Below are 72089 nucleotides of genomic sequence, written 5' to 3' on the forward strand. Positions count from 1 at the left end.
ATAGCCCCTTGCATGGCAATGCACGTTTCCCACTAGGCAAAGGAACCAATTCCTATGTATGGATTTTTTGCAGTGAATCTAACTCAAACCACATGGCTCTCTCCTAAGATTAACTATCACCTTTGCACATAGCCTCCTCATAAGTAAGGGCCTCACAAAAATATATCACTATAACATAGTCCATTGTTAAAGGTAGCGGTAGCTAGTAGCCTTTAAAGCTAAAGGCCACTAGTGATGCATAAGTGAGTTGACAAGTACAAGAGGAGTGACGACCATCTCACAAGACATATGGGCAGAGAGAATGCCATAGCAAGAAACATGCTATATAAGGAAGGGAGCTAGGAGATCAAGGATTGTATAGTCTAAGAGAGAAAATGATCAAGTACTCAAGGGAAATTAGGATTCAAAGAAAAAGGGCTCCCATGCTCGACTCATAGATCTTTCTTATCTCTCCAATCACTTCTTTGACTAGTATCTTAAGTGCCATCTAGTAGCAGAGCTATCATTTGTATTGTTCTCAATCACAATATTTGGCAATTACACTACCCTTTCATGTATTCAATAATTTTCTTGAGTTCATAAGGGTTATGTGATCCCTCATTGATTTTTTGTGAGCATTGTATCATCATCACTTTCTATCTCTACTGAGAAAATTGTATTGTTTTCATATGGCAATATTTATTTGGGATTGTTTTGTCGAGTACATTTTGTATTTGATTTCATTGTTGTAACTATGTCGACCTTTGTACACCGGACACTAAAATGATAAAGTAGGATATCAGTTCTAGCTCTAGGCTAAGCATGATGGTCTAGATCTAAAAAGTACCGAATGATACCATCTCCTAAGGCTTCTTCAATCCTCAACAATGATATATCTTGAATACAACAATCTTCTCTGTAGTACCAAAGGCACCGTTTGCATTCCACATTCTCAATTGGTAGCGAATTTTTCCTTTTAGCACTATATTAGGGAATCTGGCAATTTCCATGTACTTTGGGAACCCTAATAGCTTTATTATTTGACCATGTGGTCAAATCTTGTTGTCCTACTTAAAGGTGAAGTCCACCCTAAATGCTCTATAAGCAACCTTCCCAAATCTCACTTTTAAATATGGGTCAAGATTTAACCATGTGATCAAATATTCAATCACTTATTTGAAATGGGGCTTGGAAAATTTCCAATTTCTCTAATATGGTGTTTTTTTCTAATTATCCCAATTACTCCATTAAACCTAATAAGTCATTTATTGGCTTTTGTTAACTCCGTTGTTCCCATGCAAGTTGTAAAAAATGAGAGGCCTAGGCTAAGGCAACTACTAATAGAAAGGAGGAGAAAAGAGAGAAGAGGAATGGATAAAGGATGGACCAAAAAGGGGATGGCTTTCCAAGGAGGGGTTAGGGCATGTATAAAAGTCAAAAAGTGAATGAAGAATGCCATTCTTTGTGTATGGCCAAACTTATTCTCTTTTTTCTCCTTTTGCTCTTACTTCATTCTTGTGCATGAGAGAGAGAGAGAGGCAGAGAGTGTGTGTGAGAGAGTGAGGGACCATGGAGAAGCTCTTCTCTTACTCTCTTCATCATCATCTTGTTCTCTTCTCCTTTCTTGTGTGCATGGCTATGGAGGTCAAAGCATGGAGCTTGGAGATAAAGCTTGGTTGAAAAGTTTACATGGCATAAAGTTATTTGTTTCCTAAAATATAATGATTAATTAAACTTGACACATGAAAATTAACTTGAAACTAAAAAAACTAATAAAAAACATTTCAATGCTTAATTGACAAGAAATATCTTCTTATAGTTACTTACCGAAGTGTACAATAATTAGCCAATTCATAAATTTGATCAAAGAAAAAGACCATTAACATGCTATCATTTCAAAAATATACTATTAACTTACTTTTGTATAAGTTAAGCTTTAGACTATCAAATAAAAATTCATATCTACACAATACTCTTATATAATACAATATAAAAACCAAACTTTTCAAATCCTAGTATAAGTTAGTAAATATATAAGTACTATTTAGTATGCCACACAATTAAAGAGATATTTATATTTTTTATAACATTAAATATACATGTATATATATATAAAAACTATGTATAAAAATTATAGTTATAGTTATATATATATATATATATATAAACTATAATATCCAAATGTAAACTATTGAGTATACTAGTATGAGCTAGTACATTTTGGTGAATGCTTAACTATAATATACAAAATAGTATGACAGATTGAGAGACCTCACTTCAAGAAAAGTAAAAATTGTTTCATCTACAAAATCTATAATGATCTAATACATAAATAGCTTACCTTATACATCCACAACTTGTTTGTCTTCAAGGTATTGCTCTTTGGCATTTTTTCCATCATCACTATTATTATATTTATCATCTTCTTTTTTATTCTCCTCAATTACTTCAAAAATTTCAATATCAACAAGCTCTGCAAGTTTTCCTAGTTCATTGGATAGAGGAGGCATGGGCTCCTTATGTTCCATATTTGTAAAGAAATCTTCTTTCTGTTGCTCGTCTAGTTGATCTTGGTTTGTTTGTTGGCTTTGATCATATCAATGTCGTATAGAGAAAGATGGACATACTATAGTAGTGGCTCCTCGACATGGTAATCTATTTGAGCTATCATTGAATGATACGGTTGCAAATGTTGTTACTGCCCCTGGAGATGCAGATTGCAAATTATGGCATCAACGATTTGCACACTCTGATTTTGCCAAAATTCTTGATCTTCATCATCATGGTCTTGTACAAGGTATGGATCTTAAATCTCATCCACGTATGGGAATATGTGAGTACTGTGCACTTGGAAAATAACATCGTTTGCCTTTCCACACTTCTACTTCATCACATTCCTGTGCTCTCTTGGATTTGGTTCATATCAATATTTGTGGTCCTTTTCCTTCCTCAAAGTCTGAATATCGATATTTTATAACTTTCATTGATGATTTCTCACGGTACACACATGTCTATCTTCTTCGACATAAGTCTGAGGCTTTATCTATATTTAAACAATACAAGATAAGTGTGGAGCTTCAAAGTGGATTCTCTATAGAAACTCTTCGCAGTGACAATGGCGGTGAATATGTATCCAATCTATTTGATGACTTCTGTAAGATCAAGGATCAAGGTATTCATCATGAGTTTACAGTTCCTTATTCTCCTAAGTAAAATGGAGTTGCTGAGTGCAAAAATCACACTATTCTTAATGCTATACGTTGCATGCCTATACACACTGGTTTGTCTCGAAAGTTTTGGACTGAAGCACTTCTAACAGCTGTTTTTATTCAAAATCATCTTCCAACAGCTGCACTTGCTAGTAAAATTCCTACAACAATTTGGACAGGGAAGACGCCTTCAGTCTCTCACTTTCGCACATTTGGCTGCATTGCTTATATTCATGTGCCCAAGGACACTCGATGTTACAACTATATATTATCTCTCACTTGACTTGGGTCTCACCTATATATACTAACTCTACATCAATATGAATCATTCTTTGGGAGCATGTCTTGTGTATCTCTCTCGTACTCTCTCTCTCTCAACACCTTAGTTACAAGCATGACATTCTTAGTGTCTGCTATGAACTTTGCACCTACTTCTTCCTCATCTAGCAATTTAAGGACACCTTGAATTCACATCTTATTAAATGCCGCTTGAAGGTCATCCTTCTCCATAGCAATACAATGTCTTTCTTTCTGAATAATGCACATAATTATTATTCCTATTGACAATATAAAATTTAAAAGTATTATTTAATTACGAAGGACTATATATATCTTTGTTATGTTATTTAGATATTTCTTCTTAGTAGAACAACTATATTCGCGCCTATCCCTAAAAATAAATCAAGCACCCAATCATCTCGTGCTAAAAATAAGTTAATCAATCTATTGATCAATCTTTGTGACTTTTGATATGAGTTCTCCATATACTTGCTACTATCCACATGCTTTAGTTTTCTTATGATGCCTAAATACTTAAAGATGTTCTCTATATTTGTTTCAGTTGCATGTGCTTTGACTCTTTTCTTCTCTACTTCATCCTAGTATCCTATGGTGATTATCTCAAAGCAACTCTTGAATCGAAATTGAGGTGTGTGGTCAATATTGGTCTTCTCCCTACATAAAGAATATACTTACCTTTAGTAAATAAAAACATCAACATATACAAGACTATAAGTTATTTTGGATGATAGAGAGTATAGAAATTATACCAAATGAAATATTTTGCTCCATGTTATTCATTTTTGAAAGCAAATGTCACAATACTAGCTTGGTGTGTAATGTGAAAGATAACAAATCTAAAAAATAGAAAATTTATTATTTTCTTCAAGGTTTTTATCATGTGCAAGACTTATTTAAATGTGAAAGCCTTATCATCATTAGTAGATCTCGTCATGTTAAAGGCATATGGTATATCTGCAATTGCAAGGATACAGTAATGTGGATCTAAAATTTATCTAAGTCATTCACATCACCATGAATAACTTTGTAATGTATCTCCTGTAGTGGATGTTTTGGATGATAGAAAGGATGCATCTCCACATCATCAGGTTATGCTACATATTTCTCCTTTATTAATCTTCATGATCTCTCTTACTTTTCCCTCTCCAAATGATTAAGAATTGTGGAGGAAAATAATCACCTTGCAATGTGGCTTGTCCTTTTCCTTTTCTTTTGCCTTTGGCCAGTTTCTTTGAAAAAAAGAAAAAACTATTGCTCTTTGTACACTACAAATAGCTTATATTTCAAGATAACGAGCATCAATACTTACCCAATCCTTGAATGCTAGGAAGAAATGTTTTAGCACATTCATAGAGCTGGACTCTGGATATTCATGAGTAACTTCATCTAATGATGAAAAATTGAGGTGCTTTGTCATTGTCTCTTATATTTTCATATAAAATTTATTCTTACAAACATAAATATTTTATTATTTTTGAAAGAGTAGACTATAAAATAAGATAGACATATTAAAAAGAAAACTTATGAGTTGTGCTCATTGACCATCTCATGTAAGGAGAGTTCCTTTACTATTACCCTAGATAAGGTGGATATAAGCACCTTCTCATTCATCATGCCTTGAAGAGAGCACCATGGTAACAACTTTATATCATCAGTAAGCTCTTAAATGGACATATCTATCTTCTTAGACTTTCCCTTCATAATTACATTTGCATCATCTTGAGCCTTCTTTAACTTCTAACCTTATCTTTGCACATGTGGAAGATTTGATCTTGTAAATCCCAAATTTGGCCCATTCTAAATGCAAGTTGGAACACTGGATTATACTTATGAAAACCCTCTATCTTTGAGTTCTCATCAATGATTATACCAACCTCTAATAAGCATAGTCTTCTAAGATTCATGTCTACCTTTGCATACTTTTGTATATACTCCTCATATTCTGTATGAAAAAATATTATCTTCTTGAGATGAAAGACATTTTTCTCTTGAAATCATTATCATTACTATGATCTCTGTCCAAAAGCTTCATTTCTTTGAAACTCAAACCTACATACACTTTACACTCAACATATTTAAAGTGATGTGTATGAGGATACTCTTCTAGAAGGTGCCTTCTTGCTTCACCTGAGTGTGAGCCACCTATGACATATTATGCATATGTCTATGTTTTGGACATATCAAAGTTTTCTTTTTCTAGACACTAGTAAGGATTCACCATAACCACCAAAGGAACAATGTGGCATAAGGATTTATTTTTATTTTTCTCTTCAATCTACTAACATGTCATTTGATGGGTTCTAGCACTTCTAATGGTCTAAGCCCAATATTCTCATCTATGGGGGCACAACGTATTTTCTTGACTAGAAGGGAGATGAAATTATCTCTGACAAGCTCATGTTTTTTTGTATATCTTCTAAGCATATTTGGTTCTGAAGGCAAGATATATGATTTAAGCTCCCCCCCTAGCATTATGAGTCCCTCTCCTTCAATATTTGACTCATCCTTGATCTCCTTGGAATCAACACTAGTACTTGGCTCAAGTTCCACATGTTTCTTAGATTTCTTTCGTGGTCTTTTCTTTGATGGAGGTATTGGCCTTACTGGACTCCTTTTCTTTTGTATAGGGCTACTACCTTCTCTCAAACTAGTCTTGATTTCTATAGGATGAGATGTCTCCTTGTCTTGAATATACTTTTGAGACATAGGTACAACATGTGACAATGCATTGCCTTGGATAAAAGAAGACAATGCCATAGTAAGATTTTCTTCTTGTTGAATCTCATCTCTCAAAGGCCCTGCAGTACATTGAGTTTTAACTAATTTTATTTCATTCAAGACAAAAAATTGGACCATTGAACCATTAGAAATTGTCAAGTAAACGATGGAGCTATTTGGATCTACAAAATTACAAGATAACCTTTCCACATCACTTTGGCTTGTTAGTTTGACAACATCTTTGACCCAAAATTTCTTGCAAGGCACAAAATTAGATCTCCTTGGTAAAGATATGATAAACAACATTCATGTTTAGGGTACTCTTGTGTGATATCTTTTGTTGAAGGCCCTTTATCCTGCAAGAAGAGGTACCCCAATTGTCATGGCTTCTCAATAAATTGAACAGTTTGCTTTGTTTGAGGCTACATTGGCTCCTCTTCACTACTGAAACTATAATTTGATGTCAAAGAGTCAGGTCCAGACTCTATAATTTTTTGTATTTGTGGCTCATGCTAAAGTTTTTGCTTTATATATGAGGACTTTGATAATAGAGGGGGTTTTTGTTGAATACCTAAGGGTCAATCCTCAAGCTCATTATTCTTCTTCCTTGATGCTTGTGTGGTCTTACTTTGTTCAGTAAAAGTACCACCTAGAAGTAATGATCTATTGCTAATAGGGGTTTGATAATTTAGTGGCTTACCCAATTTTCAACCATGATATCTCTCACCACCTTTCTCAACTTGAGCTTTGCTATCCTTATTTCATATGGGGGGGGGGGAGAATCAAATGGACTAGAGGTATCCTCTTCAAGAGTATATACAGCATCTTCTTGGACGTCTTACTACTCTCTCCTTGAGTCATGTCCATGATAAAAATGAAAAAAAGAGCAAGAAGGTGATACACAACATGAAGTTAGTGAAACATTGTGCTTAAAATTTGAGCTAATTGCTGAAAATCAACAAGATGTATGAATTATTACATAAGATATATTAAACATGATGCATTCAATAGGAACTTGAAGAAACATCTAAGAAACTTGATGCATTGCATTGAGTACCTCACTAACACAAAGTAAAATTTAAACTCATAGGAAAGAGGAAATTTTCTGGATGAAAATAAGAGCATAGAAGTTAGCTATTTGATTCAATGCATGAACTATCAGTGCAAATTTCCATAGTATCAAATGTCAATTTATTCATGCTACAAAGTTCAAGCTAAGTACTTTCATTTATGATCATAACTCAATGCACTATATAAAGTTGAAAAAGAAATTATACACAAAGTTTAATTAAAATATATACCATGTCGATTTAGTGCAAGTGGATGATGAAAGTGTCAAAATGTTTCACAAAGCTTGATGCACTCTATGTAGTCAACACAACATTTGTAACAACTTGATGCATTATATCAAATGAAGAATAAAATTGTATAAAAATAAAATGGAACTTGACGGAATACATCAAGATAATAAATTATACTCAAAATTCAAACAAATTTGATAAAATGCATCAATTAAAGAATAAAATACAAAATTTGTGCCCCTTTTGCATTTAGGATTTGCGTCCTATTTTGGGTATCCTATCCATTTAATGGGCTCTTGGACAGGTCATTCATCATTGAATGCTTCAATCTTAGCCTAATTAGACCAAGCCTATGCTACTCTAATCACAAATACATGTGTGCAACCCATGTACTAGTTGTGGGTGCAACAAACACAACCGCGAGTGATAGATATAATCTGCATGGGAGTGAGCTTCGCTCTCACAAAGTAATACATCCATGATAATGTGGTGATGCCCATGAAGTACAAATATAATCCAAGTGCCCACAAATAATGCACTGAAGCTCCAAAAAAAAAAATCCACAAAAACATAGTAGCGACACTTTTGCTTTTGCAGCCTTCTCAAAATACTATTAACATTATTCTCCCCCTAGATGAGTGCCTCTCCCATGGCACTTACATTGTAGGTAGCATGCTATAGCTTGCAATGAATATGTGAAATGTTGGAAACATTTGATTCAAGTAGTAATGATAAGGAGAAATGAATGCTACTAATGAAGAATTTGTTGCTATACTGAAGAGGATGATTTTTTTCCTACAGTGGGTACATATGATGTTGCTCATATTGTGATATATAGTGACCGATGTTGTTACCAGTGACAAATCATGTAGAAGTAGATTGTGCTAAAGATACATTTAACTAATGGTTCTTCTAATGGAGACAACTAGAATGGCCCTTGAAGTTGAATGAGAGATTGTAGAAGATGGGGGTTCAATGTTGATGTAGGAGTGATGGCTCATGATCCTCCATGAATTGTTATACCTACAAAGTAAGCCTCATGTGCAATCACTTCCTATAGGAAAGTGCTAGTTTTTTTTTTTGTGCACAAGACATTTGATGTTTTCAATTTGGGATATGGGTCAAACTCCAAGAAATCCTACCCATTTAGTGGGCTCTAGATCGACCAATCATCATTGCATGCTTCAATCTTACCCTAATTAGACCAAGCCTAAGATATTCTAATCACAAATACATGTGTGCAACCCATGCAACACTTGTGAGTTTGAGAAATACAAATGCGGGTGGTGAATACAATATGCACAGCTCTCACAAAGTAACACATCCATGATAATGTGGTGATGTCCATGAAGTACAAATATAATCCAAATGCTCAAAAATAATGCAGTAAAGCTCCACAAAAATAATATCCACCAAAAAATAGTAGTTGCCACTTCTACTTTTGCAGTCTTCTAAAAATAACATTAACATTATGTCCCCCCTAAATGAGTGCCAATCCCATGGCACTCACATTGTAGGTAGCATGCTATAGCTTGCATCAAAGCAGTGGAATGTTCGGAAAAGTTTATTGGAGAACTAGTCCTTATTAAGAGAAATGAATGTTGCTAATGAAGAACTTGTTTCTGTTGAAGAGGATGATTTTTTTCTTGCAGCAGGTACAACTGATGTTGCTCATATTGTGATAGATGGTGACTGATATTGTTCTTAGTGACAAATCCTGTAGAAGTTGATTGTGCTAAAGATACACTTGAGTAATGGTTCTTCTAAATGGAGAAAACTAGAATGGCCCTTGAAGTTGAATGAGAGATTTCAGTAGATGGGAGACTCATTATTGATTAGAAGTGATGGTTCCTGATCCTCCATGAATCATTGTACCTACAAATTAAACCTCGCATGCAATCACTTTTGAGGGGAAATTGCTAGTCTTTTGTTTGTGCACATGAGATATGATGTTCTCGATTTAAGAGATGGGTCAAAATCCAAGATGGAGGGGAGCTATGGAGCTCTACCCCGAGACCTATGGACCGCTTATTGATCAAGCATTTCAAGCCGATCGACCATGGCTACCTCTCACATAGCCCACGCTCAATGCCTACCTTATGGGTGTAGTGAGCTTACCTTGATGCTCGATCGAGTTCCCTCCTCTCTCTTGCACTCCGGTAGCTCCACGATCCTTAGGCAAGCTCAAGAAACCTCAAGCCCTCTCCGTCAAGCTCCATCCTCCATAGCCGTGCGAGAAAAGAGAAAATAAGAGAAGAAGAGAAGATGAAGAGAGAAGATAGGGAGCTTCTTCTCCAGGATCCCTCACTCTCACACACTCACTCCCTCGCTCCCTCACACTCCCTCAATCCCTCACTCAAGCACAAGCAAGAAGGCAAGAAACAAGAGAAGAAGAAGAAGAAGCTTTGGCCACACACAAGAATGATCTTCTCATTCACTTTTGAACTTTATGTACATGCCCTACTTTTTGGGCGGTCATCCCCACTTTTTACATGTCCGGCCATTAGCCTAGGCCCTCTTTTCCTATTTCCCACCGTTCTAACTTATCCCATTCCCAACTAGTATATACAATTTGCACAGGAGTGAGCCTGGCACTCTTTTACAAGGATTCGAGAGCGTTTTCACAATTAATGGTGCACTTTTACTCTTTTCTTTTCTCGAGACAACATTGATGCCTTCTAGAGAGGTCGTCATTCAAATTTTTTAGGGTCTGACTTCCATCCGGGGTGCCTTTTCCTTCCTTTGTCATATGCCCTTTTGGTTATCTCATTTTTCCATTGTCCCGCTCCTCTGCTCCATTTTCCGGCTCCTCTATGCTGTGGTAAACATTACCCCCTTCCTAGCTGAGTACCAGTCCCATGGCGCTGTGGTGGGGAGTAGTGGGGTAGTTGGGGTGGTTGTTAAGTGGAACTAGTGGGTAGTTGACCAAAATCAAAAGGTGTTATTGTGAATGAGAGGTGAATGAGAGGTGATGACCAGGAGAGATTCCGACATGCTTTAGACTTCATGAAGATGCTCGACATTTCTCACACAGTTGTAGCTCCCCTTCTATGACCTAATAAAGGTTTTGCATGGGCATCTCTAATCCTTTTCATTGCCAACCGGCTGTTGAGAACCATGTAGCCGTGCATCCCATGCTGATCCAAAAGCACTTAATCAATAAGCAATCCGCAGGTCTAGGGGTTTGAACATACATTTGGAGAATATGAGGTTCCAAAATCTATGCCAATGGTCGGTCCATCACTAAGTTTTCCTTCTACTTGATTTGGTTTAGTCATGGTAGCCATCAACAGGCAGATGGTTGGCTACATCAAGCATGTTGGTCCATCCAACCATCGGAGTATGCAAAAGCTCCTGAAGCTGTTGTAGTGGTGTCCTGTCCGACTCAGGGAAAAATTCTTGGTCATTAGCGGATGTCGTGGATGATCTTCTTTAGTTGGGTAGCCTACAAGAGAAAGTTGTGCACTCCCTAAGGGGCGTGTTTGTCTCATGGTGTGGTGTAAGTGCATGTGTAGTGGAACTGGGAGATTGGTCTAACCTTGGGTAATCCCTTGGTAATGTTGCACACTTGAGGACCATGTTCGTGTGTTGTTGGAGGTGCATTGCAAAACTTAGGGTGACAGGTCTGAAGTCCTGCCCTTGATGTGCCCTAAGCGTGACGTGGGGGAGGCGCTAGGTGTAAACCCTAGGTGTAGTGAGTGAAGTGAGCCCTGGTACTTTTTTCTTTTCTCTTTTTCTTTTTCTTATTTTTTTTTGAAGAATTGCATACAAGGAAGATGTCCTAGCTAATGCCTATCACCTTCAGCTGGATCACGAGGCGGTCGCAAGCATTAGGTTAGGAATGCACCACTTTGTAGATATTCTTTAATACCGGCCTGAGCTTTCAAAGGTGTGGATGATAAGAAAGGATGATTGCACCTTGTGAAGTAGGTATCACTCATATCCTCTAAGATTTCTAGGCAAAAGGAGGGAAGCAGGGTTTCCCTCATCATTAGTCTAGTCATGGCTCTACTATCTATCCCTAGGTTGATGTCAAAAAAGAGTGGAGGGAGGTGGGGTTCCTCAGCTGTGGGTCTTTGCATTAGTAGGAACTTGATAAGCCTAAGATAATTACAGGTAGTTAAGAAGATTAGATCTGGGCAAGAAGAAAAATCTGCGACGAAGAAGCGGTTCATAGATGGGAGGAGATCCTCTAACCTAAAGACTAGGCATTCCTTGGGGCTCGAGGCATTAACATTATATATCTTAGGAAAGTCAAAATCCCCATGAATATTTTGATCATAGTCAACTCCATGCCTACGGGGGTAGGGCATGTAGATGGAGTCATTGCATTCTCCAGGGAGAGAGCTGCAGAAGGCGGTCCAGGCGTCAAAATTGGTATCCCAAATCCTCCTCTGCCACTTCGGTTGTGCCTCATAGCCTTGGACGGTTTTGGGAACCCTATTTACCTTGTCTTACCAGCAGTCTTCAGGCTCTTGCCTCCATCTGGTTATTATGAGGCTTCTTTCCTCTATCCACTTGTTTGCAAGATCATTAGCCAGATCCTTGATCTTGGCTAGAATACCTAGAGCCAAAGCACGGATAAGCAAATGAAAGTTCAAATAGCCTCATTTGGAACTCCTGTTAATGCCATATGATCAATTCCTCAGGCCAATCGATAGGATGGGGATGCCCCCGTAGTGGCACAAGCTCTTCAGGGGATTGTCTTGGCAGTGATTGTGCTGTGCGTTGGGCTTCCTCTGCTATTTCTTGTCTTCTTCTTCTGGCTGCCACAATGCACTCGGGCATATGGGCATCTTCGGGCTCTTCAGGTGGGAGGTCTGATAGAGGCGGATTGGGCATTCTTTGTTGCTCTTCTTCAGCATCCTGCTCAAAGTCTGGATCCTCTTCGACATTCTTCTCAACAACTGATGGAATTGCTTGTGGTGATGGTGGTGGCTGCTCATGCTCTTCAAACCCAAGTTCCTTAAGCTCAAGAGTGGAGAGGCCGGCATAGCATAGGTAGTGAGATTGTTACTTTTTTGTGATTCCTGTGCCTTTGGAAGCTCCCATTCTTGAAGGCCATACTTTAGTGCTCGAGTGGTTAGTTCTAGCTTCCTTCTTACTTTCTCCACTGAATCATTGCCCTCCACCTGGCTGACATGTAGTACTGTGCTGAGGAAGGCTTGCCTTTGTGTGTTGGCACATACATCAGTAGCTTTTGCCCTGTACTCTGCAACTAGTCTCTCGTACTGAGCCACCACCAAGCGTTCTATTAAATCCCTAACTCTTTCAAAATTGTTTCTTTCCCACTCACTGGCTCTCTCATCCATCTTCTTTCTTCCCTCCTCCAGCTCACTTGCCAAGGTTTTCACAACCTGCTGCTGCTCATTCGTTAAGAACCTGAGTTCGTTCCTTTCCCTAGATTTTCAAGCCAATTGTTCTTTAGCAATTTCTTTCGCCTAATTTGCAATGTTGAATTTTTTTATGCCTCAACAAATAGCTCTGAATTTTCTTGCACAAGCTGCTTGTGACTTTGGATCTCTGCGAAGTGCAATCTTCTTTGGGTGAAGGCCATGGCCATGAGGGCCTCTATGTCTCCCTTGGTAATCTCCAATGCATCTTGTAGTTGTTGTGCCTCATTCTGCAACCTTTGTGCTTCTACTGCGGGAACTCCCGACCTTTCTGTTCTATGAACTCTATTATCCTCTCCAATCTGTCTTGTTCTTCAAGTTCATACCATAGCCGGAAAGCTATAGCATCTTCTTGTTGCTCACTTGGCTTGCCCTCCTGAGCTTCTATCTGTCTGTACCTTTCCAGTTCGTGGCAGTTCTCTATTGCAAGTTAGCATACTGCTACACTAGTAACTTGAAGCTTCATTGTTCTGCCACCAAGTTTTGCTCTTCATCTTCCAGCCACTACAACAAAAAAGCCTCATACACGCACATTTAGACGCGATTTTTGAATACAGAGAAAAACTCACGAGTGCATCTATCTGCCCGTCTATTTGTGCGTCTATCATTCCGAGTCTATAATCGCATGTATCGACGACTTTACACGCACAAATAGACACGCAATAGACGCACATATACACGCACATATAGACACGCTTTTAGACGCGCTTTTACAAGCACTGATAGATGCAAACGGAAAACAAAAAATGTCATTTAAAAAAAAAGATATTTCATTTCCTTTTTTAATTTGAATTATTGAGGGCGTGTATAAGCGCGTGTAGTCTGCATTATAGATGCGCGAATAAACGCGAATTACCTGCAATTTAGACGCGCTAATAGACACGCAAAACAGAACTGGAAAAAAAAAACCAGAGAGCATGTGAAAGCATTCACATGCTCTCTGGTTTTTCTTCCCCCCTCCCATACATCAGATTGTGTATTTGGAAAAAAGACAATGTATCTTACGGGCACGAGAATTGAAATTGAAAGTCCATGTATTCATTATATATCAAAGCATTTACAAGGGAAGTTTTGAGTGCTTGCGACCTAAAGCGTGGCCACAAGCAGTAGGCTCAAAGAGATATCATACATATACAAGAAAAGAAGGCCTCATGAGGAGGTATGGTACTCCTCTACGAATCTGAAGAGGAAACATCCTCGCTAGTACCACCATGGCTACTAGTGTCACTATCCCCCCCTCACTGTGCTCCACATCCGGGTTCGCCTACACACACAAAAGATCAGGGTTGCTTACATAGACAAGGTGGAGAAAAAGTTATAATTAGTTATACTTTTAATAGGAAAGTAAGAAAATCATACCTCCAATGGCTGTCAAATCCTCATGGCCCGGTTGTATTGGTCCTCAGTGATGAGACCCTCCTCATAAAAGTGAAGCCATGTCACTGCGCGATTATGGCCTCGATGGTAACCTACCTCTCTAGGGGTAGGTGTCCTACCAACGATGGTAGTCTGCAAAACATTTAGAGATGTACAAACAATTAGATGTCACAATATATTAGACTAAAATATATAAAGAATTTAAAGAAATATACATTTAAAAAAACTAAAAATCAAAATATACTTACAAACTCTGCCTCCTACAACTCTCTGCCGCCCGATCCGTAATGCGACGATCCCATGGTTTCCATTTGGATCCGTCGCGTCTCTGCGTGCTGGCGACTCTTCACTTTCTCAGTTGTTTCTTCTTGGCTTTCTTCCACTCTACGCGGTGGCACATAGGTGGTTGGCTATAGGCTCCATGCCCCTCCTCCAGCCTCCGCAGTGAGTCCATGGCCCGTGTCATGAGGTGGGATCTTTTGTTGTGAAGCATATCCCTCACTTTTGTACGTCCCCAATCATCCAAGAATCGCTGACCCTCAGGATTTGGGTACCTCCTATGGACAACCCTCAACACCTCCTGCCACAAGCCGCTTTTCTGATTTTTGAAGGCAATGAAATAATCTTTATACGTCGCATGCACGACGCTCCTCATGTACGCCATTACATCCCTTCCCTCATCATCATGAAAGATGCCATCGGCATCTGTAACTCTATAGTAATGGTGTACAACCTCCTCTACATGATCTACTGGTGAGGATGTTTGCTCGCCACCTCCTAGGCAACCCCCACACAACCCTCGTCCTCCCCCTCGACTCTCCCTCCTCCCTCTCTGTTGACTGCCCTCTGCCTCGCTGGACGCACAAGCTTCTGCAAATGCACGTGCTTCTGCAGATGCTTGTGCTTCAACCGATGCACGTGGAGCACGTGGAGTACCTGCATATGGAGTACCTGTATGTGGAGTACTTACATATGGAGTATCTGCATATGGAGTACTTGTATGTGGAGTACCTGCATGTGGAGTCTAGGAAGTAGTGCCAGGCAAAGACGCTAGAGGCATCCCAGACATGATGTTGAACACCTCGTCCGCTGTGGGAGAGTGGCCAAGGTGTCTGGTCATCTCTCCCACGAAGTCTTTCCTACTAGGAAAACCTCCAAAAAATGCATTGACCCCCTTGCCAAAGGAGGCCAATGTATCATTCATACAATCCACATCTGGGTCATTGCTAGATGAACCAGGATACGACATCTGTAAAAAAAACACAAGAAAAAGACAAATTTATTTGCATACAAAAAACATAGGAGGATATTGTGTAGTACAAGCAACTCATGGATGAGGGGTGGAGGTGACTATCCATAGACTAGAGGGCACATTGAGGCCTATATGCCTAGGTGAGGGCTCTAATTCACGAGATCCACATGTAGAATACACAAGTTTCAATCTCACTTTATGTAAAGAATGTAATGTTTGTATAAATGTGTATAAAAGTATACCATTTCCTAATTTGTCACTTTTAGATCTAACTAGACTTCTATTTAGGAGTTAATCAATACCACGCAATAAGATTCTGCTCTAGGTGATGTCACACAATAGGACCTTGCAGTTTTTAATGTGTATAAAAGTATAACATTGCAGTTTTTAAGCCTTTGACATAACATTGATGTTCATCTTCTGTCCAGCGTGTCTATTTGCGCATCTAACGTGCAGCACAGACGCGCTCTCAGACACTCATCCCAGGTCAATGTGCGTCTATTTGCGCATCTAACCTGCAGCAAAGACACACTACCATACGCGCATCCCAGGTCAATGTGCGTCTATTTGCGCATCTAACGTGCAGCACAGACGCGCTGCCAGACGTGCATCCCAGGTCAATGTGCGTCTAAAATCGCGTGTAGAATGCATAGCTAAGATTCTATGCAGCGCGTGTATCATCGCGTGTGCATTGCAAAGCACACGCGCCAGCACACGCGCTGTAAGATGCCCTCTCAGACGCAATGAGAGGAGACAATTTTTGCACGTCTATGTGCACGTCTACACTGAGATGTAGATGCGCTAGCAGACACGCTGAGTCGGCCCATTTTCGACCGACGACAACCATTGACAATTTACATAATGCAATACATTATAATGGAATCACAAATGAGCAATACACAGACAGAGCAGAGAGAGGAAGAGAGAAACAAAGAGAGAGAGAGAGAGAGAGAGAGAGAGAGAGAGAGAGAGAGAGAGACTCACGTTGGGTGTTTGGTGTGGCGGGTGGTGGCGCTTCTCCTTCTCCTTCTTCCTCTCCTTGGTAAGTTACCCTCCCTTGATGCTTGTTTGCTTGCTTGCTGCTTCTTCTTGTTCTCCTCTTTCTTGTTCTCTCTTTCTTCCTCTCCTTGGCTTTCCTTTTTCCCTTCTTGTGTGTTTGAAATGAAAGAAGAGGTGAGTCATGAGGAGGTGAGGCATGAAGAGACTGCACGTCGGCTAAACTCAAGCTTTAGAACCACAAAAAATGCAGGAAAGGAAAGGCGCAGTTTGAAAAGAAATGATTTAAATATGGTTTGAATTTTGACGTGTGCGTCTATTTTCGCGTGTATATGTGCATCTGTTTTTTAGATAGACGCAAATATAAACGCGATTGTAGACGCCAAAATAGACGCGTAGGCAGACGCGGATTTAGACGCGCATTTGGGATTTATCATGATGTTTTGTTTTTAAGATAAGTTTTGATAGTGAATTCTTCTTGAGTTTTGATAAGTTAAGATAAGTTAAGATAAGTTTTAAAATGATGATTTTTGTGTATTTAAAATTAAGATCTTATGTAAACATATATGAATGACAAATATTTTGATGTTGTCATGAATTAGGTTTAATCATGTTGACGTCGTCATCACCTAGTACGGTGCAAGCTGGTGAGTCAATGAGCACATCCTCAAGTGAGGTTGAAACATTGCGTCTTCATAATCGAGATGCATGGCTACGACAAAAAATTAGATGCATGTGTGATCATTGTCGAGGGTGTATTTTTCGAGCACGTCGAATTGCAATGTCACACCTCAGCTTGTATGGAGAATGGGACCAAGAAAAATCACCGGTATTCATTGTTTTTTTTTACCACTAAGATTGCTAGTCTATGTTACAGGAATTATATATCAACGTACATGAAACTCCCTTTTGTGGTAGAGAAGGATGTGGTGCCACATCCTCAAATGCTCCCTCCCGCGCGTCGAGAGGCTGCAAAACGTCGACGCGAGGAGGTAGAGTCTTCAAGAAGAGTAGAGACATACGACCATGATAGTAGCCCTCATGAAATGCCCCATCAAGTCCTAGAGGATGAGATTTTGGACAACATGGTACACCATCTATTTTCACAACTAGTTCAGGGAGAAGGTCACTCTACGAAGCCAGATGATCCACTATATGTAGCATCATCTACTCCGTTGTATGAAGGTTGTACGTACTCCGTTCTTCGTGCATCCCTTGAGATACTTAACTTGTAAACAATTTATGGATGGACTAATGTCAATTTGGATGCGTTATTGAAGTAGGTATCAATTCAGTTTGAAGTAATGTCAATTGTTAACCTCTCTATTTTGAAATCAGACAAAAATATATGTTGGTGGTTTTTAAACTCACTTTTAAAATATATGTAGGTTATTATCACAAATGCTTTCAAAAGGAAACAAATTTCCAGCTAAGAGAGAGCAAGCAAGACATTACTTGACATCTCTGGGAGGCCTCGATTATGTCAAGATCCATGCATGTGTCAATGATTGTGTCTTATTTCGTGGGATTCATGAGTTCGCACGAGAGTTTCCTGTTTGTGGTGAATCAAGTTATGAAGTGGAGATGAAGTCAATGGATGTGCCTCGTAAGGTTTTGCGACATTTTCCGATTGTTCCATGTATAAAACTTATGTTCAAGTGTAAGTCTATTGGAAAGCTCATGTCATGGCATGCTAGTCATCGTTCAAGTGATGGAAAATGGAGGATCCCTGCAGACACGCCCGCATGGCAACGTATAGATAATTTGTGGCCCATTTTCAAAGAAGAGCCAAGAAATTTGAGATTTGGTTTAGGTATGGATGGAATCAATCCATTTGGCATCAAAAGTACATCATATAGTGTATGGCTAGTGGTATTGGTGAACTATAATATTCCTCCATCCATGGCAATTAAAAAGGGACATGTGATGTTGTCCCTTCTAATTCCTGGAAAGCACAAGGTAAAAAACATGGACATTTACTTAGAGCCTTTGATTGAAGAGTTAGAAATGTTATGGGAAGGTATTGAGGTGCAAGATACAAGTGCATCTACATCCTCTAGAGGTTTCACATTGAAGGCCATGTTGTTGTGGACCATGCATGACTTTCCAGGATACGGAGAGTGTTCAGGTACATGTATATAACTCTATATTTGAAATTCAAGACTTGAATCAATTGCATTTTATTAATTCACTTGTTTTTTCAGGTTTAACCACGTCAGGATATCATGCATGTCCTATTTGCAGTCCCTCTCTAGTTTCCTCTAGCCCGGCACATTTAAAGAAGGTTATCTACGACAATCATCATCGATTTCTTCCTATTGACCATCCCAAATATGTTCTCCCTACTAATGGAATGACTCCACAATCTCTAACCATTCGAGATTGGAAGGAGAGATGGATTAATGCCGACAACCACCCTCCACATGGCATGAGTCGGTAATAAGTGCATTTCTCTCGATTGACTTTAAAGTATTTAGCATGATGAATTGTTTACATAATATATTGTTTGTTTTTTAGATTCTCTATATTCTTTCGTCTTCCGTACTGGACTAAACTCAAGATCAATCACATGTTGGACTCCATGCACATATTCAAAAATGTTGTATCTACATTATGGGATCACTTGATAGGGGCTCGCAATTCACTTAATGTAAGGGAGGATTTACGTAACATTGGTCGCATGAGACGAGTCTGGCCACGCATTGGACCCAGAGGAAAGATTGAGCTACCCCATGCACCTTGGATATTGTCAAAGAACGAGGAAAAATTTGTGAAGGAACAAATATATAGCTTTTGAACACCCACAGGATGTATAAGATGTCTCAAGGGAGCCTTCATTAAGAAAAATAAAAGAGGTGTGGAGCAACTATCTGGTTTGAAGTCCCACGATTGGAACAAAATGATTCAAGTAAGGGTATCTCTAACCATAAATATAGTAATTAGTGGCGTAACTATGTGTAAACTTTGGGGTATGATGACTTTTTTCTCTACTGACAATTTGCATCTATGAATATTGTTTACATTCAGTTCGTACTTCCTACTAGCATATCCCATTGTGTCTCCAAAGATGTACGTGATATCATTTCAAGATGGAAGAGCTTGTGAGGTGTGTATACATTGTATTTTTTCATTATATATCTTTGAATTTCTACACAAAAATAAACAATTCTCAAATACATCTTGACAGATACGTGAGCTCGAAGGAAATTGATCCAAACACATTGCAAGATGCTCGAGTATTATCTATTGAGGTGGTTTGTTTGGTGGAGGAAATTTTTCCTCGATCCATTTTGACTACTCAATTACATTTACTTGTACATTTGATTGATGAGATCGCACTTTGTGGGGTAGTTCATGTAAGGTGGATGTTTTTTCTTGAGCGCTTCATGAAAACCTTGAAAGATTTTGTGAGGCAAAAAGCATGGCCTGAGGGAAGCATGGCTGAGGGTTTGTTAGTGCAATCATCCCTTGTTTATATCTCTGAATATCTTGCTGAAGTGGATCCCTCTCAACCACGACTATGGAAAGATGATGAAGACTTGAGGATAACCTCTATAGTACCTCAAGGAAAAGGAATGAGTAAAGTGCTAACAAAAGAAGAACTTCGTAAGTTAAATAGTTTTTGTGTGCTCAATAGTGATGTTATGAGCAAATGGGTGGCACTATAAAATGAAGTAAGGGCAAGAAAAAAAAGCGAAAGACAAGAATTTTGCACTAGATATGGACGTAATGTCTCATTTCCAAATCATCTCAATGCGCTCCCACGTCATATTGACATAGATTGGTTACATGAGGAAATGGAGAGAAAGAGGAGGAAATTAATATATCTCAAGAAGAGTGGGAATACGCACGAGGTTGCTTATCAAAGGTGAGACATACTATCAATTAATTTGTTTCTATAAGTTTTATTTTATATAAATAATTGACATGTTTGATCTTTTATCTTTTACTACTAGTGCACATTATTCAATGCACTTTGGTGTGAGGGTAAACATCTTCGAACTCAATGTATAGATGAAAAGAGAAATACCCAAGATTGTAGTGTCCTTGCTCACTTCGAGGCTGCCAATGGTACCATGGAAGGTTATTGTGGCTTGATCCAAGATATTCTCAAGCTTAATTCTTTATATATGTACTGGATGTGAAGTGGTTTAAAGAAGTGGTAACAAATGGTGAGCATTGCACAATCAGACGTCATCCAAGTGGTTTTGTAATCATTGACTCTACAAAATTTCACCAAAACAAGAATGACACATTAGTACTATCTCAACAATGCGAGCAGGTATATATGCAAAGGTTAATTTTTTAATATGTATACATGTGATACATATACACAATATAATAAGTACTTAAGTTTTTTGCTTTTATTTTTCAAATACAGGTTGTGTATCATCCAATGGTAAACAATAACCGATGGTGGTATGTCATCCCTATATCTAATCGTTCAAAACCAATATATGGTAATATTACCAACATGGAGATAGCAGATGACAATCCAATAAATAATGATGATGTGCATGATGACACCATAATGGATGATATGCATGATATAGTACAAGATGAACCTTGCGATGATGTTCAAGGAAACGCAGAAGAAGACAATAATGTGATTTTCGATGATATTGATGAAGTTATTGAGAAATATAGCAACACATCTGATAGTGGGATAGACTTATTTGTTTCATTACCTCTTGGTAACATAGACCTAGAAGTAGATAGTTTAGCAAGGGCTGATCTCATTGAAGATGAGATGGATCATTCACTGTAACATACTTAATTTGCTTATTGATTCAATATATGTGTATTCCTAATTCTATGCTTTTTATCATGCGCACACGTGCATATTCAAGAATCAATAGTCAATTTTAAAGCAAGCATTGAATTTTTCATAATAAAAAGGAAGTATATTTTATCATCTTCAAGTACATAGAGAAATTATGAGATACATATATTGCAATGCTTGCTATTGATTGTAAGTTTTGTGTCGCTTAGCGCTAATTACTTATATCGGGCTTGTCAACTAGAGGAACTGCCATTCATTAGAGAGCAATGAAAAAGTAATTATTAACTCTATTTTTTTAATTCAATGATTCAATGTGTATTGTGTATTCTTAATTCTATGGTTTTTATCATGCGCACATGTGCATGCTCAAGAATCAATTTCAGGTGGTTAAATAATTATTAACTTTGGTTTTTCAATTATGTGAATTACTAATTTTAGGTGGTTAAATAATTGTGCATCTGATAGCGCGTCTATATTAGCATCTATTTGTGCGGATATATAGACGCAAAATTCGCGTCTATTTACACGCACGATTACACGCATTTATAGACGCTCTGATAGACACGCCCGACTTTGCATGTCTAACGTGCGCGTCTATGCCTCATTTCTGTTGTAGTGAGCCTTTGTCTTAGGCGGCTCTCATTGTCTTGGGCTTCCTTAGTCTTTGCTTCTAGCTGATCTTGTAGAGTTTTCACTTCCCTTCTTTGGTCGACTCCTTGCTTTGAAACTTCTAGCCTTAAGGCTGTCGAAGTTTCCTTTTCTTTCTCTAACTCCACCAGAGCTATCTTCTTTTCTTCTTTTGCCTTGTCCAATTGTGCTAGAAGCTTAGCCACATAAGCGTCATAGTCCGCACTAGATGGCATGGGAGTAGGGGCTATAGTGATTGATGGCTCTAGCTTCTATCGTTTTGGATCTTGCCTAGACTCAGCATCTACGCCAACAGGCCTTTTTGCTTCGAATTTTGGTACAATTTCAACCACTTTGCTGACAAGTAGCTGCATCATGTTCATCAATTGGGCCATGTCTAGAGAGGGTGTGGGTTGCGGGGTGGTTGTGGTTGTGGTGTCAATTGGTATTGGCACAAAGGAGGAAGGCAAGGGGTGCAGCAAGGACTTGCCCTTGCCTACAACTACTGGGGCCATTTCCACACTGCCACTTGCTTTAGCCTCATGGCGGGGACTCAAAGGATCGATCTCTCCTCCCCCATGGGTTTCTTCGATAGATCTATGAGTGGCCTCTGTCAAGTCAGCAAGTTCTTTCATTCTTCGTTCTTCAGCTTCCTCCTCTGCCCTTCTTTGCCTCTCTTCTTCTGCCCTCTTTGATTCTTCTCTAGATTTTTTGAGTTCTTCCTCTTCTTTTTTCCTTTGTTCCTCCTCCACCCTTCTTGACTCTCTTTGAGCCCTCTTCATCTCAGCTCGCTCTTCTTTTCTCAGTCTTTCTTTCTTCTCCTTCTAGCTCTTGTCACTCTTCTTTTTCTCCTGTGGTTTAGCCGCTTGAGTGGGTGGTACCTTCGACTCTTCTTTGTCACTTATTGTCCTTTCACTTGAGCCTTCTTCCTCGCAGTGAGGTGAGCTTTGATGCATAGCTTGCTTTTCATCTACACCAACATCCTTGATAGCCTCATGGATGATTTCCATGAGGACACCGCCATATCTGATTGTGGAGACTTTTGAGGCAGGATTTTTCCTTGCGGAGCGTGCAATAGAAACATGAGACTCCCTAGCACAGCTAGTGATGTGGCAAGAGCCAGAAGCGCGGCTGAACTCTTGATAGTTTTCTGCACAAAACTGTTCCAATCCACCTCCTCTAGAACTCCTGCAGCAATGCTCTCTAGTAATGGCACCCCGATTCTGTTCATTAAAGCATTGTATCTCTGTCATGAGAAAAGGTCGTGGACCATTTTAGCTTGCATCTTTGTTGCGGGGTCTGGAATATCAGCCAAACTGATTCCATCCACTGTGTACACGTCATCTTTTTTGACTCCCATCCTGGTATATACATCTCTTCTTGGGTGCCTCTTCTTCTTGGACACAAGCCCCATGACTTTCTTGACGATAGCTGCATTAAGGGGCACTTGTACCCTTCTTTCCCGGTCACCAGTCCTTACTGTGATTGTGCCACAGCTCTTACCTTCATCAAAGTTCTTTAAAAAGTTAGCGCACATGTTGTAATCTACAGCCTGTCCGACCTTTTCCACATACTTTCGGAGGTTGCATTTATCCACCAACCCCTTCACTGCTGGCTCTTCCAAGATGGCATCATCTAAATTCAGGGTATGTTTAAACGTGAACTGGCTAAATCCACATGTCTCAACACTGATCCCATACTTTATCTCAACACCGATCCCATACTTTGTCAGCTCCTCTTCAGTATGTTTAAACGTGAACTGGCTAAATCCACGTGTCTCAACACTGATCCCATACTTTGTCAGCTCCTCTTCACTGAATGGAACTTTATCTCCCTTTTCTTGTCTTGCCATGGTAGGTGCCTATCATTACACCCTGCCAATATTAGCATTATGAATTGACTCATCACTAACAAAAACCCAAGAAAGAATGCATCTGACAATTTGCCGTGCTGCTTCAGAGGTATGAAACTTGGAAATAATTCAAAAGCAACATCTATTTCCTCCTTGCATTCTTTCCTATTTAAATTCAGTTGACCATTTTCATCCATCACTACACCTTGCTACATCATTTTGCTCCCCCCCCCCCTTCTTTAAGTGTTAAAGGAATCCTTCCAAGGATTAGCAAGGGAGGAAGGAGGACTCACCTGGACTTTGTGGGGCGAGTTACTTGGCCAACATTCAAGTATAGAAGTTAGGGTTATATTCAAGTTGGGCATGACGATCAAGTTCACATGGTTGTATGGAAGCTTGGGTGATATAGGTCAAGATATTGTGAAAGATGTCCTTCGAGTTGAGGCGGCTAGCAACGTGCAGTTCCTCTTCCGTAAGGAATTTGTCAATGCAAGGGTGGGCTAACACATGGCCATCTAAGTGTATGTTGTGTGTAATGGCCAAAACCCTAAACGAAAGAGGTGCCACATAAGTAGGCCTGTGTTTAATTGTTTTGATTGCCCTTCTTTGCTCGGCATTGGTCATGAAGCGGCAGCCTTTTTTCTCCCATTGGAGTGGCAAGGCATACCACAATTGTAAGAACGAAGAATCAGAGCTAGCAAGCGGTGTGAGCTCCTCGAGTTCTTGTTCAGGGTGCAGAGCAAACAAGCTTGCGGTACAAGGTAATTAGTCTTCTGAGAATGGCTTGCTCCTATGAGATTTCTCCATTAGCGATTAATTCGGCAGCAATTATGGAGAATTTGACGGTCATAAATTTGTAGTCTTCCCAAGTTCATAGCAACGCACGAACATCAAAAGCAAGGGGCTCATCGAGAAGTCCTAGGTCAAGCCTCTCATAGCTCTTAGTGAATGTGATCAAGATATTATCTAACACCTTGATGCATGTCACTATGTCATCTCCCGAGGTCTCAGCAAGATCCTTGGCCACTGAAAGGAAAGATCGTCTTTCATACAAAGTCCTAAGACCTGCTGGTGGTGATGATGCAATTGGGTTGGACAGTGGTGACTCCATTGATGGCATCATAGATGGGACTTTGCACTCGGAAGCACTTTGAGATGCTGCAGGGGGCTCCAGTGGCATAGGAGCTGTGCTGCATTCTATCTGAGCCGGCATGGGGGTGCTCAACTCCTCTGACTTGGATAATTCTGGGGCATCTAGCTTTGGACAATAAATGTGTTGGGATTCATTAATCACAACCGGTGCTAGTCCAGCTTGCTTTGTAGCCTGGGCTCCATATAAGCAATCCTCTTTAGTTGGAGTGAAGTTGCTTAAAGTTGAGCCTCTTGAATGTCCACTCTTAGGTACCCATATCTAGGGGTTGCCCTCATAGTATCCCTGTGCTTGCAAGAGATCTTTGGGGATCCATCACGGCATGGTCGTGCGCCTACATCGATAACGTCTGAGCTGCCTCTTAGACTGTGACTGATAGTTTTTGCGTTTAGAAGCACGTTTCTGCGGTTTACAAGGAGATGGCCCTTGTCATTTTGGCACCCATATGAGAGTGGACTCCTTGGCCTTGTGAATGGCCTTGGTGGGCTTGGTTCTAGCAGTTTGAGCATGGCCTTGGTGGGCTTGGTTCTAGTAGTTTGAGCATGGGGTGAGATATTAGAGCCCTTCTCCCTAGGCTTGGTCATAGGCGCCGTTGTAGGGGTCTCTATCACTGGCTTTGCAATTGTAGAAGGATCAAGATAACCCTTACTGAAAGTAGTCACTATGCGCACATTACCTATAGCAAGATGGATGCGATCTAGGTTATAGTCCACATTGTAGTTTGTCTGTTTTTTAAAAGTGCGACCTAGTAGTGACTTATTACCGGCACCTTTAGTGTTTGGCAATACATAAAAGAAGGCTGGTATACTTTCAGACTTGATAGAGACATCCACTTTGCATTTTCCTAAGAGTGAGTAAGTGTTGCCCCCAAATGGGCTAAGTTTAGCATTTGTGGGTTGTAATTTAGGTTGACCAATGCGTGTCCAATGGTCATGCGTCAAGATATTATAGTCGGCACCTTCTCGATCAAGGCATCAAAAGAATACGTCCATTCTGCAGTGACCGTGATTCGTAGGTAGACGGGTGCCACTGCTTCTTCATCTTGATCTGTCAGTTTGGTAATGGTGGCCTCGTAGACATTGATAGGGGCTTCAAGCATAGGTGGCTCATGCAACGGATGGGAAGGAGGATAGTACTTTTTCATGCGAGTGCCATTGAAAAAGCCTATTCCTTCACCTTCGAGCATCTCCAGTTAAACATTGCCTGTTCTACTAATTGTACTACTCGGAAAGGTCCTAGTCCTTGAAATTTCATTTTTTGTTTGTGACCCTTCATAGAGTATAGTATAACGAGGTCCCCCTGATCAAAGTTGCATTGTTTGACATGCTTTTCAAACCACGTCTTTCTTCGTGCCTTCTCACAAATCAGAGCGTGGGTGGCTAAGAGTTGAGTCTCCGTGAGATGCTGTAACTCCACTAAGCGGTTGGTCCAAGCCTCTCTTCCCTCCCAACACTCCTAGGCTGCTATCCTTAAGCTAGGGACAAAGAACTCTAAGGGTAGAATGGCCTCCGTTCCATAAGTCAGCCTAAAGGGCGTCTGTCCTACGTTCGTCTTATAAGCTGCACGATAGGTCCATAAGGCAGCCATTAACTTGTTATCCCAGTCACTTCGTGATGTGGATACCACCTTTGTAAGCACGTTGACTAGGATTTTATTCATGGATTCTACTTGGCCATTTGCTTGAGGATAGTAGGGCGAGGACCTTCTATGAATGATTAGGAAGGTCGAGAGCAGGTGGGATATCACTTCATTAATGAAGTGCATGCCCTGATCACTTACTAGTTCAATTGGACAACCAAAATGTGAAAGGACCTGCTCCCACAAGAACTTCATAGTGGTTCTAGCATCATTCTTTCTAATGGCTCTTGCCTCTACCAACTTTGTCAGGTAATCAGTTGCCACAATGATGTAGCATACATAGGAATACTGTGCCGCAGGACTGATAGGTCCAATGAAGTCAATGCTCCATTTTTCAAAGGGTTGTCGTGCTATTACGGGAGTCAACTTTATCTTATCCTTGCGCACATGCACCTTAGTCCTCTAGTACTCATTGCAATGTTTTACAAATTTAGCAGTATCATGGAATAGGGTGGGCCACCATAGTTGGGATTGTAGCACCTTACGGGTTGTCGTATCTCCACTAAAGTGTCCTCCAACTATTCCACCATGTGCTTCTCTTAATACATCATGCATCTTGTGCTCACACACACATCTACGCAACAAACTATCTTGTCCTAGCCTATAGAGTTGGTCGGCGATCAGTTGGTATGGCTGGATCTTTAAGATAAGTCTCCTTAGCCTGGATTTCTCAATAGGTCTCTCAGGTAGACCATTCTCTAGCACTTGAACTACATCTTCGGCCTAACATGGCATCAGATTGGCTCTAAACAAGTCTATTTTTCTAGACAGGCCAAAGAGATGAGTGTCCGGTAGGTCGTTAGGTATGCCTTGTCTAGCAGCTTCTCCTGTGGGTATGCGGGACATGTGATTAGCCATGTAGTGCTACTTTCCCTTACACAACCATAGAGAAATCGAATTCCAACAAGAGAAGTAACCATATAGCTATGCGACCTATAGCGCATGGCTTGTTCAGGAGATAAAGCAAGGCTTGATGAATCAACAAAAAAGAAGAAGGGGGTGGCCAACATATAATGCCTAAATTTCTTTACAGCAAACACCATTGCTAACCCTTACCTTTTTGTAGTGGAATAGTTTATCTCCGTTTCACTGAGCTACCTGTTGGCAAAACTCATGGGGTAATCTAGGTTATGCTCACCAGGCAGGCATAGAACAGCTCCAATAGCAAACTTAGAGGCATTTGTGTGTATATGAAACGTTAGGCTCTAGTCTGGGGCTCGTAAGATTAGTGCAGTGGTGAGAGCCTTCTTCAACTCTTCATATGCACGCTGGCATTCCTCAGTCCACTCGAATAAGATCAGTAGCTTGTACAATGGTCTAGCAATCAGTGCATAATTCAGTACAAAGCGTCGATAGTATCCCGTATGGCCTAGGAAACACTCAACGCCCTTGTAGTTAATGGGTGGTGGTAGGTCAACAATGACCCTGAATTTTGAGAAGTCAGTGGCAATGTCGTTATTTCACACTACGTGTCCTAGGATACATATGTTCTTCACCCAAAACTAGCACTTTAAGGGGTTCAACGAGAGGTTGTATAACCGACACCATTCAAAGATAGCTCTCAACTTTTCCAAGTGTTTGGCCCAACTAGAGTATAAGCATAAGTCGTCTATGAACACCTCTAGCTCGCGTCTAAGCATATCCTTGAAGATGGTGCACATTAATCGTTGAAAGATCGCAGGCGCATTCATTAGCCCAAAGGGCATAACGATGTAGGCAAATACACCCCACTCCGTGTGGCGAAGGCAGTCATGTGCCTATCGTCAGGGTGCACTTGCACTTGATTATAGCCAAAGAAGCCATCCAGGAAGCTGTAGGCTTCTTTGCTTGCTACCCTCTCCAGCATGTGCTAGGTATACGGTAAGGGGTAGTTGTCCCTCTTCATAGCGGCATTAACTTTCTTGTAATTCACACACACTCAAATTTTATCATTCTTCTTCATAACGATCACTATAGGTGATACCCAATCCGTATGCTCAATCTCATATATAAATCCCACCTTCAGGAGCTTATCTATTTCCTCCTTCACTGCATAGGCATGTTTGGGATTAATAGGATAAGGCCATTGCTTTGTTGGCACCGCATCGGGAATCATTGGGATATTATGGATCAAAACCCTGGGATTGACTCCTTTAAGTTCCTTCGAGGACCAGGCAAACACGTCGACATACTCTCATAGGAGAGCAACAAGTTTAGCCTCCTCATCCTTGGTCAGATCATCAGCAATGAACACAGATTGAGGCTTCTCGCCTTCCCCTGCCAAGTTGACTTCCTTGACCTTGGCAGGTCCCTCAATTGGGTCACTGGTTTGCCCTTGTCTCTTTGCTCCTAGCAGAATCACCACTCTATCACCCTTCTTAAACTTTGTGAAGCGTTTGGGGAGATCCTGTGGCTTCTTTTGCTTCTGTGATTTTGAGTCCTTAGTTCGCTTCCTAGCCTCCTCCTTTAGCCATCTACGCCTTAGGTGGACTGGAAAGTCCCCTTTGGTGCATTGACCTTAGAGGGTTGGGGTATTTTGGAATCACTCTCCGTACTAGGACTTCTGACTCTAAGTTAAACTCACATCCCTCGCTTGAGGAAGGAGTTTTTCTAGGGGGCCGTAATTCAATAGGTGTATCCATCTTAAGCACTAGAACTACCAATGGTTATTGTGAATTTTGGTTAATTTCCACTTAGGCTTAGCCAAAATATCACTTAGGGGTTTTAGATTGGCAGACATGTTGCCCTTCAGTTTATTAGTAAGGTATTCTATGATTTCCTGAAGCTCGAGCTTGTTGGTGGGGATATGGAACAAGACCGGTTTCCCTGGGTTACGTGAGCTTCCTGCCATCATGTAGAGTGGCATGATAGGCTCCCTTGCTGGCATGCTTGGGGATTTAGCAACTTGGCTATATAGCTCTTCCTCATGTGAGAACGATAATGGTTGGCAAGACGTGCATCCAATCCCACTCGTCCTCAAGGCAATGGATGTACTTGGTCAATGACCCATAGGGTTTGCTTGCCTATGCATCACCTTTTAGCATGGTTGAGATAGCATCAAGGTCAGCTGGCATAGTCTTCTAGGTATCCATCTCAACCGTTACCGCTTCTATTCTATTCCCCAAGAGGATGAGATTGTTATGCCAATATTCAATAACTCGAGCGTTCCTCATCCAAGGTTAGCCTAACAGTATGTCATAGTCCACTCCCAACTGCACCCATGCAACCTTCACTGGCCAATTCTTTAGGACCCTGAATGGTCTAACCTTCATTCCGTTGGCTAATGTGACATTGAACCTAGCCGTTTCCAGTAGTGGGTTTCCCCAGGCCTATAGAACTGCGTGGCTCAAGACACTGACACTGGTGCATGTGTCTACGATTCCTTTTCGTGTTACATCCCCCAAGGCTAAGATATGTAAGATTGCATGCATCTCAGTGCCTTCCCAGAAAGCATTGACGTGTAGTGACCTTGGAATTGAGTGTAGCATTAGGCTTGGAATCTGCATGACTGCGACCTACTATTGCAAGTCAGCGGCAGTGTGCTCCTCTTTTCCCTCTAACCAGTGCTTTAATTCTTGCCATAAGGAAGGGTGCTGCCGAAACAGATCTCCTAGGCTCAAGGTTACTGGAGTGGTTACTAAAGTGGTGAGGAGATTGCTGGGTGGTTTGCCTTCCTTCTTGGTCAGCACTCTTTGGCCATATGTCTTGGTTAGCTTGCTGACATGCTTCTTCCTGGTCTTGCCTTTGTGGCATCTCATGTGGTGTGGGTGCGTTCCCCTATTGAGGTCGCGATGGTGAAACGGGTGTACTCGCACTAGAGAGATCTTCAATTTGGTCTTCGAGTATGGACTCTACATCCTTAAGGTGTTCCTGGGCGTCCTTGACCCACTCCTTGACTTTAGCTATAGCCTCGAGATGCCATTTGGGATGGGGATATTCCCCTACCTTGGCACTCCCTAGTTCTACTGTCTTAGGAGCTGAGGTCTCTGCCTCTGCACCAGTGAGCCTCTTTCCTGTCACTAGTGTTGTAGCTTCCTCAGTCTTAAGGGTAATCTTTGCACATGTTCTCTTTCTCCTTCTCCTCCAGCTTTTATTTTAGAAAAGAAATCTAAAGGACCTTCAAATTTAATATTTAATTTTAAGAAATAAGTAGAATAGATGAGCTACAATATATCATTATGCAAAGACAATATTGCATCGGTTATAGAACTCCAGTTTGCAATTTAATTATGATTTTAACCAACACGATTAACTAATTACAGTATGTATTATCGCATGCTTGGATCATAGTAAACTAAGATTATCTAAATTGAGAGTACTTAGAAGTTAAAAAAAATTGTATTCATTCTTTATAAAAAAAATTACAAGGATTTCACTATCTCAAGGATATATGGAGAAGCACATTGTTTACATGTCATGGATTGCTCACTACAAATCCTAACTTTTCTATTATCTAACTTGAAATACAAGTTGCAGAGGGGCTCATTGGACATTAATTCGATTTCTTGTCTAAAAAAAGAAATGGCCGGATGGCTCTCTATGCTAACCACAAAAGGATTATGACCATTCCACAAGATAACCACATCTGTGAGAGTTGTATGTGTCTCATCTCGAGTATCTTGATCAAAAGCTGATCTACTCCCCTCGCAAAAGTTGCCATCTTCTATATCAAAAGTGAATGCACAAAGTTTTTCTAGCAATGAAATACATGTAATAAGAACAAAAATAATGCTAAGTAAATGCTAATAACACAAGAATTCATCCAATCAAGACCTATGCCAATTAAATCAAGGCATTCAAAGTACTAAAAAAGATTTACTTGAATGTGAGATGAAATTACTTGACCCTACACTCAATCATCTCATCAAAATGTGTTCTTTTGACTTGCTAAGACTCACCCAATAGTTGACTCATCCATTCCTCCAATGGACACTTGCATTGATAAGTAATCTTTGTTTTTTTTAGAACATCACATGAACCAAACAAATGTGCAAACAATGAGAATGGAATAAACCAACTAAGATACACATCTTTGGAGCTTGTGGTGGGTTTCATAGTACTATTGATGTCAGATTTTATCTTGGACTTACATGCTCATGACAACTCCAAGCTACCAATCAATCATTCACCACTAGATAGTGGTGGCAATGGAACATGCTGCATTCTCTGGCTTTCTACTATATACAATGAATTATAAAAAATGATATTTTGAGTTGCAAGTTGACTTGCAGAGTTATTATCATAGATCAAAGAACCTATGTCTTCATGTCAAACATGTATCTTGCCACTCAAACATTCCACTTTCTGCCATTCATGCCAAGTTTATGGATATAAAGCTATCAGTAAAACAATATTAAATTAGAATATTGCAAAAAACAACTCTTATGCAAAAGAATAAACAATGATAAATTTTAAAAACTTACTATTTTGTTTATAATTTGCAATGTAGTTCTTGTTGTGTACAGAGATTTGTTTGTGCGTATAAACCTGTTGGTAATAGTAGACATGCTAACAAAGGTCGCTCATCTTATTCCAACAAAAATCAATTACAAAGCTTCAGATATTGCAAGAGTTTTTATAAAGAAATTTTTACGTTACATGGGTTACCTAAAAAGATCATTAGTGATCGTGATTCTCTTTGTGCATCCCATTTCTAGAAGAGTTTATGTGAAGCCATTGGGACCCAACTTTGTTTTAGTACTGTTTATGATCCACAAACTAATGGGAAGATAGAACGAGTTAACAAGGTAATTGAGGATCTTCTATGCGTATATTGAAGCAAGGAACCTAAAAGGTGGATTCAATATCTACCCTTAGTGGAATTTGCCTATAATGCTTGCTAGCATCGAAGTATTCAAATGACTCCATTTCAGGTACTATATGGTCAAGATTTCTGCATGCCACTTAATTTTATCAAAGACGCTAAAAGCAAGCGTTCTCTCTTTATCATCGATGATGTCATCAAAAAATTTAAAAAGTAAGCATTCTCTCTTTTATCCCCCCCCCCCCCCCGCCCCGCTCGGATGACTATATAAACATGAATAAAGCATCACATCAAAAGAACAACCCATGCAAAAGTCTCTCTATTGTTAACATGACGTAGCTCTGTTGCAATTTGTCAAGCCCCTCTCTCTGCACATGTACGGGGAAGTACTACTTAAATCCATCAAGCTTCTTCCATGGCTCCCAAGAGAAATTGAGATGTTGAGAGAGGTCATGCTTGGAGAGCTCCCCAATGCGATGAAGTAGTCGTTGTGCTGATAAGGGAACTCAACACAAACCTGAAGCACAAGTGAAAGTTACCCCTAAATCCATTCAACCCAAAGGATTGGTTATTCCACAACAAACTGAGGTTGCGGTCATGGCCCGTAATTACAATGGATGGCCAAACAGAGATAATCATGTTTAGTACATAAGAGAAGGATTACTTTTAAGCTTTCTACAACTTCCTAATTTTTGTATTGCTTTCTTGTATCTTACAATAAAATGAGAAAAAAGCCCATATGATAATTCTATTACATAGATTACGATTAGATAGAATGTACTTAGATTTACAAAAACATGTTAGAACTATCAACTACTTTTTAGGAAAAAAACAAGAATTGATGAGGGGGATAGGTTCTATGCATCGCATACATTGACAAGTGTGTTAAAAATGTTTTATGATTATGATTGCTTTTGGATTTGTGAATGATGAATTATATCTCTTATGAATCCATGCTTGCACAGCCGGACAAGTTGTCGATTGTGGTGGTTTGGGACATTGGGGTCCCCAACACAATGCTCCTAATATTGATAGGATTAGTTACCATGTTTAACACCGTTTCAGGGGGCTAGAGCTGAGATTTTACCTTATAGGTAGGGGGATCGAGTTACACTCTCTCCTATCTCTCACTCTCTTTGAACCAAGTGCGGTGTTAACCTCACTCTTGCCTTTGATTGACTATGAATTGCTCTTTCTTATTAGGTGGGTCTTAGATTGCTATTAAAGGTGACTTGTTCACGCTTCCCCTATGAAGTAGAACTAAGATTCCCATGCTCAACTAAGTCCTAGGTTACCCATGGGGAGACTAGATGGTGATGTACATAGATATGAAGTTTGGTTGACTACAAAGAGGACTCCTCTAGGTCTGTTGGAGGAGGCACCTCACACGAGATGTTTAATTTTTAAAGCCTTAACCACAAGAGCTCTAGCAAGAAGAAATCAAGAGAAAAAAGATAGAAAGATTAGGGAGAACAATTCAAAACGGAATTCTAGATTCCAAACACACTATATGAAGCCAAATCAAAGGTGTTTGATTAATGACATGTACATTAATTTAAGATCAATGCATGCATTATGTTTGCTTTATATAGTCTGTCTATATATAGTGCCCTAGGTCTCCTCTATATATTCCTATCATGTGTGCTCAGTTGACACACTTCTGGGGTTCCACTTCCGATGTCTCATATCTCTCTCTCCTCTCTTCCTTTCGTCTCTCATCTTCCTCGCAGTTTCCAACATGGTATCAGAGCGAGGATCTACAACATCACAAAGAGCTTTTCAGCATTAGTGTTTACGCTGGATACATGTGTTTGGCATCATCTTCCAATCTAGCAGCTACAGTGGCAGAGACGAGGTGAGAGCAATGCTGTCGTGTGAGGGGGGTGGCAAGTCTGATAGTGAGGTCTACGCTAACGACGTGCTCTCTCATGGAGCCTCTCTCCAAGGAGCAGCTTAAGGCCCCTCGCACCAGAAAGTGTTCATCCATGGCCTCGGCTAGGAGACCTCCTCCGAGACTCTCAAGGCGGCCTTCGCTCCCTGCCTCCAGCCCACTCTCAGGTAGTCGCAGCCAGTGTAGTAGGTTAAGTTCTCGCTCCAGTTGCGGTGCTGCACGACGGCCTTCTCCGAGAAGAGAAATTCAGGAGATGAGGAAAGGTGATAGAGGGTATTGACAGACCGTGGGTCAAAGGCAGTGCCACGATACTCCTGGAAAGGGTTATAGAGACTGACACCATCATCGTCCCTCTGATTCCTGGAGGTGTTGCTACCGCTGATGTTGCCTTTGGCGTCTGACGAATCCATGAGACTTGGCAAAGGTAAGGGCTACGGCTTTGTCACATTTAAGCACAGGGACAGCACGCAGCGTGTGCTCAAGGAGCCTAGCAAGAAGATCGATGGCCGCAAATTTTTCTGTCAATTTGCATCCGTGGGGCCTTCGTCCACTCAATCGTAACTTGCATAGGCAGCTTCTACCAGTGCACACAAGATTTATGTGGCGAATGTTCCCCGTGACATGCCAGCTGAGAAGCTCCTGGCTGCGTTCTCCAAGTACGGAGAAATTGAAGAAGGTCCTCTAGGGTTTGATAAGCAGACAAGTAAGTCAAAAGGATATGCTTTGTTTATTTACAAGTCAGCAGAGTCTATTAAGCATGCTCTAGAAGAGCCTACGAAGACTTTGGAAGGACACCAGATGACTTGTAAGCTTGCAGAAGGGCATAAGCAGAAAGCTGTTGTTGTAGATAATCAGATGCAAGGTGAGCCACACATCCATGCCTCATTGGTAAGCTAACAAATTACTTGAAGTAAAATCTGGGCATGATGGCACATGGGCAGCACATCTAGGCCTCATTGGTTACATTAAGGTTGAAGTACTTTGCCAGACCCCTCATAAAAAGAAGACATACAGAGGTTATTGTCATGGAGGAATCTAAGGAAAAAGAAAAACGTAGTAAAGTGTTTGTCATCAGAAAGCTGACATGGACAACTTCTGTCCTAATAGGCATCTTGGAGTGGCTATATTTAGGAGTTTGCCATATCAACGTGGTCGATCTTCCACGTGTATATGATGCTGCATAAGTGTATATGATGCTGCATATAGAGCTGTAATGACTAGATTGATGTGGTGCATAAGGCGCCATCCTATGCCAGAATATCTGAAATTGGCTCTGCATGATTTTAATTACTTTCAATCACTGCTTAAGCTAAGTGTGATTGCAGATTGCTTAGAGTTGAATTCAGCTTGAGGTCATTTTGTGAAGCCCTGCAAGCTATGCAACCTCATCCAGAGTTTGGAACATACCATACATCCATAAGACTGTTGACAACAAATTTGGTGCACATATTGGATGCTGCATGCTCGCGTACTGAGTGCCGAAAGGTCCCCAAGAACAAAAGAACTCTGCTTTTTGCACAAAACTCAAGGTAGAAAGCATGCACGACATGAATAAGAGACCAATTGGGTGCAATCTCCCCCCGTGCCTTGTGTGAGCGCTCCACAAAGCATGTATTTTATGTATTAATCATCTTCAAGCTCAAATAATAGCCCAAATTACAAAATAGTACACTTTTGGCTTTTGAGTTTGCTTTAGCACAAAATAGAAATAAAGCTAATGGGCGGGCGTCCAAAGAGTTAGGCATACTCAATACAATATCCAAATACAAAGATCATAGTCGTGCGCCCATGCGTATACAAAATAATAAATAAATATCTAATGCCTTAATAAATAGGCGTGACAAAATATAGACGCCATGCCTAAGGTATACGCCCATCAAACTATAAGTGATAACTCGAATACATGCTATCCTCCAATGCTTTCCTCTGCCACTACTGCTATCTCTACACATCAATTGAAGTATTCACAATCGTTAGTAAAATAATACAATTAAACTGATAAAAGTGAATACCTAGCAGTCTTCAGCTACATAAATAAATCAACTGGTTAGAAATCAATCCTAACCTTAATTTATCACGAGTGTGCACTCTAAACTCGTAAACGTTTATTAATTTAATATGTATTTTGTGGAATCACCCGCTATGGAATCACCCATGTACACACTAAATTAATGAAACGCCCAAAAAGGATAGGCGTCCCCATCAACTTCTCGCACAAAGAATCCACTTTGTGTATGAGCCCCGATCAATAAAATTTACGGAATCCACCGTAAAACCTCATGGAATCCACTGTGAAATATGCCTCCCGGCATCATACCCCCGGGTGGGATAGCAATTGACCTCAATTGCTATTAGCTCAATGTGGAGCTAGCATAGTGGGGAAAGCATTTAAGTCTCTAGCGTGCATCCATTGGGCCTCTTCAACAGGATGGTTTTTAAACTTGACCAAATATCTAGAATATCTATGGCCAGTTCTAGTGGTCATAAAGTCAGTATCTATGATAGCTTCAGGTTCAAGTATTTCAGTCTCTTCATCTAACAATGGTGGGTTTTCATAAACAGGATGTACAGGTCATTGGCCTCTAAAGGGTCGTAATAAACTAATGTGAAATGTGTTGTGAATTTTCCAGTGTGGTGGTAGTTCTAACTTGAATGCATTGTCATTGATTTTGTGAATGATCTTAAATGGTCCATAGAATCTAGGTGCTAATTTCACAACTGGGTGTTTATCTACACTTTGTAATCTATGTTTTTCTATTCTTAACCAAACATAGTCATCAACTTTGAAATTCATGGCCTGTCTTTTCTTATTGGCTTGTTTTTTATATGATTGTTGGGCTTTCATGTCTTTAACCTCATCAAAAATAGTAGCGTGCATGTTAGCAATATCATCAGCACTTTGAATTCTTTGTGATAAAGATGCAACGGGTGTAGACAATCTATAACCATAAATCACTTCAAATGGTACTTTTTTCGTAGCTGTGTGTGGTGTATTGTTATATGCAAACTGCAATAAATGTAAATGTGTGTCCCATATCTGTGGTTTAGAAATAGTATAAGCACGTAAAAGATCTAAAATAGTACTGTTAGTGGCTTATGTTTGTCCATTAGTTTCAGGATGAAATGCAGATAAAAAATCAATTTTTTTTCCTAGGTTAGCAAACAAAGTAATCCAAAAGTTATTACAGAATCTAGAATCACGGTAAAAAATAATAACTTTTGGTAATCCATGATTAGTGAAAACTGTTTTAAAAAACAATTGTACTGCCTGAGATGCTCCTAAAGTTTTCTTGCATCGAATGAAATATGCTTGTTTACTAAACCTGTCTACAACAGTCCAAATCATATCATGGTTAGCTTTAGTATTAGGTAAACCAATAATAAAGTCCATAGAAATCTGTTCCCATGGTCGTGATGGAATAGATAAAGGCATAAGTAAACCATATTGTTTACCATGATGTCTCTTAACTCTTTGACAAACCAAAAATTTAGAAACAAAGTTAGATACATCAGTGTCCATATGTGGCAAAAAAAAATCTTCAGTCAATGTACGTAAAGTAGATATGATACCTTTATGACCTTGATATGGAGGACAATGAATCTCATTCAAAACAAAAGATCTAAATGAGACTGTAACACATAATCTGTTTTCATAAAACATGAATCCATCATTATAAGATATTGAATCAATAGGAATCCAGTTATTTCCAACTAATTTATTCCAATCAGCATGAAAAGTAATGTCCTGATGATAAGTATCTTTCATAGAAGTTAGAGAATCAAATGATATGACAGAAATATTATGAATGGTGGGTCTTCTACTTAAAGCATGAACTACTACATTTTTTTTACTTGGTTGATATTGGATAAGGGGATGAAAACTCTAAATGAAAGCTGCCCATTTGATATGTCGGTCAGATATTTGGGGTTGACTAAGGAGATGTCTAATACTTTGTTGGTAAGTCTTAATCATAAACTCAGAACCCATTAAGTAATGTTTCCATTTTTAAAATCTTGTACCATGGCTAACAATTCTTTATCATATGTGGAATATTTAAGTTTGGATGGTTTCAGTTTACAGCTAGAATAGGCTATGGGATGATTATCTTGCATAAGTACGGCTCCTATTCTAGATCCACTAGCATCAGTAACTACTAAAAAGAATGGTCTATTGAAATTAGGTAGTTGTAATACAGGAGCATGGGTTAATACATGTTTCAATAAATCACAAGATTTCTATTAATTATTAGGCCAATAATAAACAATACCTTTCTTTAAAAGTTTAGTCAAAGGCAAAGCAAGTAATGAAAAATTTTGCACAAACTTCCTATAAAAACTAGCAAGACCTAGAAAAGAATGTAACTCATGCACATTTTTGGGTATAGGCGAGTTTAATATTGCTTCTATCTTCTTAGGGTCAACCTTAATACCTTCTGATGACACAATATGACCTAGATATTCAATTTCTGTTTGAAAGAACTCACTCTTTTCCGGATAAGCATACAATTGATTATCTTTCAACAACTTAAAAAATGTTCATAATGTTCTTTCTTGTTTTTACTGAATACCAAGATATCATCAAAGAATACTATAACACAATGCTGATATTTCAAAAATATGCGATTCATCATTCTACTAAATGTAGCAAGTGCATTAGTCAATCCAAAAGGCATCACTAGAAATTCATAATGACCAAATTGTGTTCTAAATGCAGTCTTAAATATATTCGATTTATCTAATCTCACCTAATGGTAACCAGATTTAAGATCTATTTTACTAAATATCATAGAACCTTGTAGTTTATCCATAAGATCATCTACCCTAGGAATTGGATATCTATTCTTTACAGTAATCTTATTTAGGGTACGATAATCAATGCACATACGATAAGTATTATTATTCTTCTTCACCAACAAAACAGGTGCACCAAATGGAGAACTACTAGGTCTAATTAATCCTCTATTTAATAATTCCTCAACTTGATTTTGAATTTCTTTCTGTTCAATCTGGTTATGCCTATATGGTGCTTTACAGGGTGGTTGTGTACCAAGAATTAAATCTATATTGTGGTCTTCAGGACATGAGGGAGGTAGTCCAAGTGGTAGATCTTCAGCAAAACAATGTTTAAATTGTGTAAGGAATTCTTTATGCCTAGGGTGCATATGTTTTTCTTTAGCTTGAAGTTCATTCACCCAAATTAGATAAGATTTACTACTTTTGCATAATGCATGTTTAGCTTGAGTATGAGTAAGCAGTGGAAATTTATTAGATGCGTGCATACCATACAATGTAATGTGTTTTCCTTGAAAATGAACTTTAATTGAATGTGTGGAATAATCTATGTCAGGATTATGCTGATGACGCCAAGGCATACCTAGGATAATATCACTGGACTATAATGGTACAACTAGAAAATTCCTTCTTTCAGTATATTCACCAATTCGAATTTCTAAATCATACACCTCTTGTTTTCCATTATACCTTGTGCCTAAGAAATGCATAGGACCAGTTTGTAATTTCAATTCTTTCACTAACTTTGCAGAAATAAAATCATCTGTACTACCATCATCATGCAAAATAATCTTTTCTTTTCCATGCACTAAACATTTCATTGTCAACAAAGAATGTGGAGTTGGCATACCTGGTAAAGTATCCGAAGGAGTAGTAATGTTGTCCTCATCTTCCGTAAAGTCAGGCATTTTCTCATGTTCTTCATCTTCCATTGCTCCAAGATAGTTGATATGGACAGGTAGCTTTTTTGATTGGCAATTGGTTGCTAAATGTGCATGTTGATGGCATTTGTAAACAGACTATAAGTTTGTCTTTAGATATATTGTTTGCAATGGCAAGAAGTGTAGGAGTATTAGGATTTGGCTGTGAAGATGGCTTAGGGTTTTGATTGGTATTTGATGGCAAAGGAGGTGGTTTTGTCCAAGACTTACGGAAAGATGATGAAGGAAATCGACTTTGATTGAATCTTCTAAAATTTGAATTGAATTGCTTTGAACCATAGTTACCATTTGCTTGAAATTGTTGTAGACGCTTGTCTCTTCCTCGAAGCTTGTCTTCAGTATCATGAGCTAAAGAAATTGCATCTTCAAGAGTTGCAGGCTTGAACATATTGACTTCAGCATAGTAATGCCCAAGTAATCGTGACATAAACTTGCGCTTATGAGTCGCTTCAGGTACATCTTCAAGCATGCGTAGTTGGAGTAAGGCATTCCAAAAGCATTCGGTGTACTAGGAAATAGGCTCACGATCTCTTTGCTGAAGAAGATCCCATTGCTTTATGGCTTTTTCATGGAATTGTGGAGGAAGGAAATTCTATATAAACTTATTCTTGAAACTCTCCCAGGTAGTGGGACAATCTATGCTCTTATGAACCACGGTCCACCAAAGAGATGCTTTATCCACTAAATGATTAGTGACACACTTGATTTTATCTTTTTCAGCGTATGTCTCTTCATGAAAGTAATCATCAAACTAACTGATGAATGCAAGAATAGTCTTTCCATCTAGAGTTCCATTGAAAGTACGGAATTTGAAATTTCTTTTACTTATCTTTGTTTCTTTGCGGATGGATTGAGCTTTGAGAGTCGCATCAATGGTTCGTTGGATAAGATCTTCAGGTTATGGTCCATATTTGTTGGTAGTCGATCCTTGTAAATTGGCCAATTGAACTTGCAAGGCTTGCCGAGCTCTTCATTCTTCATCCAACTGCATCATAATTAAATCCAATTTTTGTTCCATCATAGGTTTAGGAAGATCGCGTTCATCCATTAAATCATCCTATTTTGTTCTGTCATCCTATAAAAATTCAAAAGACCTCACACTCTCAAAATCCAATTAGCGGGATGAGCGTAGCACAAAGTCGGGTGTACAAGGCTTATAGATTTTTGTTTGGCTTTCACGGTCTTTGACTTTTGTGGTTGCGAGATTTGAAATCTTCGTAAAATCTGCGTATGACCTTCTATGTGTGCTGAAATTGGTTCAGCAAGTCTGCATATACGAACAGAGTCTTCCAGGAAACAACTTTGCAGTTCAGTGCTTCTGTGCAGGAACAATCCTTATGGGAGTTTTTGGCGTAAGTCAGTTTTGATTTTTGGGAACTTGATTGACTTGCAGAGTAAGTAAATTTAGACTTGCAAAACTTGCAGGATTTGAAGACTTGCAGAACTTAGGAGATTAAGAAGCTTAGTAGCTTAATAAAATCTGCATGATTATCGTGGACTTGAGGACGTCTGATGCCGTTTTGACACCGTTTAGTGCATACTCTTGCCGTTTTTTTTACGGATTTGATTCTTGAAGCTTTTTAAAGCTTCTAACTAAGCTTTTTACTAAAGCTTTATTGACTTTGAAGTGAAACTTGGAGATATGGAAGCTTATCTCTTCTCTGTTGAAAAACAACTTGGAAGGAGAGATATTGACGTGGTCCTCTGCTTCCCAAGGCTGGTCCTTCAGGATTAGAGGTTGTAAACAGAGGTTGTTGACTGCCAGGAATCCACTGGTATCGACAGTTCACGATGAAACTGAATGTAGAGCACGATCATTCCAGGAGCTCCACCTTCGCGCAAGATGGGTAGCGATTGGAAGCTCTCGATCTCAACTTCACTCTGATACCACTAGTGCACATATCGGATGCTGTATGCTCGCGTACTGAGCGTTGGAAGGTCCCCAAGAACAAAAGAACTCTACTTTTTGCATAAAACTCAAGGTAGAAAGCATGCACGACATGAACAAGAGACCAATTGGATGCAATCTCCCCCCATGTCTTGTGTGAGCGCTCCACAAAGCATGTATTTTATGTATTAATCATCTTCAAGCTCAAATAATAGCCCAAATTACAAAATAGCACGCTTTTGGCTTTTGAGTTTGCTTTAGCACAAAATAGAAATAAAGCTAATGGGCGGGCGCCCAAAGAGCCAGGCATACCCAATACAATGTCCAAATACAAATATCATAATCGTGCGCCCATGTGCATACAAAATAATAAATAAATATCCAACGCCTTAATAAATAGGCGTGACAAAATACAGGTGCCATCCCTAAGGTATGCGCCCATTGAAATATAAGTGATAACTCGAATACAGGCTATCCTCCAATGCTTTCCTCCGCCACTACTGCTATCTCTACACATCAACTGAAGCATTCACAATCGTTAGTAAAATAATACAATTAAACCGACAAAAGTGAATACCTAGCAGTCTTCAGCTACATAAATAAATCAACTGGTTAGAAATCAATCATAACCTTAATTTATCACAAGTGCGCACTCTAAACTCATAAACGTTTATTAATTTAATATGTATTTTGCAAAATCACCCATGTACACACTAAATTAATGAAACACCTGAAAAGGATAGGCGTCCCCATCAACTTCTCGCACAAAGAATCAACTTTGTGTATGAGCCCCGATCAACAAAGTTTACGGAATCCACCATAAACCTCACGGAATCCACCGTGAAATATGCCTCCTGGCATCAAGATTATTCAAAGGCAACACATGTTGGTTGTATCTTTTAAGAACCTCTGCTACAATCTTTAGGCTCAAGGTGTGCCACTGGCCAATATTAAATGAAGATCATTGTAACTTCAGTTATGCTTTTGCATGTCTTGGACATTGTGGATAAGTAATCCAATGCTTCTTCCAGCTGATTTTTGGCTCTTCATGCTATGTTTCATTGTTATAAGAAATTATTCCACGCTTTGTTTATAAGAAATGTTTCGAGCGGATGGGATGATATTTCATCAAGTTCAGTTGAAGGAATTTCTTAGAGATTTTATCTTTTGCAGTGATGTCGCTTATCCAGGTGATGTAGCTCCTTCTCCGTTGATGTTGTAATTCACGAGTGATGTAGTTCCTTTGAAGCCTATGAATAGGCTCTTGTAAGTTCAACTTGGTAATTTTATATTTTGAATATTAATATAACGGTAGGCCTATATAGAGCTATGGGTTTTTTCCTTGAGCCCCCAAGGGTTTTTTCATCCATAGTAAGGGACCTTTATTTGAGCGGGGATGTTAGCTATATATAGTCTATCTATATATAGTGCTATATATATTCTATCTATATATAGCGCCCCAGGTCCCCTCTATATATTCCTATTATGTGTGCTCAGTTGACACACTTCTAGGGTTCTAATTCCAATGTCTCATATCTCTCTCTCCTCTCTTCCTTTCGTCTCTTGTAGGATACTGATTAATTCCGTACTACATAGCGGCTCTAAAAACCATGTTTTAGTCATGCAACTATATGAGAGAAGATAGCATCTATTATTTGGATAGTAACTAAATACCACTTTAGTCCTCTTATGACAATTTATTGCTGTAGCATAAAAATCCCTCTTTGTTGCTCCAAATCCACTCAAATTTTGAATTTCAAGGATACTCGAATCATTTCCCTAGAGTTAGAGAGCTAGTTTCCTTCAATAGATGCATTCAAAAGAAAGTTTGAAGCTTCTCAATACCATGGACAACATGCTGCTCTCTTTTACCCTATTATTCATTATCAATTTCAATCCATTAACATCACAAGAAACTCATCTCTTGATGCCCAACCCATGTACCTCATGCCTCTATGTTATGTAAACAAGCATAAGTATTCATTTGTAGCATCTATATGGAAATACTATGCTAAAATTTTTATAACATTATATTTACTATTGTGCACCCTATTTTGGTTGTCCATATTAGCCCCAAAACATCCACCAAGTCCTTCTCTCGAAGCCTCAAGTGCTAGGCTATGACTAGGGGTGAGTCTGAGAGTGCCTTCAAGCACAAAGCTTCATGAATCATGGTATTATAGATGTAGAAGAAGTAATTCTTCTAGAATGCCTTGTTTTTATATAGAGTTATACTTTTTTTCAATCCACAAAAGCTTCTCTTTTCTCTTGCTTTAATTCTCTCCTCCTCTTCGTTGTTTGCTGCCCAATAGTCTCCCTTCAATAGCAAGTTTGTTGGAGATATTATAGAAAAGAGATAGAGACCCTCTTTAGCCTACAAACTCTCAAGAAGATATAGGAAAATATGTGCCAATTTTCAGGCTCTTTGGTGACCATAACTTCCTCTCCTCAAAAGTCTCACTTTGCCCCCACTTACTCTTGGCCTTAGTCCCTACTTTGGACATCCTTTGAGCTTGCTCCATGGACATTGCTAAATACTTCTCATTTGCATGATTATGGGTAGCCCACAAACTCATCCCCTTTCGCACTGTAGCTTGTCTTCAAACATATTTTTCTACTCTTGACCCTCCTATGATACTATCACTTATAGAAGCATAAGATCGAGACACATACAATAAACCCTTTGGCATTATATACTCGAAACAAGCACTTGCAAGAATGGAAGAACAAAAGGCTAACGTGATAGTGACTAAGAACATTGAAATCATGTGAAATGGTAATCCTCTTAAGTTTTACGTGAGTAGACATGCAACGCCACAACAATGCCCATTATTTTTCTTTATTGTTCAAAAAATGTGTCAATACAAGAACTGTTGGGTGTTATCCCTTGTAGTGACAACAAAATTCGGATCTAGTTGGACCAACCAATAATTCTAGGTATGTATCATTTAATTACTACTACACAACTACATAAAAAGTATTCCCTTTGTTGAGATATTGCAATTAAAGCATTTGAGAATCATTCATGTATCAATTTAAGTGTCAAGAAGAATAGTGAAATAGCAAATGGAAGCTTGCATTAAATATCAATTGTGGAAATTCTTTTGGTATATTTGAATAATATTTCAAACTCTAAAACATCAAGTAATCATTATAGAATCTATTGATGCTAATATAATTGCATTCTCTATGTTATACAAAGGAGTGATGCATAGGTACATGGTAATAACACTTATAATGACCCTATAAAATGTATTATTGCTAATGGAATGGCATTCTCTATGCTATACAAAGGAGTGATGTATAAGTATATGACAATAGTAGAGTTGCCATACTACAACAGGGCTTTATACCCTTAGCAACAAATCAATTGTGAAGTTTCTACAACTACAACTTGAGAACACCCCATTTTGCACAAGTTACAAATAGAAACTAAGCTATCATGAATGCAAATTGTATGACAACAACATCCATGAATAGAAATATTGACGATTACCAATGAGTGTTGGGCCTTATGGCTAAGCCAAAAAAAATTTCTCATAACTCCAAAAGTGATGATAATTAAAAATAGAGACAATGTGAGAGAAAGAGAGAGAATAGATGAGAGAGGAGAAATAATTGTTTTTTTCAGTGAATCATTTTGACAAGTAATTATATAATTATATTTGTAGGAAAAATGCACCCTTTGGCACCACAAGAGGTTTGTTCACATTGATGAATGCGGTGTGTCCTTTAACCTTCTAGTGAACATGTAAACCAAAATGCAAATGAGGAAATATCTAGGCAAGTACTTCATTACAGCATATTACTTCCAATAATAGGGTTTTCATTACACAAAGATGAGATCTCAAGGGATTTAGCTACATGGTTGATCAAACGCATTCAACCTAGAAACCCCTTTAATACAAGATTTCACATTTTCTTCAAGCACTAAATGAGGTAGACATTGACAATATAACAAATGACTTGTCCACATATCCTAGCCAGTAATGAGCAATGAAATAGTAAATGAGGTAGACATTGACAATGTAACAAATGACTTGTCCACATATCCTAGCCAATAATGAGCAATGAAATAGGACAGAAATTTTGAGAGGACTAGTCGTAGAAAAACAATTCCACATATGCGTCAAGTGCGCTATGTTACAAATATTACTGGACAAAGAAAATGTAAATATAGATTTCCATTTCTATCAAGCCACAATCGAGAATCGACAACAAACCTTGAAACTCAAGTGAACATCCAAAACGATTCTCGCTTGCCCCTACAAGAGCGACACTAGACACTAACTACTCCTGTCTTCTGTTATCTAAAATTAAGAGAGGTGAATACCAAATTTAGGGGGATCAAGAGAAGACGATCGATGGTGCTTGATACGAGCAGCGATGGGAAGGATGGACGCGTCGGGGGTAAGCAGTCGGGAGACACGAGGGGTGTCGGGCCCGAAGTTCGAGAGGCGAGCACCCCAATAGTGATTCATGCGCAGGAGGCTAGCGTTGGCAACGATGGTGTAGCCCTTCCGCATTCGGAACATGTGAGGGTCGTGGCGAGTGACTCCCTCGCACAGGCTCGGCCGGAAAAGAGCCTTCTGCCGGGAGGTGGACCCCATAGCCAAGCCCTCCGTCTGTCTCATGCGTCTCCGATACCTCTCGATCATCCAACTGTCGTCTTCTCCTTCCGTCAGATGTCCTTGTGGGTGCCCCCCGAAGATCATGCACTGTAGCAGCACCTGCGATAGCACGACGTCCTCCTCCTGTACTCCTGGTGCCTCATCCCACTGTCTTAGCAGCCGTTGCAGGAAGCAGCTGCCGCTCATAGCAGGGCTGAATGGATACTCGTCCACGTCCATCACCAGGGCCCACGTAGTCTCCCCTCGGTAATTCTCCAGGAAGTCCGCGTACGACTGGTCCTGTTCAAAGTGATAGCCCTTCTCCAACGTCGTTTCCTTCATCATCTGGTGGAATGGATGGTACGTCAGCAACCCTAACTCCACATAAGGCCATAGCTCGTCCTCCTGCAGCTCCTCCCTCGTGTGTCCGGTGTCGTACCAGTATATATGCTCCACCCCCGCGTAAAGCATATACTCAATCCACTGCTTGCACTCCCTCGCCGTTATGTGGAACAGATCCTCCTTGAACACTCGGTTGACTATCACCGCTGACAGGTAGTACTGCTCTGGCACGCTTGGTGCAGACTGGGTAGACGCCGCCTGTGCGCTAGCGTCGTCGAAGTCCGCGTCGAACTCGAGCTCTTCTGCGCGCCATTGACGATCGTCCATTTCTGACGCATTATGTTGCGCTCTGCAGTTGCTCCTCATGAGCCTGTGATTGCTGTCGTAGAGAAGCCATGGCGCTGCTCTATGAACACCATAATATCGGCCAGCTGGTCTCACAGGATTATTGGTGGGCGCGACTGGATCAGACGTATGGTGCCTCCGGACGACGAAGTATAAGGTGGTGGCTAAGAGGACGCCTGTCAGGAGAGTAATTAACGTGGCTAAGCAGCAGCGAGCTCTGGTGGACGTCAATAAATGGTGTAGACGGTGTTGAACAGAATTCCTGCGTTTCATGATGGTATGTGGCAAAACCTGATCGTTTCTAATCGCGGGACATCCGTCTCATGGATCGCCTATCCACCCAAGCAAACTATGGCTAGCTGCCGCCAATTTTACATCTGCAGCAGTAACAAGAAGCCAATCGATGCAAGTGCCACGAGGTTATGCTTAGCGTGGTCGGTCAGTAAGAAAGTCGGACACACGAAACGTATGATAGAACAAATAATTACAGAACAAAACGCTATCATGTCTTTAAACTTTCAAAATGTCGATTAATAATTTTACATATAAAAGGTACCATATAAAGGGGTTATTTATAAATTTAAAAGAGAAGAGTTGTGTTTTATTTTGTAAACTTTTATAGGTATGGGTGTTTACAAATATATCTTAAACGCATGAGAGCCAAAACCAATTCTTTCTCTCTCTCATACCTTAGAGACCCACAACATGCATTTCCATCTCCTTCCTCTCAATAACACCCTCTCTCTCTCTATCTTTCTCTTTCTCTTTTTCACCCCCAACACACACACTCTCTCTCTCTCTCTCTAACTAGCAACACACTAGTAGTTCTCTATCCTTAACTTCTTTATATCACTACATTAAGCTTAAGCGATTATTGTTTATAATATTATCACAATGTTAGTGGTTGAATTACATATATACAATGATATCACACTCACGTATACATTCACATTCCCCTTCTCTTTATTTTTTGATATATGTTAAATTATATCATGATATATTAGTACTTCAATTGTGCACACATAAGCAAAACCAAATACACGTACACTTACACATCTCTCTCTCTCTCTCTCTCTCTCTCTCTCTCTCTCTCTCTCTCTCTCTCTTACTCACTCTCTCTCTCATATATTGGGGTCCCACAACATGCATCTCCCTCTCCTCCTCCTTCCAAATAATAACCCCTCTCTTTTTCTTTGTCTTTTTCACCCCCAATTCTCTCATCTATCATCTCTCTCTCTCTCTCTCTCTCTCTCTCTCTCTCTCTCTAACAACGCATTAGTAGTTCTCTCTCCTTAACGTTGTCGTATTGCTGCGTATTCGAGGTGTGAAAACCACCCAAAAGTTGTGTGTGTGATTTGATACTTTGTACATACTTGGTTGTTGTGTTTACATTTATTTTCTACGTATGAGTATAGTGGCGAGCATGAAGGGTTGCTTTCAATCTATGTTGAGCAAGGTCAAGGAGAGAAGACATTACAACTATACAAACAGATGCAAGAGGAGGGCATTTTCTCAAATCTGTGCACGATCAATCTTATTGCTGTGAATAGCAAATATTGCAATGTTTCCACTGACAATAAGCGTGTAATTAATATCGTCAACAGCAAGGAATTTGGAAAGGTTTCGGTTTATGTAAGGATCTTCTCACAGAAAGAAAGTTGATTGTTTAAGATGGCTTTTGCGGCATTTGGTACAACAATGGTGGGAAGCATTACTTTCATTAGAAATGAATGAGATTGCATTATCAGATGTACAAAGAGTAGAAAAGCTGAAATCTGCTACTAATGCAGTTTTCCCACTAGTGCTGAACACCTTTTCGGTTCCATGTGATGATTGAAGGGTCTAAGAAGGTTCTAAGGCACTTGTTGGGACATTTTTGGGTTCTAGTGTTTCATATTTAGTGGAGGCATATTCGAGCCCATGAAAGGGCCGCCTTTCTGAGGCTATTGTGGGGGAAGAAAAGAAAAGCTTTATTGGGCGTTTTGTTTTTTTCTGGGAGGAAGGAATCACAAGGCGAATGGAGGTGAAGAAGCTAAGGAGGGTGGATCTCTGCTTTTAGGCTACTTATCGGACATTTTCAAAAATTGCGGGGGTCAGAGAGAGAGAATCAAGCTTTTTAATGACGGAAAGGGGTGCCAAAAGCCAGGATGTAATAAAGGGGCGGAAGGAAATCAGAGAGGAAGAAGCGCGGGAGAACAGGAACACGTTAAGGAGATTAGAAGACTGCAATGAAACCATTGTTACGGAATCAGAGGAATTTGCTGCGACTGAGAAGAAATGAATCAAGAGTGAAGATGACGAACAGAAAGACGGACAATGCTGTCAAAAAGCAATAGTAAAAAGAAGAGACGGACAGAGGAGGATCGTGAGGATTCTTCAAAGTAAAATACTTTAACACATACAGCCTGGACCTCTTTCTCTTTCTCTCTTTCTCATATCCGTTTCTCATATCAATCAAATAAATCATGTGTGGAAATGCAATGCTCTGGGGAGCGAAAGCTGAAGAAGACGACAGAACACAGAATTATTGGGTCCTTATGGTCTTCAGAATAGTCTACGATTGTGATCCTCTACCGCAACAATTCTGAATTAAGGAATTGAGTTTGTTGTTGTATCAGCCTCAAGTTTGGGCTTCAAGGAGGACAGCGCAGGAGATCTGAACTAAAACTGAAGTTTGATTGATTAATCAATAAACCTTTGCAACGTCTACACCTCATGGATGAAGCCTTGCAGTCATTCAGACACCTTCTGGAAATTAACACCCAGGATGATAGCTGAAGAGGTTGTAGATAGAAAGGAGACAGAAACTCTGATAGATGAATCGAAAGATGCTTCTGAGGGTGGGTGAAGATGTCGACAAAAACTGTGATTAATTCGTATGAAGTTTCTTTGTTTGGCCACAGGTTTGGGCAGTCTGCATAACAACTAGGGAGTGGAATTGAGAAGGAAAAGGAAAGATTTCCACAAAGATGAAATTGAGACTTTCGAAAGTGCTTCACAGAGTAACGGCCTGCTGTACATGGCAAACAACTAAATTTCAGGATTGACAATGGCATCGACCATCACCATGGAAGAATCTCATGCAATAGAAGATAGCCGCACTGCTCTGCTATACCAATGAATGATCATCAATCTGAAAATCATCTATTTGTAATCCTCAGGAAGACCTTGCTTCCATCGGATCTGTATCGCAATCAGAGTGTGTAAGGTTTATGATTACCTCTCCAAAACTCCAGCCAAACTCGAGAGAGTCTGCAGCAGTTTGTTTTTCGAACAGAGTGAACTATACAAGTTAATAAAAACAGAGCGTCTGCTGGTTGCCAATCTTAGGCCTTCAACAGCTTTAGAAATCCATCTGTGATGATACACTAATATGAAAATTAAAGGTACTATACCTATTTCATGAATGACGAAAGACAATCTCAGTGTCCTGAAAAGAGAAGGTATTTTGTATAGCCTACAGTTGTGGAAATTTCTCATGATGCATCCTTTGTTCAAGAAGAACATTTTGAACCTGTTCTGAATATGATCAAAATCCAGACTTTGGAAGAGCAACAGCAATGAATAATTCTGTATTACAAGAGATAACTTGGCAGTAATATATTTATTACTTGGCATCATATTTGTCTTGATTACTTGTTTCGATTGATCTTTTATCCTGGAATTTATCAAGATTTCTGTGGTTGCGACATTACTTTCACAAACCCTTTGACATCTTTGGTGAACCCGACGTGAGAGCGTCGCAGAAATTTCAGGATGGGAGACACTTCAGCCTCTATTTCAGCTTCTTCTACAATTCCAGCTACCTCTACTTCAGCTCCATCTATGACTGCTGCGTCAAGTACTTCAACGGAGGATCTAAAACAGATTTTGCATAATATGTCCATGTATATGCAGCTCCAAAATCAGCAAACACAATTGTATATGCAGCAACAACAACAATTGCATCAATAGCAGTTGTCTCAGCAAAGGCAACTCTATTCGGAGCAGGAGAATGCAAACAGCGCGACTAAGGCTATTGAAGCAGTTGAGAGTGAGAAGAAGCTATTTGATGGGCGTAATGTTTCAGCATATTTGAAGACATATGAGATCAAGATGGGATTTTTTGGAGTTCCTGCTGGACTTATGAGTAAGTACTTCCTTCGTCTTGTCACACCTGCTTTGAGAACAAAAGTGACTGATCTTTTTATTCAAAATACACATTGGCAAGATTTTAAGAAGGCTCTGAAAGAAGAATACTTCCTTGAGGATTTTGGTATGGCTACTCGACGGTCATTCCGAGAGTGGGTCTACATGCCAAACAAGGGTCTTGCTGCTTCGGAGTTGATTCGAGAATTCGAAGAGAGGTATAGTCAGCTTGATGCTATTGAACAAAGAGCATTGGATGTTGAAAAAGTTGAACTTTTCTTGCAAGCTGCAGATCCTGCTCTTCAAGAACAATTGGGTGAGCTTCTTGAAGATCGTACGAAGCCTATGGGTCTTAAAACTGATTGGCAGGATGCTCAGGATGCAGTCTCGACTTTGACCAAGAGGAGGATATGGAAGACTCGCCTACAGAATGGTTCCATGACACCTACACCATCATCTGCTCCTATGCCTACTTCTATCCCTGTTATTTCTTCTCCTCCTCAGCCAGTTTCTTGGCCTATGCCAGTGCCTACTGTTTCTACTCCACCTATTCCTCCTGTTCCTCGACCGATGCCTACACCTTCTGCTCCAAAACCATCCGCTCCATCGGTGCCTACCTCTATTGATGACATAATCAAAGGCATCACAGATTTGACACTTGAGTCAGTCAAAGCAGAGTTAGTGGGAAAGTTGAAGGAGCAGTTTGCTTCAACTGTGCCTACTACTTCTTCTAGTGCTCCTACTGCACCTAGGAGTGCTCCTAGGAGAGATCGGAGATGTATTTGGTGTGATAGTACGGAGCATCAGCATTGCAGGGATTGTGACTCTTTCCAAGATGCAAGGAGGCAGAATTTGGTATATTGGGGGCAAGATGGTAAGATTTGGTTGACTGAGACAGGAGCTCCACTTGCTACCAACTTTGGTAAAGGTGGAATGAAAAAGTTAGTGGAGGATATGGCTGCGCGTACTTCTTATGTGACAGTTAGAGGTGATGCTTCTGCATATGGAGTACAGATTGAGAAGGGATTAGAGACTCAGTCCGCACTATGGACTTATGCTATGGAGACTGCAAACAAGGGGAAAATTCAGCAAACTGTTTTGACTAGTGCAGGCTCTAGCATCAGATCAGAGACAGGTTGGGACTCGCCTGTTGACAGGTATTCTATTTATGCTTATTTGGCTAAATCTCATGGTGCAGATGTATTTGTTGAGGAGAAACGTAAGAGGGATGAAGAAAATCCAAGTGCAGCTAAGAAGACTAGAGGGGGTGAGTTTGTTACTCCACCTACTGCAGGACCATCTTCAAGACCAGGGCCAGATCGACAGATGGAGGATGCTCAAAAGAGAGAAAAGAGGCAAGAGCCTCAGAGAGAAAGCAGCCACGATTCAGATTGATGTCCGATATTGAGACATCTACAGATATGAAGAAAATCTTAAATGATAAGATACTTGGCAATGAGGTGACTTTCACTATTTCTGAGATTTTGGGCATCTCAAAAAGAGAGTTTCAGGATCAGTTTCAGGAGGTCCTGAAGAGGAAAAGACATGCATTGGCTACCACTGATACACAGGGAGTTTTGATTGGAGAGTTGGATGAGGATGATGATGAGGTTATGGTTGATAATGCTTCTGTTTTGCCGCAGGTAGAGAAGAGGGTTCAGCCTATACATTATGCTGAAATTTATGAGCCTGTTTTGATACCGCGTAGTCACTTTTCGCGGAGCCATTGGGCTAGGGCAACTACAGAGACGATGGTAAAGATTGGAGAGAAACAAGTGCCTTATGTTGCATTGGTTGATCATGGTTCAGAGATTAATCTCATAGTTCGTGGAGTTTATGAGAGTAACAGATGGCCTATGGATGTAGAGCATGGGTGGCATATGAGAGCCGCCAATAACACTGCAGGTGATTTATATGCTGCTTGCCCTAGTGTCAGGGTTTCTATTGGTGATGTAGAGGAGGATTTTCATTTCTTTGTGCAGGATTCATGCTCTTATCCCATAATTCTTGGTCAGCCATTCATTACAGAGATGCGCATGGAAACAAAGGTCATGGATGATGGATCTGCTTATGCACGGATTTGCAGTAAAGATGGTATGAGAGCAGTTCAGTTTATGACTGTATGTATGAACCATGTTAGAAACAGGGATACTCTCAGAGATGCACCCTTACCCACTGTGAGGGATTCGGGTTTTCATTAGGTACTGCCATTTCGCGAGACGACGGTGGTACAGAGGAGAGGAGATTGGAGTTCTCGCCTCCTGGTAGCGGTGTTTTCTCCTCCGGTTATGTTGGGATTTCAGCAAACAGTTCAATGAGTTATCAGAAGACTTCTAGGTTGCCTAGAGCTGCCAGGCAGTATATATGCAGGAAGGAGAAAAATTTGAAAAATGCAGGAATTTTGGAGGATGATGAGCACATAGATGGGATGTATGACAATGTGATTTGTGCAGATACGATGACAGAAATGGGAGATATGCTGAAAACTGATATGCTGAATTGTCATGGTAATGTATTAGTGCAGTCTCTAGACATGTTTCATGAAATTGCAGATTTTATGTCACAGATTGAGTCAGAGGCTGAGGTAACTCAGCAAAGAGTGTTGAGTGCTGAAGAAATTCAGCAAACAGAGTTTCCAGCTGGTTATGATCAGCTTTCAGAGAGACAGAGGGCTGAAAATTTTCAGCCAACAGAGTTTACTGCTGAAATATTTCAGCATTCAGAGTTTGGGGCTGTTTCTATGCAGTCCATAGAGCAGAGGGCTGAGAATATGCAGCCATTGGAGTGCAGAATTGCTGATTTACAGCAAGGTTTATGTAATGCAGAAGAGCATAATGAAGCCAGGGTTGACACGAAATACAAAACTGTGGATAAGAAGGTGAAGCCGGTTGCTGTACCGCTTCCACCTGACAGTGATCAGCAAATAGAGAGGGCTGCTAAACAGCAAATTTTGAGGAATCCGGAGCATATTGGTCATAAATTTTCAGCAGAGACACTTGCTGAATTGAAAATTGGAAATGGTGATTTCTTGTTACCCATGGAGAAGCAATGCTTTCAGGAGATGCTTGAGCGTCATGGAAGGGGATTTGCTTTTGTCCCACATGAGATTGGATGTGTGAATCCTGATGTTGTTGCTCCTATGGTCATTTTTACTATTACTCATATCCCATGGAATCTTCGACCTATTCCAGTGCCTAAAGCACACTTGCCAAAGCTGATTGATTTATTGAATGAGAAAATCAGGATGGGAATCGTTGAGCCTTCATCTGCACCATACTCAAACAGGTGGTTTACAGTTCCAAAGAAGAATGGTACTCTTCGATTTATTCAGGACATGCAGCCAGTGAACAGAGTTACTATCAGGAATGTTGGTATAGGTCCAGTTGTGGATGAGTTTGCAGAGGCATTTGCTGGACGTGCCATCTATTCTTTGGGTGATTTGTATTCAGGATATGATTAGTTTCAGTTGGCTTTGGAAAGCAGGGACATAACCACCATGAGAACTCCTATTGAGCTTGTCAGGATGTGTACCTTGCCTCAAGGTGCTACTAATTCTGTTGCGCATATGACGAATGCCATGCATAAGGTCCTTCGTGATTACATACCTCAGCTTACTATGCCTTTCTTGGATGATGTGCCCATTAAAGGGTGTGCAGAAGAAGAGAAGAATGAGAGCCTAAATGAGCAGGGATGCAGATACTTTGTGGCTGATCATATTTCAGCATGTGAGAAGATTTTGGCTAGGTTAGAAGAAGTGAATTTGACACTTTCAGGGCAAAAATCTGTTTTTGGAGTGAATGAGGTTGTCATTGTTGGGCATATGTGTGGATATTATGGCAGGAAACCCTCACCTGATAAGGTGAATGCTATAGGCAAGATTGCAGAGTATTGTTCTACTACTTCAGAGGTACGAAGATTCATTGGTGCTTGTGTATTTTATATGATTTGGATACCTCATTTTGCACACATAGCAGATTGTTTGTATCAGCTGCTTCGAAAGGGGCAGAAATTCTATTGGGATGAGAGTCACACTAAAGCCATGCGGAAATTGAAGAAGTTATTGCAGAATGCTCCTACTCTCAGAAAAGTGGATTATAATTGTGATAGACCTATTGTATTGACAGTTGACACTAGTTGAATTGGCATAGGTTGGGCTGTGGGTCAAGATGATGCAGATGGAAATAGGTATGCTATTCGGTTTGGGGCGAAAGTCCTAAACGAGAGACAGAGGAGATATCCGCAAATCAAGAGGGAGTTATTGGGGATTGTCACGGCTCTCAAATGTGACAAGGAGTACTTTATTGGAGCTTCAGTTGTGGTAGAGACAGATTGCTTGCCATTGATTGGTATGATCACGAGTTGCTCTACTCCGGATATAGCCATGTTGAAATGGATTGCATACATTAAGTCATTAAATCCGGAATTTAAACACATAGCAGGGAAGGATAATCCAGTGGCAGATATGTTGTCTAGAGCCAGATATGATGATGAGGAGACTCTACTTGCAGAAGAGGATGATGCAGAAATTTCAGCCACTATGGTTGAGTTTGTCATGTCTATGATATTGTGGCTTTCACAGAAGAGCTCTATGTTGGAGATTGGTTGCAGATTGGCAGGTACCTTAGTACACTAAGCAAAAGAGATGAATGGACAGATGAAGAGTTCAAGAAGATCAGAAGAAAAAGCCTATGGTTATTTTCTCAAGGACGGATTTCTTTGGAAGCATCCGAAGAAAAGAGGCGGATTACCTTTGCGGGTTGTCTGCGATAGAGAGACACAGTTACAGGTGATGAGGGAGTTTCATGAGAGTCCTTGGGTTGGTCATAGAGGAGTATGGGCTACTTATGAGAAAATCAAGGAGAAATATTGGTGGAAAGGAATGTATAGAGATGTTTCTCACTTTGTTGAGACTTGCAGAGACTGCCAGATGTATTCAGTAGTGCATCATAGAGATGAGCTTCATCCGACCTATCCGCTATGCATTCATTATAAGTGGGTAGTTGATTTGGTTACCATGCCTATGGGTTTATGGCAGATGAGATACATTGTTTTGGCTAGAGAGGATCTTACCAATCATGTTGAGGGTAGATCTTTGAGAACGAAGACCACTAGTGCAGTGTGTAAGTTCTTATTGGAGGAAATTTTCTGCAGGTATAGTTCTGTGGGTAAGATCACTGCGGATCGTGGTGAATTGGATGCAGATGAAGCTAGGGAGTTTTTCTCTCAGCTAGGAATCAAGTTGGCTCTAACCACAGCATATAATCCAGAGGGAAATGGGAAGAGTGAAAGAGGGCATCCGCCGATAGTGAAAGCATTAGCCAAAGCATGCAGAGGACGGATTGGAGAATGGCCAAGACTTTTACCATTTGCTTTATGGGCTGATCATACGACTCATAGTGTTACCACAGGATATATGCCTGCAGAGTTGATGTATGGTCAGAAACCTGTTATGCCGATTGAGACTTGTGCTTTGACTTGGTCAGTTTTACCTTGGCAGGAGGATTTGACGAGAGAGGAGCTCTTAGCTCTTCGGATTCGACAGTTGGAGAGGAGACCTGAGGATATTCAGCTAGCTATTGACAAGTTGAAAGTTGCTAGACTAAGGAACAAGGACAGGTTTGATAGCAGGCATCGCTTGCAGCCTAGAGCAATAAAAGAGGGAGATTGGGTATTGGTCTTTGATAGCAGCCTTGAAAATCAGCATACTGCACTTCGGAAGATGGTGAAAAGATGGTTTGGGCCATACATAGTCAGACATGTCTTTGATAATGCAACATATGAGCTGACTGAATTGGATGGGACAGTGCTTAGAGTGCCTATTGTTGGAAAAAGAATCAAGATTTTCAAGAAAAGAGATGATGAGGATTATGCATTAGAGGAATTTTCAAGAGAAGAGCAACGACAAGAAACTCCAATGGAAGCGACTGATGATATGGCTGATAATCTTGTTGATCTACCGGAAATGCATAACGTAGAGATTGATCTGTTTGTGGAACTTGATGATAACGATCATGGGTAGTTGGCCCATCCAGAGGATGCGCAGGATTAGAGGGGGTGGATGTCGTATTGCTGCGTATTCGAGGTGTGAAAACCACCCAAAAGTTGTGTGTGTGATTTGATACTTTGTACATACTTGGTTGTTGTGTTTACATTTATTTTCTGCGTATGAGTATAGTGGCGAGCATGAAGGGTTGCTTTCAGTCTATGTTGAGCAGGGTCAAGGAGAGAAGACATTACAACTATACAAACAGATGCAAGAGGAGGGCATTTTCTCAAATCTGTGCACGATCAATCTTATTGCTGTGAATAGCAAATACTGCAATGTTTCCACTGACAATAAGCGTGTAATTAATATCGTCAACAGCAAGGAATTTGGAAAGGTTTCGGTTTATGTAAGGATCTTCTCACAGAAAGAAAGTTGATTGTTTAAGATGGCTTTTGCGGCATTTGGTACAACAATGGTGGGAAGCATTACTTTCATTAGAAATGAATGGGATTGCATTATCAGATGTACAAAGAGTAGAAAAGCTGAAATCTGCTGCTAATGCAGTTTTCCCACTAGTGCTGAACACCTTTTCGGTTCCATGTGATGATTGAAGGGTCTAAGAAGGTTCTAAGGCACTTGTTGGGACATTTTTGGGTTCTAGTGTTTCATATTTAGTGGAGGCATATTCGAGCCCATGAAAGGGCCGCCTTTCTGAGGCTATTGTGGGGGAAGAAAAGAAAAGCTTTATTGGGCGTTTTGTTTTTTTCTAGGAGGAAGGAATCACAAGGCGAATGGAGGTGAAGAAGCTAAGGAGGGTGGATCTCTGCTTTTAGGCTACTTATTGGACAATTTCAAAAACTGCGGGGGTCAGAGAGAGAGAGAATCAAGCTTTTTAATGACGGAAAGGGGTGTCAAAAGCCAGGATGTAATAAAGGGGCGGAAGAAAATCAGAGAGGAAGAAGCGCGGGAGAACACGAACACGTTAAGGAGATTAGAAGACTGCAATGAAACCATTGTTACGGAATCAGAGGAATTTGCTGCGACTAAGAAGAAATGAATCAAGAGTGAAGATGACGAACAGAAAGACGGACAATGCTATCAAAAAGCAATAGTAATAAGAAGAGACGGACAGAGGAGGATCGTGAGGATTCTTCAAAGTAAAATACTTTAACACATACAGCCTGGACCTCTTTCTCTTTCTCTGTTTCTCATATCCGTTTCTCATATCAATCAAATAAATCATGTGTGGAAATGCAATGCTCTAGGGAGCGAAAAGCTGAAGAAGAGGACAGAACACAGAATTATTGGGTCCTTATGGTCTTCAGAATAGTCTACAATTGTGATCCTCTACGGTAGCAATTCTGAATTAAGGAATTGAGTTTGTTGTTGTATCAGCCTCGAGTTTGGGCTTCAAGGAGGACAGCGCAGGAGATCTGAACTAAAACTGAAGTTTGATTGATTAATCAATAAACCTTTGCAACGTCTACACCTCATGGATGAAGCCTTGCAGTCATTCAGACACCTTCTGGAAATTAACACCCAGGATGATAGCTGAAGAGGTTGTAGATAGAAAGGAGACAGAAACTCTGATAGATGAATCGAAAGATGCTTCTGAGGGTGGGTGAAGATGTCGACAGAAACTGTGATTAATTCGTATGAAGTTTCTGTGTTTGGCCACAGGTTTGGGCAGTCTCCATAACAACTAGGGAGTGGAATTGAGAAGGAAAAGGAAAGCTTTCCACAAAGATGAAATTGAGACTTTCGAAAGTGCTTCACAGAGTAACGGCCTGCTGTACATGGCAAACAACTAAATTTCAGGATTGACAATGGCATCGACCATCACCATGGAAGAATCTCATGCAATAGAAGACAGCCGCACTGCTCTGCTATACCAATGAATGATCATCAATCTAAAAATCATCTATTTGTAATCCTCAGGAAGACCTTGCTTCCATCGGATCTGTATCGCAATCAGAGTGTGTAAGGTTTATGATTACCTCTCCAAAACTCCAGCCAAACTCGAGAGAGTCTGCAGTAGTTTGTTTTTCGAACAGAGTGAACTATACAAGTTAATAAAAACAGAGCGTCTGCTAGTTGCCAATCTTAGGCCTTCAACAGCTTTAGAAATCCATCTGTGATGATACACTAATATGAAAATTAAAGTTACTATACCTATTTCATGAATGACGAAAGACAATCTCAGTGTCCTGAAAAGAGAAGGTATTTTGTATAGCCTACAGTTGTGGAAATTTCTCATGATGCATCCTTTGTTCAAGAAGAACTTTTTGAACCTGTTCTGAATATGATCAAAATCCAGACTTTGGAAGAGCAACAGCAATGAATAATTCTGTATTACAAGAGATAACTTGGCAGTAATATATTTGTTACTTGGGATCATATTTGTCTTGATTACTTGTTTCGATTGATCTTTTATCCTGGAATTTATCAAGGATTTCTGTGGTTGCGACATTACTTTCACAAACCCTTCGACAACGTATTTACATCACTAGATCAAGCTTACGTGCTCATTTTTTATCATATAATCACAATGTTAGTGATTCAATTACGTATAGATAAGTGATGTCACACTATATAGACATTCACATCCCCCCTCTCTCCCTTCTTTGCACATATTTTATATTTATATCCTGATATTTTAATACTTCAATTATGCATATATAAGTAAACCACAAACACATCCACTTATGCTTACACATTCTTCTCTATCTTTCTCTTAGTCCCTCTCTTTCGCATTTGATTAGGCTTACATATAAATTGAATTTATGCATTCATTTAGAATAGACCCTTGCAAGCAATTACTTCACAATCTCTATAAAATATAGCTTTGTATTGTTTCATTACATGTAGATGTTATTTTTTCCAAGAATTTTTTAGTTTACATTTCAAAAATAAAATATTTTAATATACTAATATATTTCACATTGTACTATATTGAATTATTATAAATAAATATACTAAATCAAAATGGATTTACAAGTTAGTGAACTACTATGCACAAAGACAATGAACGTATTTATTGCAAACATTAATATCAATCCAGCTCTATTACTAGAGGGTGAAATGGGTGTTCTATAATAAGCTCCTGGACTCCCCTATGAAAACCTACTAGTTGAGTCAAGTAGAGAAGAATGTATTCCAACAGGATTGTATCCATGGGATTTTCTTCAAATATAAATAGATATATAAAGGAGCTAGGTGGGTTACATTGCATCTTCTTTATGCTATCATCCACAAATAGTATCATTGTACGACTAAAGTATGGCCAATCAATATCATTATTATTATTTTTGGAAACTATGGCTTCACCCTAACTCCCAAAGAATGAGTTATGAGAACAGACGTATCGATAGTATCACTTTCCTATGGTCAACCATAGTCTCTTTAGAAAAATACATAAAAGTGCCATATATTATAAAGAACACATGTGGATTTACTTACTAGGAATGTAGATCCTTATGTCTCTTGCATATTTTTTCTTTGATTATTTTAGGTCTAATGCCTTCTCATTAGAGGGGAATTCACATTTAGGTAGTCGAGGAAGATAGGACATCTCTAGTACACCTCATTGCTGGTCAATCTGGTTATCCTTATATGTCAGCTACTCCTAATTCAAGTCCACGTAATCCTTACATTTACCTAGCAAAGTTTGCAACACCCCCTTCTCAAATTGCCCATACCTGAACCTGCCATTCATAGTTCTATTACATATAGAGAACACATTAACAAGATACCATTGCAAATACACTTCTATAGAAGGATACCAAGTTACACTTGTAGAAAAGTCTCCATGTTGCTGACTTGCACGACTTTTGAAACTCCTATTATTATCTCATTTGAAATTCTATTTATCTCTTATGTGAACTAAAAGGAAAAATCTTTATCCACTTAAATGTTGTAGTAGTTTCCTCATTAAAACAAGTGAGAGATATAGAGAGAGATTATGTGACTCATTTCACAAGTCCCCTCAAAGAAATGATGTAGGAGACTTATGAAAATTTTTTCCACCATGAGAAGGGGTTGCTAGTAATCCCCTTCTTGATGGGGTTGCCAATAATCCCCTTCTTAACATTAAAAAAATTCAAAGTAAATCACTTAATCTCTCTCTCTCTCTCTCTCTCTCTCGTCTTACTTTCTCCTTCTCTCATTTGTCTCTATCTCTCTATCCCCCCTCTCTTTATATTTATATTTATTAATTAATTAAAAAATAAGTAGTAATTAAGTTATTAACTAAGCAATAAATTAATAAGTGCATGTGTGTATACACCTCTCTTTATGTGTATATGTATGTGCTATATGTTTGTGCATGGCTCTTATCTTCATTTCTCATAATGTGTATATTTGGCGTATCTCTCTCTCTCATTGGAATGAGAGAGAAGTTTTAAAATAATATTTGATGAGAGAGAAGAGATACAAAATAATTACTAGCTAAAACTATAATATTATATGTGTATCTATGATATGTTTTAGTATGATATAGAGTAGATTCAGACTTCGTGAATCAATGACATTGAAATTTTTGGATGTTATGAACAAAATGGAGTCCTCTTTTTTGAGAAAAAAAACTCCTAACATAGAAAAACTAACAATTAACATAATATATAGTGGCTATCGTCTTTACATTGTGTCTTTGAATAAATAAACACATTATCAAAATATTATATATATATATATATACTATTGAAATTATAATCAAAATGTGACTTTTTAGTCAGATTGTACTTACAAGTTGGAGAGAGAGAGAGAGAGAGAGAGAGAGAGAGAGAGAGAGTGTGTGTGTGTGTGTGTGTATGTGTGTTTGATAAAAGTCCAAAGTTATTAAGGTAACAGAACCCCAAAGGTAGTATTGTAGTATTATAGGAGAGAGTTGCTAGAATTATTTTAAGCCACAGAGAGAGAGAGAGAGAGAGAGAGAGAGAGAGAGAGAGAGAGAGAGAGAGAGAGAGAATGTGTTTGTCTGTGTTGATAAAGAACCAAAGCTACACACACACACACACACACACACACAGAGTATGTGTTTGCGTGTGTTGCTAGAATTGTTTTAAGCCACACAAAGAGAGAGAGAGAGAGAGAGAGAGAGAGAGAGAGAGAGAGAGAGAGAGAGAGAGAGAGAGAGAGAGTATGTGTTTGTGTGTGTTGATAAAGAACCAAAGCTATTAACATATAGGAAAGGCCCAAATGTAGTATTGTAAGAGAAAGTTGCCAAAATTCTTTAAAGCCACACACACACACAGAGTGTGTGTGTGGATTTTGATAAAGGTTCAAAGCTATAAATATAGGAGAAGCCCAAAGGTCATATTGTGGCACTATAGGAGAGAGTTGCTAGAAATTTTATCTCACAGAGAGAGAGACAGAGAGAGAGACAGAGAGAGAGAGAGAGAGATTGTGTCTATGTGTGTGTTTTGATAAAAATTAAAAGCTATTAATGTGTAGGAAAGTCCCAAATATAGTATTGTAATATTGAGAGAGAGAGAGAGAGTGTGTGTGTATGTGTGTATGTGTGTGTGGATAAAGATTGAAGGCTATTGATATAGAAGAGGATCTAAGGTAGTATTATAGGAGAGAGTGCTAGAAATTTTAAAAACCAAAGAAGGAGGCACTGGGAGGAGGCACTGGGGCCTCCTTCTTTTGCTTTAAAAATTTCTAGCACTCTCTTCTATAATACTACAATACTACGTTTGGGCCTCCTACATTAATTTAAAAAGGACACTCACTATCCAAACTACTTTTCACATTTCTTTCTCTTCTCTCTTAAATATGAGTTTTTAAAAAACACCTCTCTCTTGTCTCTCATCAATAATTGTCTTCATCTCCTCTCTTTCTCTCTCTTATGCAAAAATGATTTTCATCTCTCTCTTATTTTTCTCTTTTCCATTGAGTCCTAATACCCGTCCGAATGAAATTCCTCATATTCAAAGTGTTTGAAATATATTTTTGATTTCAAAGACTAGCCAAACCAATTTATGAGCATTAATCTTTAAAGCTATATCTTTAGTTCTTTAATTGTTTAATATACACTGGATGAACCTACCTTGATTGTTCTATGTGTGTGTGTGTCCATGCACACATATGTACACGTATGTGTATGTCTCATTAGGAGCTTGTTTCTGTCTCTCTCTCTTATTAAAAAACTATTGTCACTAAAAATTGCTATTTTTCTCTCCATCTCTCTCGTTAATGTGTGTGTGTGTGTGTGTGTGTGTGTGTGTGTGTGTGTGTGTGTGTGTGTGTGTGTGCATTGAAAGTTCTGACACGTGCACATACACATGCATATACGTATGATTATTTCTAAGAACTATAACTATATTTTGTGCCTATGAATACTAATATTACAATAGCAAGATGAAAGGTTAGTAAAGATCACATGCATAATGAAAGATCAAGATTATGGTCTCTCTCTCTCTCTCTCTCTCTCTCTCTCTCTCTCTAAAAGTCTATTCATTGAGCATCAAATTTATACTTTTTTCATCAATAATTTCCTATTTTTTCATCAAAATAAATAATCCACAAATATGGGAGCTCTAATAATGAGTTTTTTTTAAGACCAATGTTTAATGATGTTGCTAGAGCCATGTATAAATGTACACCAACCCATGCTTACCAAAGAGAACTTGCATCTCATATTTGGAAGTAGAAAAAAATTTCAATGTTGCCCATATAGTATGACCAGCAAAGCAAAGATTATGCTAGTTCTTAGAACAAAATTATTTTATTTTGTTGAGAAAATACAAACATATCTCTCTTGGCTAGCTTCTATCAAATTTATGATAATCTTTTGTTATCATTGTCTCTTTGTTTGTGAAACAATAGTACACTTGCCAGAGGTCAATGTAATATAAATCTAGATCTATATTGCTTGTAAAAATTGTTTTGTATTGAGAGAGAGAGAGAGAAGTATTTACAAGCAAAGAATGAACTATTTGTTTCAACACATGTCATAATCCAATGTAATACAAGTTTCCTCAAACCTTGAGCACTTGCACAAATATTTTTGTATTACAAGAGAGAGAGAGAGAGAGAGTGTGTGTGTGTGTGTGCTATATATGAGTAAAGATAAAACTATTTGTTGCAACACATATCACAATCTAATGTAATACAAGTTCTATTGATATGGAGTGCTACACAAGAATTTTCATATTGCAAATAAGAGAGAGAGAGAGCTATTTATTGTAACACATTTTATACTATAATATAATATAGATTCTATCAATCGAGAGTGCTAATATATTTTTTTTTGGGTTGAGAGAGAGAGAGAGAGAGAGAGAGAGAGAGAGTTAAGGTGATGGTGGTGAATGTGGTGATGGTGGTGGTGGTGGTGGAAGTAGAAGTAAAGGTGAATACATCTAAGGCCTGGAATAGTAAACTATGTGGAACAAGACTAGAGGGGTTACAAAAAAAGCCTCACTCAAAAACTCACTTCTTGCCCTTCCCCACCATATTGCTTCACATGTAGCAAAAGAAGATGCCTTGTTCTCTGCTTTGGTAGGGAGAGTATTTTTGATGAAGTGATATTAAAGGTTGCAGTAGTTAGCAAACTTTAAAGCTAATAGATGCTAGTAGTACATTAATGAACTAAGAAATATAGGAGTAGTCAAGACTATTTGGTATGGAATGTAGATGGAGAAAATGTTGCAAGAAGCAGTGGGCTATATAAGGAAGGGATCAAAAGTGATCAAGGGTTATGAGTGCACGCATAGTCCAAGAGTTCAAGGATCAAAGGGCTCTCATGATTTTATGTTAGACAATTCACTCTTAACTAATATCCTAAGTGCTCTCTATAAATAGATCCAATCTTGTATTACCCACAATCACAACATCTGGCAATAATATTGCCATTGACTTGTATCTTGTAGTCGCCTTGTATTCAAGATGATTTTGTGATCTTACACTAGTCATTCCCAAAGTCATATGTAGCTACAACTTTCTTTCTTTGATAAATGTATTGTTCTTATTTCAGTAATATATTTTGAATTGATCTTTTGAGTACACTTGGTATTTGATCTCATTGTTGTGACTCTACCTTGCTCTACATCTCAGACGCTAAATATCGAGTGTGATATTGGTGTCTACCCATGTTGGTTCTAAGTATATCTTTCCTCAATTTTTTGGTGGTAGTGCTTGGACCCGATTATACATGGCAACCACAATCATAATTTCTTTGCATGCTAAGCTAAATGCATGTGCATTCACATGGTTTACATGATGCAATTTGGGCTCTAGTGTAATATACCCCCCTTAACAATTTTAATTTAATACAAAAAAATTTAACTCTCTCTCTCTCCCTGCCGATAGCACGTGTCGGGGGGAGAGAGAGAGGGAGTGAAGTGAGTGATAGGGGGGGCATGCAACCCCCTAGGTGGGAGGGGTGGCGGCCATACCACACTTATCCCCCTCTTTAAAAGCGTAGTCCTCCCCCCTCCGTCTGGGATAGAAACAACGCCTCCCCCTCCCTAGTGATCACGCCGCCCTGCCCTCCCTTGTGGCCTACTATAGAGTAGCCCCGCTATCTAGCTTCATAGCAAGCAGCAATGCCCCCCCTGTGGCCTTCGTCAGAACCTCCCCCCCCCCCCCCCGTGATCAAAGAGAGAGAGAGAGAGAGAGAGAGAGAGAGAGAGAGAGAGAGAGAGAGAGAGAGAGAGAGAGAGAGAGAGAGAGGGTGTGTGTGTGTGTGTGTGTGTGTGTGTGTGTGTGTGTGTGTGTGTGTGTGAGTGAGTGAGTGAGTGAGAAGAAGAGAAGGAGAAGAAAGGGAGAGAGAGAAGGAGAAGAAGAAGAGGGAGAGAGAGAGAGGGACAAGAAGAAAAGAAGAAGAAGAGGGAGAGAGAGAGAGGGACAAGAAGAGAAGAAGAAGAAGAAGGGAGAGAGAGAGAGAGAAGGAGAAGAAGAGAAGAAGAAGAAGAAGAAGAAGAGGGAGAGAGAGAAGGAGAAGAAGGGAAGAAGAAGAAGAGGGAGAGAGAGAGAGAGGAGAAGAAGAGAAGAATAATAATAATAATAAGAGGGAGAGAGAGAAGGAGAAGAAGGGAAGAAGAAGAAGAGGGAGAAGAGGGAGAGAGAGAAGGAGAAGAAGGGAAGAAGAAGAAGAGGGAGAGAGAGAGAGAGGAGGTGTTTCACCCGCAAGACTCGGCTTAAATTTTCCTTAATCCATGACCACATCAATTCAAGTGCAAAGGCCGTGACGATTGGTGGGAAGTTGCTGGACAATTTGTAGGAAATTCATGCGCATCTAATAGCTAACCCTGCACATGAAGGCCACTAGATCTCCATGAAAGATGGCACCCAAGAGGCACGCAACTAGCAACTCTGTAGGTGTTTCTACCCAAGGCGAATGAGTGGTTGCTAACGGGGTTTCGATTGTCAAGAATCAAGTCCATGATCCCACACTCCTTGTCGATGAACTCAATATGTTAAATGATTACGTAACCTCGTATATACAGAGTTCATGAAATACGTATCGAATAAATTCATAGGGAATTTTTGCATTAGACACTCTCATAAAAATTGTTTCATTGCATTTTTTAAGAAGGTTCTCTTGAATTTAATAAAAAATTCTAATGCATGAGTTGCATGAATATTTGCAAACACGGAGTGATTTCATGGAAGTCAGATGCACTAATGGAATGACTCAGTATTACCTTCGTGTCCCAAATATATTAATTATGCTCCACCATGTATTGAATTGGAAATGGCATATCCTAGGTACTTCTCTTGATATTGATAGTGAAATGCATAAAGTATCACAGTCATATTAGATACATGCAAGGAAATCTTCTACATGCATGGGAAAGATTCTCGCATAAACAAGCAACATGTTAAGTCGCATGCATTGAAAGGACCTTTGCATGTGTCATACAAAACTATTGCTTGTGACTAGTATTTATCATGGGTTTCTTTCATACCTTAATTGCATGATCATGAAAAGATAAGTGCATGGAAGGGTAGACATATCTTAAGGGTCTTTCTCTTGAATTGATTAGCGAAATCAAGTGATATGGTTGTCGCATCCATACTAGATGCATACGAAGGAACTATTGCATGCATGGGTAATATCAAGATTGCACGCATAGAAAGATTGCATGAAATTAATGTGCATTATAATGCTTGAATTCATGCTTTGTTCATTGGCCTTGAAATTGTTGAGTAAAGTCAATAATTGTCTTAATCAACATAGTTAGACAAGCTTAAAGAAAGGGTTAGAAAGGGGCAAACATTAGTGCATGTGAGTATTACTGAAAAAGGGGGTTAAGATGAGGTATTCTTGTATCACCAAAAGTATCCTTGGTCAATTAGGGATCGAAGGAAAGATCACATAGATACTTCAAGGGATCTAGGAGATAACCAGCAAGTTAACCAACCAAGGACAATGGGTTTGTCCATGACCTATTTTTACCAAGAGACCTAAGGTAAGGATAATTAGGGTCGGCAAGGTACAAACCCTAACCCGAAGATAAAGGGGAAACAAGCAACCTAGCTTACCAAGCCCTTGGGATCTCGCCAAGTCACGAACGATCCAAGATTGAATGCTGGGAGCATTCGGAAAGAAGGAATTCACACCTTAGCAGTTGGTCATACAAATGATCTCTGAAATGATCGTGATTGTACACTTAGGTACATTGTTTGAACCTCTTTGCTCAAGGAACTAACTCAAGGAAAAACACTCAATGCTTCATGTTAAAAGCTTGGAGGGAGAGGCAGGTTCAATTACCTCCGACTGTCTGCCTAGCCCTATCCAAGGGGGTTCTTAGCCGCGCCAGGTATATGGACCTAACACGCCGCAAGAGGTCTCTCCGTGGGTGCTGATTGGAGCAGGAGGACTGTTGGGTGCCAGGGGGGCTCTGGCTATAAATTCCTTGCCTTTGGATCTTGCAGAAGAGGCCAACGTGACTCGAGATGGGATTTGGAGGTCCGTGTACTAGTCTATGGGCGGAAACTTGGAGCAGCAATCTTGTTGATTGCTGGGATAGCCTTCGAGCAAGATACTTAATGTACTCCGGGATTATGATAAATAAAGATCAGATGTTTGAAAAAGGAACTTGCTTGACATTGTTTTTGTGTCAGTGCCTAAGTTACATGAAGGAACGTGTATTTAAGTTTATTAATTAAGGAAGCTGCCTTTGCATGTCAAACATAATGTGGTAGGTAATTAGATAACTAAGCAAACTATGGAAAGTGCGGTGGACGTGTCGTCCTATGGAAGGGTGGTCCCGGTTAGCTGGGAACGTTTCTCAAAAGATGTGAAAACGATACTTTGAAGACCCTAGAGTTTGTAGAGTTAGAACCCCGATTTATGCTATTTTAGGGGAAAGGAATGTCAAGATTGTGGGAGAGAAGGAAGAAGTCTCTCTTGAAGCTTTCTTGCTTGCACAATGGGGGAAGACACACAAGGGTGGTGGCTGAAAACAGTTTTTCTCTTCTTAGTTGTGTAAGCCAAAAGAACTCAAGTACAAAGAAATAGAATAACCCTATATATGGGTCTCAAACCAAACTCAACTAACTAAGGTGGCATACTAACTGAGCCACGAACTAGAGTAGATAAGGATAGCTATCATGTAGCTATTATTCATGGGCGGTGTACCAACCACGTTTGCAACTGACAAGTCGGTGACATAAATACACAACGGTCACCCTGGCGTATCACGAGTGGAGCTCGATATCTCAACACTCCCCCTCGAGCTCAATCCCAATTCCTGCACACCAAGCAGGTCTCTGAACTTGCGCAGCTTCTCTACGCCCAATACCTTCGTGAATATGTCAGCTACCTGATCCTCTGTGCTGACATAAACTAGATCAATAAGACCTAGTAAAACCCTCTCTCGCACATAGTGATAATGCACCTCAATGTGCTTTGTTCTAGCATGATAGACTAGGTTATTTGCCAAGTGTATACTACTCATGTTGTCACAATAAATGACAACTGGTCCATCTGTAGACTGATGCATATCATAAAGTAGCTTATGCAACCAAGCTACCTCACATGCAGCCATTGCTGCACCCCTGTACTCAGCATCTGTGCTCGATAAGGCAACTGTAGGCTGTTTCTTGCTGCTCCAAGTGACTGCAGCACTCCCAAAAGAGAACACATATCCACTGGTAGATCGTCTATCAGAAATACTACCAGCCCAATCAGCATCAGTGTATCCATGCAACTGTATCTGAACCCCAGTCTCATAAAATAATCCATACTGCAATGTGGACTTCACATACCTGAGTATGCGTCTAGCCGCATCCAAATGTGGTTTCCTTGGAGCCTGCATAAACTGACTTACCAATCCAACAGCATAGCTCAAATCTGGCCTGGTAATAGTCATATAAATCAAACTTCCTACTATGCGTCTGTACATAGTAGGGTCTTCTAGAAGCTCACCTGCATCTGTGCTCAGCTTCACATTTTGCTCCAAAGGAACTGAAATAGGCTTACAGCCTGTCATCCCATATTTGGACAGCATGTCCAATCCATACTGCCTCTGCAAGAGCTGTATCCCACTTGGTGATCTAATCACCTCAATGCCCAAGAAATAACGCAGCTCTCCCAAATCCTTCATCTCAAACTTCTGCTTCAATAGCATTTTCACATGAAGGATATCTTCATCACTGTCACCTGTCATAATCAAATCATCAACATAAATGACAAGTAGCATAATACCTTTCTCTGTTTTTCTCACATAAAGTGAGAAATCTGCCTTGGAAATCTGAAAGCCAATAGTGACAAGATACTGTCCTATCTTGTCAGACCATGCTCTAGGTGCTTGCTTCAAGCCATACAAGGCTTTCTTCAACCTGCAAACAAACTCAGGATGAACAGCATGCACATAACCTGGTGGTTGCTCCATATAGACCTCTTCTTGCAAATCACCATGCAAGAAGGCATTCTTTACATCCATCTGATGTAAAGACCATCCCTTTGATGCAGCCATAGCAATGACTGCTCTTACGGTTGCCATCCTTGCAACCGGACTGAATGTTTCTTCATAGTCAATGCCATATGTTTGTGCACACCCCTTGACTACTAATCTTGCCTTGTATCTATTCACAGAACCATCTGCATTGTGCTTCACCTTATAAACCCACTTACAGCCAATTGCATTCTTACCTTTAGGCAAAGGTACTAACTCCCATGTAGCATTTGCTTCCAAGGCATCCATTTCTTCATCCATGTCTTTCTCCCATTTTTCTTTTCCCATGGCTTCCTCAAAAGAAGTGGGTTCTAGTTCCTGTATCACTTTAACCATATATGCATAGTGAATGGCTGTAAATCCATCATATTTCAGCCTATCCACAGGATACCTAGCTCTCGTAGACCTGTGCAAAGTAGGTTCACTCCCAGGTGCTCTCAAAACATCCCTGGTCTTCCTTACTCCAGGTGTAACAATAGAAGGAATACCCAACTCATCATCAATGCTCTGTTCTGAGCCACTGGATTCACCATCCACATAGAGTGACCTGCATTCACATCAAACATGGGCTGATCAACCTTCTCTTTTCCTTTTCATGATACCTACATACCACTATCTGCATTACTTTGAGAAGATTCTCCTGATCTCAATCTGCCTGTCCATGGCGAAGAATGTGAACCACTACTAGAGGACGCTCCAGGTCCACTAATATTTTGTGACTGCTGCTGTGAATTTTGTGCAGCATTACCATTTTGTGCATCTACATCATCAATCACATTTACTGGTTTATACCAGCTACTCATCTCATCAAAAACAACATCTCTGCTCACTATAAACTTACGAGTAGAAGGGTTATAGCATCTATACCCTTTTTGCTGCAGAGAATAACCAATAAAGATGCACTTCTCAGCTTTTGGATCCAACTTGGATCTCAACTCATCTGGCACATGTACATAGGCAATGCAACCAAAAATTTTCAAATGAGAAATATCTGGTTTCCTACCAGTATACCTCTCCTCTGGAGTCATTCCATGTATTGCTACAGTGGGAGTCATGTTCATTATGTAGACTGCTGTAGCAACTGCTTCAGCCCAATAAAAATCTGGCAAGTCTTTTTCATTGAGCATGGCACGAGATACCTCTCCAATATGCCTATTTTTTCTTTCTGCAATTCCATTTTGTTGTGGGGTATGACTGCATGAATATTGCTGCTTTATGCCATGCTCCTGCAGGAACCTTGCAAACTCATTTGAGAGGTACTCTCCCCCTCCATCTGACCTTGGGCATTTTATCTGCAGGCATGTTTCTTTTTCAACCATCGCTTTAAGAGTTTTGAAATGCCCAAAAACTTCACTTTTCTTTTTCATAAAATACACCCAAACTTTTCTGCTATAGTCATCAATAAAACTGACAAAATAATGACAGCCTCCAAGAGATGTAGCTTTAGTAGTCCACACATCAGAGTGGATTAATTCCAATGGCTTCTCACTCTCTTGAACATGTCTAGGAAATGGTTTCCTTGCCTGTTTTCCAAACTGACAGGCTTCACATACCTTATGCATTTCTGCAACCTTGAATTTCGGTAAACCTGCAACAATATTTTGGGCCTGCATTGATTTAAGTCGCTGTACATTAACATGACCAATGTGTTTATGCCAGATATCAATATCTGCAACTACACCGGTCCCATGTGCAAACATTGCTGCACTCAATTCAGACATGTCTGCATCCAATGTAAACATTCTGCCCTTCTTCTTTCCTTTTGCTATCAAGCGACCTTTATTTTTCATATCCTCAACAAAGCATCCATGAGGATTAAATCTGACCTGCAAGCCCTATTCAACCATTTGACCAACAGAGACCAGATTCTTGGTGATATTCGGGACATGAAATACATCGGGCAGGTATTTCTTTTTCCCATCCTGCATAGACAAGGGAATTTTT

General features: G+C 39.7%; 1 protein-coding gene across 1 annotated transcript; it reads right to left on the reverse strand.

Moving 5' to 3' along the window:
* Window positions 1-46145: 46145 nt before the first annotated feature.
* LOC148018653 (uncharacterized) lies at window positions 46146-47632 on the reverse strand. Its single transcript, XM_087701057.1, has 4 exons — window positions 47615-47632; window positions 47413-47458; window positions 47128-47185; window positions 46146-47046 (listed from the first exon to the last, which is right to left on the reverse strand). Exons 1-4 carry the CDS (start codon window positions 47630-47632, stop codon window positions 46146-46148), a joined length of 1023 nt encoding a protein of 340 aa, XP_087557183.1.
* Between the last annotated feature and the right edge of the window lie 24457 nt (window positions 47633-72089).

Source organism: Lygodium microphyllum, chromosome 20 (genome assembly GCF_053477565.2).
Source record: "Lygodium microphyllum isolate KBCC chromosome 20, Lygodium_microphyllum_v1.1.10, whole genome shotgun sequence".
NCBI lineage: Eukaryota > Viridiplantae > Streptophyta > Polypodiopsida > Schizaeales > Lygodiaceae > Lygodium > Lygodium microphyllum.

What these genes read in the sequence shown, in the direction of transcription:
- LOC148018653 (XM_087701057.1), bottom strand. An exon ending in ATTAGAAACGATCAGGTTTT is followed by an intron (nt 47,186 to 47,412) that starts GCCACATACCAT and finishes GTGTTCATAGAG; the next exon opens with CAGCGCCATGGCTTCTCTAC. An exon ending in ATGAGGAGCAACTGCAGAGC is followed by an intron (nt 47,047 to 47,127) that starts GCAACATAATGC and finishes CGACGACGCTAG; the next exon opens with CGCACAGGCGGCGTCTACCC.